Source organism: Chanodichthys erythropterus, chromosome 10, assembly GCF_024489055.1.
Source record: "Chanodichthys erythropterus isolate Z2021 chromosome 10, ASM2448905v1, whole genome shotgun sequence".
NCBI lineage: Eukaryota > Metazoa > Chordata > Actinopteri > Cypriniformes > Xenocyprididae > Chanodichthys > Chanodichthys erythropterus.
The window spans coordinates 36,851,789-36,923,877 of NC_090230.1; the positions used below are offsets into that span (position 1 = coordinate 36,851,789).

Genomic DNA, 72,089 nt, shown 5'->3' on the forward strand with positions numbered 1-72,089 from the left:
TGCAAAAACAGAGATGCTGAATGGCGGCTGAACTACTTTAAAAAATTACCTTTTGTTATCTATAAAAATCACATTCTTTCTCTCTCACATACATGCGCACACACAATAGCATTACAGTAAGGATTAAAAACTGAAAAATATCTTTAAATACATGTGTAAAAGGTGTAGTAACTGTGGTACACGCAGAATAATTACTCCAGGCCGTTAAATTGACGTGTGGTAGGGTACTTTGTACTGTATGTGTGTGGCCATGTTCATTCGCCATCACTGAGGATCATTTCTGACACAGGAAAAACCCTGGTCAGTGGCTATCGGCTGCAGTTTAGAATATAGAAAGTCAGTATTATAGTAGAAAACTTGAAGTTACACTAAGTATGCTTTTATTGTCTTCGTGCTGGCTTAAACAACATCAGTGTTGTACTTTTGTACTGACATATATTGGTGTGGACAGGGTCATCACTATTGGGGCCTACAGCAAAAATCTGCATCACAATTTTCATTACTCATTTTTGTCTTTTGTACAGTATGTAAACTCATTTTACTGTGTTGAAACTATTGGAAGAAAATAATTGTTATTAGGCACCATTAGAGTGGGCGGTAGATGGGTTGGTCTGTTTGATCCAGACACTGTATAAATAAAAGGAAAGGAAAGAGAGAAGAACAGACTCCTAACAGGAGGAGACTCACTCATGGCCTATGAGACAGAGGATCATGAGAATTTATACTGCTTTCCTGCCATCAACTCATCATGTATCAAGGGAAAACGCTCCATATATGAATACAATTTCATGTATGTGTTTTTTTCATTGCTGTCAGCATGGACTGTGTTTCTGAACCTGCTGGTGATCATCTCCATCTCTCACTTCAAGAAGCTTCACACTCCGACCAACCTGATCATTCTCTCTCTGGCTGTGGCTGACCTGCTTGTTGGACTTATTGTGATGCCTGTGGATGCCATAAAGCTGATTGAGACATGCTGGTACTTTGGAGACACTTTGTGTGACCTGTTTTTGATTATCATGGGTCTAGCCCTCTCAACATCTATTTGTAATTTAGTTTTAATTGCTGTTGATCGTTATGTGGCTGTGTGTCACCCTTTACTGTACCCACAGAAAATAACCACAACTAGAACCTTAATAAGCATCTGTCTCTGCTGGTTTTTCTCCTTTGCCTACAATACTGCCTATGTGATTAGTGGCAGATATTTTGAAAGTTCACAAAGAACAGACACATGCTATGGAAAGTGCTATTTAATAATAGGTTTTTCATGGATAGTTGTTGACCTGTTCTTTTCTTTCTTGTTTCCTTTGACTGTGATCATAACTTTGTATTTGAGGATATTTTATGTTGCACATCAGCAAGTGAAAGTTATAAACTCTCTGATGAAGGGTGGTAAATGTTTAAAAGAAGGTTCAATGAGGAGGAAATCTGAGAGCAAAGCTGCTCTGACATTAGGAATCATTGTGACAGCTTATCTGACATGCTATATTCCATACTATATCTTGTCTTTAACAAGTAGTACAATAATCTCTTCTGCTACAATGACATTTCTAATATGGACTCTTTATGCTAACTCAGGCATTAATCCTGTTGTCTATGCTTTATTTTACCGCTGGTTTAAAATATCAGTTAAACACATCTTAACTCTTAAAATATTGAAACCAGCATCCTCTCTCTTAGACATATTACAGATTATGTAGATTTTTTATTTTATTTTTTTATTTGATGAAGCACAGAGTAATGTATAATTTGTTTGTTTGTTTGTTTTTTTTATCTCAGTTTGTAAACTGAATGTGAACATACTTGATACTAGATGTCTTTATGTACCATAAGCTTATTAACAGGAAAAAAACAAAATAATGTAAGATATTTTAAAGACATTTTAAATTAAGGTAAATAATTACATTTACCTTGCAAGAATCTGATGTGTATATGTTAAATTAGTTATAGAGGCAAGACTGGCCATTATTTTAATTTTAGTAACCTGCATAACCCATTAATTGTGGGTATAACTGAGTAAGTCAACATGTTTAGTATATGATTAGTGTTTACTTGTTTTGGGGTTTAATTGTTTAATTCTTATTCTTGTCTAGGCCTCAAAAACATAAATTAATGAAAAAAAAAACAAAACAAAATTTAAAAAAAGAAAAAAAGAGATGCCTTTTCATTCAATTCATTCTGAAACAGATCTGAAGTGGACATGACAATAAACACCATGTTATCAGGGTAATTTGAGCAATAAAAAATAAATTAGCTAAAATATTCAGTTGTGTAAAATTGAATAGATGATGATTCATTTCCCCCTGAAGCAACCATATTTCTAATGTGGACAGAGCATTTACAGTTATTGTAGAATGTTCTGTTCTTGTAATCAGCTGTATGACCATGGACAGGTCTAGTGTTAAACCTGTGTACTGTTTAGATGCAAAAGGTAGAATTCAAATGTTTGTATCCCAGTTCAACCAGAAGATAATATACTTGTAAGTATTTTATCTTCTGGTTGAACCGGGATACAAACTAAACAAATCTAAATTCCATTTTGCATCTAAACAGTGCAAAACAAAGGCATCATTGTCCCATTCAAAAACTGACTCACTTCAGTGAGTCAGGCATGTGATAAGTTGAAGACAAAAAGAAGGTATTAATAGAGTTGTAATGAAATTATTTAAAATATTATTTTTTTATAATAGAGTTATTGATAATAAATTAATAATAGAGTTATTATGATATAATATGGTATATGATATAAATCATTATTATTTTTTTTATTTTACAGAACAACAGTAAAATTACAATACTAACATTTATGGATGTCTTTATTTCTTGCTTTCAAACATCAAATCATTTGACTTTTATTTTGACAGAAAAAAAACAGGGAGATCCAGGAAGACCTTTCTCTTGGACAACAGATTTATAAACAACACACATTACGGATGGTTGGTGCACATTGTGTTCTCAAATGCAAATTATAAGCGATTATGTTTTATTATTTTTATTATTATTATCAAATTATTTTTACTCGAATTTGGTACTTTGAACCCTGGCGAACATGCTAATGGTGTCCCACAAATGGTGGCGCTGGCTCATGCAGTAATAAATGTATTATAAAACGTAACATTTTGCAGTTTATTTAGTAATTGTTTCAGGCCATTTTGATATTTCAATCATTATACAGTTACCAGTCATTCCCCTTCATCTTTTTCGAGGGATTAACCTCCATTCGGCCATCCTACACAAATGTGACTGACTGCTGCTCACACCAACGGAGTGAGAGTTGTTACTCTCTATGCTGCACACAGCCAGAGGGATTCCTGCACTTTTGGTCTTTGACAAGACATAAAAAAGAGCTCATACCGCGGGACATTTTCAAACCGCGGTATACCTTGAAACTGGTAATCGGCCCATGCCTAGTTACTTGTGAGGTTCCATGACAGTTGGAAGACAATTGCTTATGTAGGTTGTTATTTATAAAGTATCTGTAAATCACAATATTTATGTGTAAATGCATCTCAGATATGATTTAAACCAACTTTCAATCACACAGTTTCTGCCAATCTCATGTTAATCTTAAGTACCTATAGAGTAGTATAGCACCCTTCATATCACTGAAAAGTCTTTAGTTTTATCATATTTATAAAAGATACATACGCTGTACAGAGTCTTTCCGAAAACAGCCGAGCGCCTGCAGGCGTGACGTGTGAGCGGAGATAGAGTGACAAGCTGTCACAAGCACACGCAGCCTTTGCTTAGTGATCGTCTGCAAGCTATCAATGGTCAGCTAAACAAATATATTTAAACAAACACAATACACCATCGCGTTATCTATGGATAACTTTTGAATTACTATAATGAATATAGCGTATGGTGAATGATGAATAACAAATTTATGAATTCACTATGTTCGTATTGTTTACATTATATGCATTAGGCAACAAAACAGACATTTGAAGCAGTTTTACTCACCACCTGTAGTTCCACCTCATGACCAGGATCATTGTCGCTGTCACTGCTCCGTCTTTCAGTTTCAAACGCTCTGTAAATCCAGGGTAGAACTGGGCCTTGTTTATGAAACAATAAGCACTGATCCTGAGGGCTCGAGCTACCACGGAAAAACACAAGATATTCTCCATTCATTTTAACCAAAAAAAAAAAAAAAAAGTGATTGCAACTATCAGTTTCTATGGCTATTTTAATGACAAATAGAGAGTACATCAATGTAATGTGTGAGAACAAAACTCTCAGCTCCACTTAACGCTGGGTTCTTTGCAAAGGTTATCTTTCCCTCACAACCAAAAACACACTTCCGGGTGACTGTTCATGTCATGCCTGCCCAGCCAAAGACTGTTCACGTCATGCCTGCCCATTCAGAGACTGTTCATGTCATGCTTACTCAGCCAAAGACTCTTGACATCATGCCTGCCAAGTCTGAGTCTCTTCACGTTGTAATGTTTGTTCACGGCTAAACTATACTATGGATGTAATAACTGGAACCGACACGGAGCTTTCTTCACTGTGTGCTTTTATTAGCCTCACTCTCTCTCATCTCGCGGGATGCGAGATTTGCCTGAGGGCTACGGTGACACTTTTAGGACATACAGTATCAGTCAGGATGTTACATCTCCCATCTCAAAATAAATAAATAAATAAATAAGTAAATGGCATTACCCAAGTACGTACAACATTTTCTGCAAACATAACAATTGTGCCGAATGGATAGATAAACGGTCTGACAAATACATTCTGTAGTCGTTAGCGTCATTGCTGTGATGTAAACAGGTACCAGGTAGCAGTTAAATGACATATGACATGTGCACCAATAAGTCATTAGTTTTAAGTCAGAAATAATGTTTTCATTTCCCATGTGATTCAAGTAACTTAAAGGTGAACTAGTTGTGTAAGAAAAACAGAACAGCCAGTTAAACTGATTGCACAGTGTTTCAGAGGTAGTAGGCAAGTAACAGGTATTAATAAAACATGAAAACACCTTTCTCTTGTTTCCATTTTTTTTTTTAAGAGACAACAACAACAACAACTGAAGTGCAACTTTACAATATTCAGATTTTTTTTTTTTTTTTTTTTAGGGCAGCGATCCGCCTACACCCTTTACATTATAGGTCAAGGATTTGTCTTGGCCTGGAGATGCGGCCAAACCTTGTTGTGTAATTGGGCTTTTGTTGGTTAGTTGGTTGTGGATGGTCCGCAGGTTCGGGGTGTGGTGGCTGTGTGTTATTGGTGTGTGTGTCTGCATGCTGTGTGTCTTTGGTGTCTTGAGCATCTCTGCTGTCACGGAGGTGCCAACGGTTGCGCCATAGAGTCTGTCCATCTTATGTCTGGATGTGGTAGCTCCTGTGTGTGTGTGCATGTTGTGTTACCGTTGCAGGTCTCCAGGAGCCATCTTCCTGACGGAAATGAACGGGTGTGCTGGCAGGTAGGTGAGGCAGTGGCCTGGTACCTCTGTTGAAGTATGCTTGTTGGCGGTGATGACATGCCTTTCGTCTGTTTTGGACAGCTCTTTGAGATGCTACCTGTGACTTCAGATGCCTACTGGTCGCCGGGAGTATGGAACGCAGTCGTCGGCTCATCAGAAGCTGGGCCGGTGACTGAAGGTTGTCAACTGGAGTGTTCCTGTACTCCAGCAGAGCGAGGTAGGGGTCTGTGTTTCCAGCTTTTGCTTTGTCCAGGATGCGCTTTGCTGTCTGGATGGTCTTTTCAGCAAGGCCGTTGCTCTGTGGGTAACGCGGACTTGTGGTGGTGTGGGTGAAGTCCCATGCGTTTGCGAAGCGGCGGAACTCCTCAGAGCTGTAGCATGGTCCATTGTCACTGATGACTGTCTCTGCGATGCCGTGACGAGCGAACGCGGACTTGAGTTTGGCAATTACTGCAAGTGAGGTGGTATTTGTGAGCTGCTCCATTTCAAAGAATCTACTGTAGTAGTCTACAATGACAATGAAGTTTTGAGTGTTCCATGTGAAAAGGTCTGTGCCTACCACTTGCCATGGTCTCTCGGGTATGTCATGGGACCACAGTGGTTCTTTGGGGTTAGCATCACGTCGTTCCTGGCATATACTGCACTGTTCTACTGTTGCTTCTATTTGTTTGCCCATCCCGGGCCAGAACAGGAGGTCTCGTGCTCTGTGTTTGCTTTTCTCCATGCCCATGTGTCCTGCGTGCACGCGCTGGATCATGTCTCCTCTGAGGCTCAGGGGAACTATGATTTTCTCACCTTTGAAAAGTATTCCTTCCATCTCGGAGATCTCATCTCGGTGGTTCCAATATTCTTGGATGCTGGGTGGGCATTTCCCCCTTTCGTCTGGCCATCCGTTCTGTGTGGCTCTTCTGAGTGCAGTAAGCTGTGCATCCTGTGCTGTTGCGTCCTTGATCTCCAGTAGCTTCCTGTCACTCACTGGAACAGTGCTTATGAGTGTGTGTACCTGTGCTTCCATGCTCTCCATAAGGCTGCTGTACTGGTGCTCGATGGATTTTCGGGACAATGTATCGGCCACTGGGATGTCCTTTCCGGGCCGGTGGATGATGTGTATGTTATATTTCTGGAGCTGTAGTATCATCCTCTGTAGCCGCGGTGCTGCTGCAGCCAGCGGTTTTCGGAGGATAGCTTCCAGAGGTTTGTGGTCGGATTCTACAATCACTCTCCGGCCGTACATGTATTCGTGAAAACGCTTACAGCCAAATAATTACTCCAGGCCGTTAAATTGACGTGTGGTAGGGTACTTTGTACTGTATGTGTGTGGCCATGTTCAATCGACACCACTGAGGATCATTTCTGACACAGGAAAAACCCTGGTCAGTGGCTATCGGCTGCAGTTTAGAATATAGAAAGTCAGTATTATAGTAGAAAACTTGAAGTTACACTAAGTATGCTTTTATTGTCTTCGTGCTGGCTTAAACAACATCAATGTTGTACTTTTGTACTGACATATATTGGTGTGGACAGGGTCATCACTATAGGGGCCTACAGCAAAAATCTGCATCACAATTTTCATTACTCATTTTTTGTCTTTTGTACAGTATGTAAACTCATTTTACTGTGTTGAAACTATTGGAAGAAAATAATTGTTATTAGGCACCATTAGAGTGGGCGGTAGATGGGTTGGTCTGTTTGATCCAGACACTGTATAAATAAAAGGAAAGGAAAGAGAGAAGAACAAACTCCTAACAGGAGGAGACTCACTCATGGCCTATGAGACAGAGGATCATGAGAATCTATACTGCTTTCCTGCCATCAACTCATCATGTATCAAGGGAAAACGCTCCATATATGAATACAATTTCATGTATGTGTTTTTTTCATTGCTGTCAGCATGGACTGTGTTTCTGAACCTGCTGGTGATCATCTCCATCTCTCACTTCAAGAAGCTTCACACTCCAACCAACCTGATCATTCTCTCTCTGGCTATGGCTGACCTGCTTGTTGGACTTATTGTGATGCCTGTGGATGCCATAAAGCTGATTGAGACATGCTGGTACTTTGGAGACACTTTGTGTGACCTGTTTTTGATTATCATGGGTCTAGCCCTCTCAACATCTATTTGTAATTTAGTTTTAATTGCTGTTGATCGTTATGTGGCTGTGTGTCACCCTTTACTGTACCCACATAAAATAACCACAACTAGAACCTTAATAAGCATCTGTCTCTGCTGGTTTTTCTCCTTTGCCTACAATACTGCCTATGTGATTAGTGGCAGATATTTTGAAAGTTCACAAAGAACAGACACATGCTATGGAAAGTGCTATTTAATAATAGTTTTTTCATGGATAGTTGTTGACCTGTTATTTTCTTTCTTGTTTCCTTTGACTGTGATCATAACTTTGTATTTGAGGATATTTTATGTTGCACATCAGCAAGTGAAACTTATAAACTCTCTGATGAAGGGTGGTAAATGTGTAAAAGAAGGTTCAATGAGGAGGAAATCTGAGAGCAAAGCTGCTCTGACATTAGGAATCATTGTGGCAGCTTCTCTGACATGCTATATTCCATACTATATCTTGTCTTTAACAAGTAGTACAATAATCTCTTCTGCTACAATGACATTTCTAATATGGACTCTTTATGCTAACTCAGGCATGAATCCTGTTGTCTATGCTTTATTTTACCGCTGGTTTAAAATATCAGTTAAACACATCTTAACTCTTAAAATATTGAAACCAGCATCCTCTCTCTTAGACATATTACAGATTATGTAGATTTTTTATTTTATTTTATTATTATTTTTTTATTTGATGAAGCACAGAGTAATGTATAATTTGTTTGTTTGTTTGTTTGTTTGTTTTATCTCAGTTTGTAAACTGAATGTGAACATACTTGATACTAGATGTCTTTATGTACCATAAGCTTATTAACAGGAAAAAAAAAAAAAAATAATGTAAGATATTTTAAAGACATTTTAAATTAAGGTAAATAATTACATTTACCTTGCAAGAATCTGATGTGTATATGTTAAATTAGTTATAGAGGCAAGACTGGCCATTTATTTTAATTTTAGTTACCTGCATAACCCATTAATTGTGGGTATAACTGAGTAAGTCAACATGTTTAGTATATGATCAGTGTTTACTTGTTTTGGGGTTTAATTGTTTAATTCTTATTCCTGTCTAGGCCTCAAAAACATAAATTAATGAAAAAACAAAACAAAAACAAAACAAAATTTTAGATTTGAAGATCTGAAGTGGACATGACAATAAACACCATGTTATCAGGGTAATTTGAGCAATAAAAAATACATTAACTAAAATATTCAGTTGTGTAAAATTGAATAGATGATGATTCATTTTCCCCTGAAGCAACCATATTTACGGTTATTGTAGAATGTTCTTGTAATCAGCTGTATGACCATGGACAGGTCTAGTGTTAAACCTGTGTACTGTTTAGATGCAAAAGGTAGAATTCAAATGTTTGTATCCCAGTTCAACCAGAAGATAATATACTTGTAAGTATTTTATCTTCTGGTTGAACCGGGATACAAACTAAACAAATCTAAATTCCATTTTGCATCTAAACAGTGCAAAACAAAGGCATCATTGTCCCATTCAACAACTGACTCCAGTGAGTCAGGTATGTGATAAGTTGAAGACAAAAAGAAGGTATTAATAGAGTTGTAATGAAATTATTTAAAATATTATTTTTTATAATAGAGTTATTGATAATAAATTAATAATAGAGTTATTATGATATAATATGGTATATGATATAAATCATTATTTTATTTTTTTTATTTTACAGAAAAACAGTAAAATTACAATACTAACATTTATGGATGTCTTTATTTCCTGCTTTCAAACATCAAATCATTTGACTTTTATTTTAACAGAAAAAAAAAAACAGGGAGATCCAGGAAGACCTTTCTCTTGGACAACAGATTTATAAACAACACACATTACGGATGGTTGGTGCACGTTGTGTTCTCAAATGCAAATTATAAGCGATTATTTTTTATTACTTTTATTATTATTATCAAATAATTTTTACTCGAATTTGGTACTTTGAACCCTGGCGAACATGCTAATGGTGTCCCACAAATGGCGGCGCTGGCTCATGCAGCGCTATCAGAGGCAATCCATCCAGGAAATAAATGTATTATAAAACGTAACATTTTGCAGTTTATTTAGTAATTGTTTCAGGCCATTTTGATATTTCAATCATTATACAGTTACCAGTCACTCCCCTTCATCTTTTTCGAGGGATTCACCTCCATTCGGCCATCCTACACAAATGTGACTGACTGCTGCTCACACCAACGGAGTGAGAGTTGTTACTCTCTATGCTGCACACAGCCAGAGGGATTCCTGCACTTTTGGTCTTTGACGAGACATAAAAAAGAGCTCATACCGCGGGACATTTTCAAACCGCGGTATACCTTGAAACTGGTAATCGGCCCATGCCTAGTTACTTGTGAGGTTCCATGACAGTTGGAAGACAATTGCTTATGTAGGTTGTTATTTATAAAGTATCTGTAAATCACAATATTTATGTGTAAATGCATCTCAGATATGATTTAAACCAACTTTCAATCACACACAGTTTCTGCCAATCTCATGTTAATCTTAAGTACCTATAGAGTAGTATAGCACCCTTCATATCACTGAAAAGTCTTTAGTTCCCTTTCGATACTTCACTCGTACTGCGTATGGGGAAAGGTCTCCCTTTTTCCCCGCTGCTGAAGCCTTTTTCAATAACGCAGTGTAACTGCACCGTCATTGGTTCACTCATAGACAAGTTGTTGAACCAATGACGGCGCGGCATAGCTGCGCGGCCTATGGCGACAAAGCGCGCGAATATTCCCGCCGAAATGGGCGGGGTTAAGGGCTATATAAGCAGGCGTTTCGCCATAGGATTTCAGTGTTTTCTCCTTCAGCGACGACCTCATCATCTCCTCGCTGATCTCCGCCTGAAGCCGAGAAGCTCGCCGCCTTCCTGACTGCTCTCGCCGCCGTCTGAAGAGGCTCCCGCAGCGGACTCGCCTGGACTCGCCGGACTGAGGACAGCGCCGGCGCCCTCTCCGACTGCAGCGTCAGCGCTGTCGCCGAGTCGCCGCCTCCCGCTTCCCGCTCCCGGCCGCTTCCTGTGTGTCCCCTGCCGCCATCCGGCGCGCCGTCTTGAGAGCTTCACCGCGGCTTAACGCCGCTCTAAAAGAGCGTATTTCAGCGGTTTTCACCGCTTCTAGAGCTTCCGCGGCCCTCGCCGCTCTAAAAGAGCCACCCAAGTGCCGTTTTCACGGCAACGGCGTCTTCTCAGATGCCCCGCCACTCGTGTGGCACGTGCAGGGCCCCCTGCACGACGGTGATGGTCACAGCGAGTGCGTCGCTTGCCTGGGCAAGCCCCATGCGGACGGCGCGCTCGCTGGGGACTCATGCCCGCACTGCGAGTGCATGAGTCTCAGTTCCCTGCGCTCGCGGGTCGCCTTCTTCACAGAGGGTGATCTCGCCGCTCGCGCCCTCCCGTCTCCTTCCTCCCGCGAGCCGGCTAGGAAGAGACAGCGGGGCAGAGCGACCCAGCGCCAGGAGATAGGCGAGCTCACGCCGGCCCAGCTCCCGCGTGCCTCGCCCTCTCCTCCGAGGGAACCCTCTCCCGTCCTGTTCTCTCGGCCTGAGCAGCGTCCCTCTGCGGAAGCGAGTGACCTCGTCTCATTCGGTGGAACAGACGACGAGCAGGACGACTCCATGTCTCTTGCGGCTTCCGAAGCAGAAGTGTGGGCTGGCGAATCGGACGATCCCGCCCCCCCGCCTCCCTTGGAGCCCATTGAACATGGCCAGGGCATGGATGCCGAGCTCTTCCGCATCCTATCCAGAGCCGTACAAGAGCTGGACCTCGACTGGGCCCCACCTGAGGAGCCGTCGCGCAGTTGCCTTGACGAGTGGTTCCTGCCTGGCCGCCGCCAAGCCCCTCGCCAGCGAGCAGCGCCCTTTTTTCCCGAGGTCCACGAGGAGCTGACGAAGTCGTGGCGCACTCCGTACTCCGCCCGCCTTCATACCACGCACCGCTCCGCCCTCACTGCCGTTGACGGCGCCGAGGAAAAGGGATACGAGCACCTGCCACCCCTTGACGAAGCAGTGGCTGCTCACCTCTGCTTTCCCGCGGCTGTGGGATGGAAAGCTAAGAGGTCACTCCCTTCCAAGCCCTGCCGAACTACTTCCACCTTAGCTGGTCGAGCTTACACTTCGGCAGGACAGGCCGCTTCTGCGCTACACTCCATGGCCATATTCCAAGTCTTCCAGGCCAAACTCCTCCGCTCTCTGGACGAGTCTGGGATTGACGCGCCGGCTTTCAAGGACCTTCGCAGCGCTACTGACCTTGCCCTGCGAGCCACGAAGGCTACGGCTCAGGCCATCGGCCGTTCCATGGCCAGCCTAGTAGTGTTGGAGCGCCACCTGTGGCTTAACTTGACGGAGATCAAGGACAATGACAAGACGGCCTTCTTAGACGCCCCGGTCTCTCCCTCTGGTCTCTTCGGCCCTGCAGTGGATGGCTTCACTGAACGCTTCACAGCGGCACAGAAATCGTCTCAGGCCATGAGACATTTCCTGCCCAAGCGCTCCAGCTCTGCTTCCAGCCGCCCCAGGACTGCGTCGGCTCAGCAGCACAAGCCCGCTCCACCTGCAGCACCGCAGTCAGCGCCACCTAAGGAGCAACGCCAGCGCTCGCGCTCTGCCAAGCGCCATCCCTTCCCGAGATGCCAGGGACCCCGGCCCAAGATTGTGCTGGACCCGGTGCCTCCGAAGTCATCCTGATCTGCCAGGAAGGAAGAGGATGGGGAATCGTCCCGTCGCGACCGGACCACCCCAAAAGCTCCCACGAACATTTTCCCCTCCGCCTCGTTTAAATCCGGGCGTGGGAAACATGTTTCAAGTGACAACTGGGCCCACAACTGTTGCGCCCACTCCAAACGCCGTTTTCACGGCGAACAAATTTTTATATCATCTAAAAGAGAGCAAATTTCCTCTTCCGCTACTCTCGGTGTACAACCCCCTCAGCGGCGGTCTGTCACACGATATCATTCAACCCCTTGCCACTCGGGCCGAGGCTTGGCAGGCCATCCCCGATGTGTCAGATTGGGTCATGGGGATCGTAACTCAGGGTTACTCGCTCCAGTTTGCACGCCGGCCCCCTCGCTTCGGCGGGGTGCTTCAAACTTTGGTCAATCCGGACGACGCCCATGTCCTCCGAGCCGAAGTCATGACGTTGCTAAGAAAAGGAGCTGTGGAAATAGTTCCCCCCGCGGAAAGCGAGTCAGGCTTCTACAGCCGCTATTTTCTGGTCCCCAAGAAAGATGGTGGTCTCAGACCCATCCTGGATCTCAGACTTTTGAATCATTCCCTCATGAGACGGAAGTTCAAAATGCTGACACTGAAACAGATCCTCGCGCACATCTGCCCCGAGGACTGGTTCTGCTCGCTGGACCTGAAGGATGCGTATTTTCACATCCAGATAGCCCCTCGTCACAGACGATTCTTGAGATTCGCATACGAGGGAGTGGCATACCAATATACGGTCCTGCCCTTCGGGCTGTCTCTGGCTCCTCGCACTTTCACCAAGTGCATGGACGCGGCACTTTCCCCTCTCAGACAGGCGGGAATCCGAGTCCTGAATTATCTCGTCGACTGGCTCATTCTAGCCCGTTCGCGAGTCGAGCTGGAACACCACAGATCCGTGCTCCTCAGCCATTTACAATGCCTGGGTCTCAGGGTCAACGCAACCAAGAGCTTGCTGTGCCCCACTCAACGAATATCGTTTCTGGGAGCAGTTTTCGACTCAGTCCATATGACGGCAGTAGTCTCGCCAGAGCGCGCTCTGACGATTCAGCAGCTCACAGCCTCAGTCAAGAACAGAGCCTGCCTCCCTCTGAAGTTTTTTCAGAGGCTGCTAGGGCTAATGGCTTCCGCCTCTCCGGTACTACAGCTCGGCCTTCTTCGGATGCGGCCTCTTCAGTACTGGTTGAAGTTCCGGGTTCCTCCCAGCGCTTGGCGGCACGGCCGCCTTCGCGTCAAGGTCAATCAGGCCTGTCTTCTAGCCCTGAAACCTTGGACGAACCCTGTATGGTTCAAGCGCGGAGTGCCCTTACAGGCGGTCTCACGAAGGACGGTGCTAGCAACAGACGCCTCCAACTCGGGTTGGGGCGCTGTGTGCGACGGCAGACCGGCCTTCGGCTCATGGAGCCAAGAGGAAAGCCTTCTGCACATCAACTGTCTAGAGATGCTAGCAGTGATGAAGGCCCTTCAGTTCTTTCAGGCTCATTTGACAGGGCGTCACGTTCTAGTCCAATCGGACAGTATGACAGTGGTGTCATATTTAAACCACAAGGGAGGTCTCTCGTCCAGCCGCTTATGCACTCTGGCGAAACGTCTACTGGAATGGGCTCTTCCGAGGCTTCAGTCGCTCAGAGCGACTCATGTTCCTGGCAGGAACAATCTGGGTGCAGATATGCTGTCACGGAGCAACGTCCCCTCCGACGAGTGGACGCTCCATCCCCAGGTTGTCCTCAGGATTTGGGAGCTCTTCGGGAAGGCAAAGATAGACCTCTTCGCCTCAGAAGACAACTCTCATTGCCCAACATTTTTCTCGAAGGAGGTCGACGCTCTGGCCCATTCATGGCCCAGCACGCTCCTTTACGCTTTTCCTCCGATCGCCCTGATCCCTCAGGTCATCAGGCGCATCAGAGAAGACCAACACAGAGTCCTTCTAGTGGCCCCGCTCTGGAGGAACCAGATTTGGTCCTCGGAGCTGTTCAAGCTCTCTCTGAGAGCCCCGTGGCCGATCCCCCTGAGACGGGACCTCCTCTCTCAGGCGAACAGGGCAATCTGGCACCCACAGCCGGAGCTCTGGGCTCTGCACCTCTGGTCCCTCGATGGGAGCCTACTAACCTCCCCAGGGACGTCCTAAATACCATTTCTCAGACTAGAGCGCCGTCCGCGAGACGCCTCTACGACCAGAAATGGTCGGTCTTTGCTGACTGGTGTTCGTCACGCAACATAGACCCAATGGAGAGTGACGTATCTTCTATACTGTCTTTCCTCCAAGAACGCTTGGAAATGGGGCGCACCCCTTCCACGCTCAAGGTTTACGTAGCAGCCATTGCAGCGTTCCATGCTCCTATTGCTGGCCAATCAGTGGGACGAAACGGACTTGTCATCCGTTTCCTGAGGGGCGCTAGGCGATTGAATCCTCCTCGCCCCCTCACCGTTCCCTCCTGGGACCTGTCTTTGGTCCTCAGGGCCTTAAAAGGAGCCCCATTTGAACCAATGGGCTCAGTCGACCTCAGGCCATTGACGCTAAAAACCGCCTTGCTGTTAGCACTGGCCTCGGTTAAGCGTGTTGGCGATTTGCAGGCCCTCTCTGTGAGCCCTGCATGCCTCGAATTCGGGCCTTGAGACTCTAAGGTCGTTCTGAAACCCAGGCATGGCTACGTCCCTAAGGTGCTCTCAACGCCGTTTAGAGCTCAGGTCATCTCGCTCTCTGCTCTGCCCCCTTCGACGGAAGAGCAAGGGCTGGAGTTACTCTGCCCTGTCAGGGCATTGAGGACCTACATAGAGCGATCGCAGTCTTTCAGACAGTCAGATCAGCTCTTTGTCTGTTTTGGAGGCCGCACCAAAGGATCTCCGGTCTCAAAACAGCGCATTTCTCGTTGGATAGTGGACGCTATTACGCTGTGCTACTCCTCACTGGGAGCCAAACGCCCCATAGGAGTCAGAGCCCACTCCACTAGAGGGATGGCCTCCTCATGGGCTTGGTCCAACGGAGTTTCCATCCAAGACATCTGTGTGGCGGCCGGCTGGTCTTCGCCGTCCACCTTTGTCAGGTTTTACCATCTCGATGTCCTGACCTTACAGGCTCGAGTCCTTTCAGTGTGATTAGCGGCCTCAGATGAGCTCCGCCTCACGCTATCATGGAAATAAATTTCCTCTAAGTGTAACGCAAGGGTTCGGTAAGGGCTTGCCCTCTCGCTTGTCTTTTTGGCCCCCTCTCAGGTGTCCAAACTTCAAGCTATATCGTTCCCAGCCGTGGCACGGCGTGGTTGAATTCGTTCCCCATACGCAGTACGAGTGAAGTATCGAAAGGGAACGTACTCGGTTACTAACGTAACCTCGGTTCCCTGAGATACGGAACGAGTACTGCGATACTTGCCGTGCCACGAGGCTGCGGCTCAGGGTCGTCGCTTCAGTCGAATGACACTGAAATCCTATGGCGAAACGCCTGCTTATATAGCCCTTGACCCCGCCTATTTCGGCGGGAATATTCGCGCGCTTTGTCGCCATAGGCCGCGCAGCTATGCCGCGCCGTCATTGGTTCAACAACTTGTCTATGAGTGAACCAATGACGGTGCAGTTACACTGCGTTATTGAAAAAGGCTTCAGCAGCGGGGAATAAGGGAGACCTTTCCCCATACGCAGTACTCGTTCCGTATCTCAGGGAACCGAGGTTACGTTAGTAACCGAGTACGTTTTATCATATTTATAAAAGATACATACGCTGTACAGAGTCTTTCCGAAAACAGCCGAGCGCCTGCAGGTGTGACGTCACAAGCACAAGCTGTCACAAGCACACGCAGCCTTTGCGTAGTGATCGTCTGCAAGCTATCAATGGTCAGCTAAACAAATATATTTAAACAAACACAATACACCATCGCGTTATCTATGGATAACTTTTGAATTACTATAATGAATATAGCATATGGTGAATGATGAATAACAAATTTATGAATTCACTATGTTCGTACTGTTTACATTATATGCATTAGGCAACAAAACAGACATTTGAAGCAGTTTTACTCACCACCTGTAGTTCCACCTCATGACCAGGATCATTGTCGCTGTCACTGCTCCGTCTTTCAGTTTCAAACGCTCTGTAAATCCAGGGTAGAACTGGGCCTTGTTTATGAAACAATAAGCACTGATCCTGAGGGCTCGAGCTACCACGGAAAAACACAAGATATTCTCCATTCATTTTAACAAAAAAAAAAAAAAAGTGATTGCAACTATCAGTTTCTATGGCTATTTTAATGACAAATATCGAGAGTACATCAATGTAATGTGTGAGAACAAAACTCTCAGCTCCACTTAACGCTGGGTTCTTTGCAAAGGTTATCTTTCCCTCACAACCAAAAACACACTTCCAGGTGACTGTTCATGTCATGCCTGCCCAGCCAAAGACTGTTCACGTCATGCCTGCCCAGTCAGAGACTGTTCACGTCATGCCTGCCCAGTCATACACTGTTCATGTCATGCTTACTCAGCCAAAGACTCTTGACATCATGCCTGCCAAGTCTGAGTCTCTTCACGTTGTAATGTTTGTTCACGGCTAAACTATACTATGGATGTAATAACTGGAACCGACACTGAGCTTTCCTCACTGTGTGCTTTTATTAGCCTCACTCTCTCTCATCTCGCGGGATGCGAGATTTGCCCGAGGGCTACGGTGTCACTTTTAGGACATACAGTATCAGTCAGGATGTTACATCTCCCTTCTCAAAATAAATAAATAAATAAGTAAATGGCATTACCCAAGTACGTACAACATTTTCTGCAAACATAACAATTGTGCTGAATGGATAGATACAGTCTGTAGTCGTTAGCATCATTGCTGTGATGTAAACAGGTACCAGGTAGCAGTTAAATGACATACGACATGTGCACCAATAAGTCATTAGTTTTAAGTCAGAAATAATGTTTTCATTTCCCATGTGATTCAAGTAACTTAAAGGTGAACTAGTTGTGTAAGAAAAACAGAACAGGCAGTTAAACTGATTGCACAGTGTTTCAGAGGTAGTAGGCAAGTAACAGGTATTAATAAAACATGAAAACACCTTTCTCTTGTTTCCATTTTTTTTTTAAGAGACAACAACAACAACAGCTGAAGTGCAACTTTACAATATTCAGATTTTTTTTTTTTTTTTTTTTAGGGCAGCGATCCGCCTACACCCTTTACATTATAGGTCAAGGATTTGTCTTGGCCTGGAGATGCGGCCAAACCTTGTTGTGTAATTGGGCTTTTGTTGGTTAGTTGGTTGTGGATGGTCCGCAGGTTCGGGGTGTGGTGGCTGTGTGTTATTGGTGTGTGTGTCTGCATGCTGTGTGTCTTTGGTGTCTTGAGCATCTCTGCTGTCACGGAGGTGCCAACGGTTGCGCCATAGAGTCTGTCCATCTTCTGTCTGGATGTGGTAGCTCCTGTGTGTGTGTGCATGTTGTGTTACTGTTGCAGGTCTCCAGGAGCCATCTTCCTGACGGAAACGAACGGGTGTGCTGGCAGGTAGGTGAGGCAGTGGCCTGGTACCTCTGTTGAAGTATGCTTGTTGGCGGTGATGACATGCCTTTCGTCTGTTCCCTTTCAGTCGGTCACGTTCGACGTACGTCAGTAGTGACCGACGAATTGGGATTTCGCTTAGAGAGCCCTATCAGCTTTGTGTAAACTAAAACAAGCCAATGGAATTGGCGTGCGATATTTGCATAATGCGCACCGCCCCCGACAGGTGTATATAAATAGGGAGCAGATGCAATCGCACTCTGTCTTTCGCTTCGGAGCCATTCAGTGGTGTCCTGTTTAAGAAGACTGTTTTGTGTGAACTAAACTGCCTCGAAGAGGATTCACAGCAAGCCGTGTGTGCCGGTGTAACGGTGCTACAGCGAGGTCGCGAGCTCCCGAGGATCCGAGCTATAGCTCTCAACTGCTGTTTTCACAGCACACGCCTAGAGTGAAAGTGTGTGTGTTGCGATTTGGGCCGGTTCCTCGGTGTGTCCAGGGAGTGGTGTACCTGGCACATCGCGTCACTCCCTGTGTGCTTCGGCACGAGCGAGTTGACTGTTTTCCCCTTCTAAAAGAGCTTTTCAGACGAACCCTGACAGTATGTCATTTCGTCTGTGCGTTAATGGGTGCGGTCGTTCCCTGGTCCCTGCTAATGGGCACAATCGTTGCATCTCGTGTTTGGGCATTCTGCACGCTGAAGCAGCTTTTGTGGATGGTTCATGTTCCCATTGCGGGAACATGACTATCGCGGTGCTGAGGTCGAGACTCTCCTTCCTGAAGTCTCAGGAAGCGGGGGTCCCCTCCCCTATGCCCCGTTCGACCGTTTTTTCCGGCCCGGGCCGGAATGATGGTTCGGCGGTGTATAGGAAGGGTGACCTGAGGATTACGGTCAGGGCTTCCTCGCCGAGCGGAAACGCTCCTCGGGCCCCTGCCGCCTCATCAGCACTGCAACCCAACATGCCACCGTTGGTTTCCGCTGGGCCCTCTACGGACTGTCCAGCCGTTACCTTTGGTGTGCCGGCGGCAGATCGGATGTCGATCGCTGCATCGGAAGGTGAGCCTGAGTCCTCGGGGGAGGAAGATTCGGACGCGCTGCCGCCCGGGACGGTAGCGTTGCCCGAGTCGGATCCCGAGCTCACGGCTGTGCTCTCCCGGGCCGCCTTGTGCGTCGGGCTTGAGTGGAACCCTCCACCCTGTCCCGGCCCATCTCGGTTGGACGATTGGTACTTGGGGGGGGGTCGCGCTGGTCAAATCCAGCGTCCCGCCCCAATGCCTTTCTTCCCGGAAGTACACAATGAGGTGACCAGGTCTTGGCAAGCTCCGTATAGGGCTCATACAGGGCCTGGTCCCTCGTCCGCCTTCACCTCCCTGGACGGCGGGGAAGCCAGGGGATACGCGAGGAACCCGCCAGTCGAGCGGTCTGTTGCGATGCAAGTGTGTCCAACGGCCGCTGGCTGGCGCGGTGAGCTGCGTCTCCCGTCCCGGGCCTGTAGATTCTCAGCCGGTCTGACTGAGAAAGCTTACAGTGCCTGTGGGCAGGCTGCCTCTGCCCTGCACGCGATGGCCCTTTTGCAGGTCTATCAGGCAAAAGCGCTGTCACAGATGCCCCAGGAAGGTCCTGACCAACAGCTGCTTGGGGAGCTGCGCGCTGCCACTGACCTTGCCCTCCGGGCAACGAAGGTGACAGCACGTTCTGTTGGCCAGGCGATGTCTACTCTGGTAGTCCAGCAACGCCACCTCTGGCTGACCTTGGCAGACATGAGGGAGACCGACAAACATCGGTTCCTGGATTCCCCCATGTCTCCGGTCGGCCTTTTCGGCGACGCGGTGGAGAGCTGTGCCCAACAGTTCTCCGCTGCACAGAAGCAGGCTGAGGCTATCAGACATGTCATGCCACGGCGGTCCGCTGCTGCCTCCACCCAGCCGCCCGTGGCTCAGCCTCAGCCCGCTCGTCGCCGAGGGCGCCCGCCTGCGTCTTCCTCCGCCCCTGCTAAGTCGGCAAAGCAGCAGCCTACACCAGCCAAACAGCAGGGTGCCGGTCGCGGACGTGGTGCCCAGCCCGTCTCTGCCAAGCCAGGTGGCAAGCGGTCGGGGAAAACTCGGCCCTGAGACGGGCGACCTGGAGCGGAAGGTTCCTGTACCCCTCGAGAGTATTCCATCTGCTCTCCCACCCCCGGAGGAGGGCCGGGGGGATTTTGTGGCGGCTGTCCATCTACCGCCGCTGGCTCTCCGGAGTCCAGCGGTACCCACTTTGCCACAAAAAGAGCAGTTTCCTCAAACTCCAGGTCACAAGAGGGCGCGTTTGCCAGTGTGCCAGGCCCCGCCTCGCCACTCGCAACCCCCTCCCGTTCCGCCAGCAGGCGGCAGTGTGATGGCGCAGACCGCGTCCCGTGCGCCGTCTCCCATTCGCACTGCTGCCTCGCAGAGTCCGACCTCACTCCGGGCCGCTCCCATGCCGTCCGAGTCGGGTCCCTCTCTGCCTTGCTGCCCCACCCCCGGTGCGTCTGTGGTGCCTTTGGTCCCACTGGCTCGGAGTCTGGAGGCGTGGATCACGCTTCCCAGCCCGTCCCGCTGGGGGTCTCGGCTATGCGATTCAGTTCGCCCGGCGTCCCCCGGTTTTCAGGGGTGTCCACTTCACTCAGGTGTCGATGGACAGTGGACCTGTTCTCCGGGCGGAGATTGCTGTCCTGCTGGCGAAGGATGCAATCGAGCCGGTCCCTCCAGCCGATATGAAGTCGGGGTTCTACAGCCCCTACTTCATTGTACCGAAAAAGGAGGGTGGGCTACGGCCAATCCTGGATCTGCGCGTCCTGAACCGGTACCTTCACAAGATGCCGTTCAAGATGCTCACACAGAAGCGCATTTTCGAATGCATCCGTCCCCGGGATTGGTTTGCAGCAATAGACCTGAAGGACGCGTACTTTCATGTCTCGATTCTGCCTCGACACAGACCCTTCCTCCGGTTTGCGTTCGAGGGTCGGGTATATCAGTACAAAGTCCTACCCTTCGGGCTGGCCCTGTCACCCCGCGTCTTTACGAAGGTTGCGGAGGCGGCCATTGTTCCCCTCAAGGAACAGGGCGTTCGTATTCTCAACTATCTCGACGACTGGCTGATCCTGGCCAGCTCGCGAGAGCAGTTGTGCGAACACAGGGACATGGTTTTAGCTCACCTCAGCCGGTTGGGTCTTCGGGTCAACTGGGACAAGAGCAAACTCGCCCCCGGGCAGAGGATCTCTTATCTCGGTCTCGAGCTAGACTCGGTCGCACGGACTGCGTGTCTCACAGAGGCGCGCGTCCAGTCGGTGTTGAACTGCCTGAGCTCGCTCAAGCGCAGGACAGCAGCTCCACTGAAAGATTTTCAGAGGCTCCTGGGGCATATGGCATCTGCAGCCGCGGTCACGCCGCTCGGATTGCTTCATATGAGACCGCTTCAACACACGGCCGGGTCCAGAGATGGGCGTGGCAGTGCGGCATGCTCCGTGTCCCCGTGACACCGAGCTGCCGTCGCACCCTTGTCCGGTGGTCGGACCCTTCGTTCCTGCGGGCCGGAGTACCCCTCGAACAAGTGTCCAGGCATGCTGTGGTCTCCACAGATGCCTCTGCCACGGGATGGGGGGCCACGTACAACGGGCATGCAGTGGCAGGTCTTTGGACGGGGCCTCAGCTGCATTGGCATATCAATTGCCTCGAGTTGCTAGCGGTACGTCTTGCGCTGGCCCGCTTCAAGAAGCTGTTGTCAGGCAAGCACGTTCTAGTCCGCTCAGACAGCACTGCGGCCGTTGCGTACATCAACCGTCAAGGTGGTCTACACTCCCGTCGCATGTCGCAACTCGCCCGCCATCTCTTGTTGTGGAGTCAGAAGTATCTGAGGTCCCTTCGGGCCACTCATGTCCCAGGTGTGCTCAACCGTGCAGCCGACGAGCTGTCATGGCAGCCTCCACTTGCGGGCGAGTGGCGGCTCCACCCCCAGGCGGTCCAGCTGATTTGGCAGCATTTCGGCGAGGCCCAGGTAGACCTGTTTGCCTCCCCGGAAACTGCCCACTGCCAGTGGTTTTATTCCCTGACCGGCGGCACGCTCGGCACGGATGCCCTGGCACACAGCTGGCCCCCGGGTCTGCGCAAATATGCGTTTCCCCCAGTGAGCCTTCTCGCACAACTCCTGTGCAAGGTCAGGGAGGACGGGGAGCAGGTTCTGTTAGTGGCTCCGTACTGGCCCACTCGGACCTGGTTCTCAGACCTCATTCTCCTCGCGACAGCCCCTCCCTGGCCGATTCCTCTGAGTAAGGACCTCCTGACTCAGAGACGGGGCACCCTGTGGCACCCGCGTCCCGATCTATGGAACCTCCACGTGTGGTCCCTGGACGGGATGCGGAGGTTCTGAGTGATCTCCCGCAAGCGGTCGTAGACACCATCACTTCCGCTAGAGCTCCTTCCACTAGGAGTCTCTATGCGCTGAAGTGGAACCTGTTCGTCGAATGGTGCGCCTCTCGCCGAGAGGACCCCCGATCATGTTCGGTCGGATCCGTGCTTTCCTTCCTGCAAGAAGGGTTGGAGCGAAGGCTGTCTCCCTCCACCCTCAAGGTGTATGTTGCCGCTATTGCCGCACATCACCACGCAGTTGAGGGTAAGTCCCTGGGGAAACACGATCTGATCGTCAGGTTCCTGAGGGGGGCGAGGAGACTGAATCCTCCTCGTCCTTCCTCCGTACCCTCTTGGGATTTGACCCTGGTTCTCACAGCTCTCCGGGGTCATCCCTTTGAGCCTTTGCAATCAGTCGACCTGAAACTAATGTCTCTTAAGACGGTTCTTCTGGTTGCATTGGCTTCCCTGAAGAGGGTAGGGGATCTGCATGCATTTTCGCTCGACGAAACGTGCCTAGAATTCGGGCCCGGTGATTCTCACGTCATCCTGAGACCCCGGCCTGGATACGTGCCCAAGGTTCCTACCACTCCCTTCAGAGATCAGGTAGTGAACCTGCAAGCGCTGCCCTCGGAGGAGGCAGACCCAGCCCTAGCTTTGCTCTGTCCCGTCCGCGCTCTGCGCGTTAACGTGGATAGAACGCGAAGCTTCAGGACCTCAGATCAGCTCTTCATCTGTTACGGAGGCCAGCAGAAGGGAAAGGCTGTCTCCAAGCAGAGGATGGCCCACTGGATAGTGGATGCCATCGCCTTGGCATACGAATCCCAGGGCGTGCCTTGCCCGCTCGGGTTGAGAGCCCACTCCACCAGAGGGGTGGCCTCTTCCTGGGCGCTGGCTCATGGCGCCTCGCTGACAGATATCTGTAGAGCTGCGGGCTGGGTGACACCAAACACGTTCGCTAGGTTTTATAGCCTACGTGTAGAGCCGGTATCCTCACGTGTACTCGCATCCACTAGTCGGTAGACGTGTTGTACCCGCTCTAAGTGTCGGCTTGCAATGCCATTCCCGCCACTGGCCGGATACGTGCATACTTTCACTCCAGTCGTGTTCCCCGCTTGGCGAACCCTGTCGAGTTCCTCCGCCTCCCCCTTCGGCTCGGACATTGCGGAGTGTCTGATGCCAGGCCTACATCCGTCGCTGACGCTGTCTGTTGGCTGGGGCCCATATGTCGTGACCCCTCTACGTGAGCGGTCCCATATGTGTAATTATCCACGGTTTAAAACTCCCTACGGTCCGAGTCCATGTCTTTCCCTTAGAAGAGCCAGCTCTGCTGTCACCTGTCAGATGAGTCTCCCCCTACCAGGTGGAGCCATCCCAGGGACTCCATATGCGTACTGCCCCCCGGGCCAGTCCATATGTGTATTCCCACGTAAACTCCTCCCCCATTGGGTAGGTAGTGGTCTCCGCAGCGTCCCTTATGGGTTCGCTTCCCCAGTGTAGTCCAGTTTACTTAGTGGGTAGTGATTAGACAGCAGTAGACTCTCTCAGTGTAAGCTCGCCCCCTTCACCGCCAGCCGGTGCTATGGGCGGCTGAGCTTGCGCTGGGCACTGGAAGGGGTTTCGTAACTGTGGCGCTTTAGTTGGGATCCCAATTCGTCGGTCACTACTGACGTACGTCGAACGTGACCGACTGAAAGGGAACGTCTCGGTTACGTGTGTAACCCTCGTTCCCTGAAGGAGGGAACGGAGACGTACGTCCCGTCGCCACAGTTTCTGTACCCTCGCTGTAGCGCGGACACCAGTTGTCTCCTCAGCGAAAAACAGAGTGCGATTGCATCTGCTCCCTATTTATATACACCTGTCGGGGGCGGTGCGCATTATGCAAATATTGCACGCCAATTCCATTGGCTTGTTTTAGTTTACACGAAGCTGATAGGGCTCTCTAAGCGATATCCCAATTCGTCGGTCACTACTGACGTACGTCTCCGTTCCCTCCTTCAGGGAACGAGGGTTACACACGTAACCGAGACGTTTTGGACAGCTCTTTGAGATGCTACCTGTGGCTTCAGATGCCTACTGGTCGCCGGGAGTATGGAACGCAGTCGTCGGCTCATCAGAAGCTGGGCCGGTGACTGAAGGTTGTCAACTGGAGTGTTCCTGTACTCCAGCAGAGCGAGGTAGGGCTCTGTGTTTCCAGCTTTTGCTTTGTCCAGGATGCGCTTTGCTGTCTGGATGGTCTTTTCAGCAAGGCCGTTCCTCTGTGGGTAACGCGGACTTGTGGTGGTGTGGGTGAAGTCCCATGCGTTTGCGAAGCGGCGGAACTCCTCAGAGCTGTAGCATGGTCCATTGTCACTGATGACTGTCTCTGCGATGCCGTGACGAGCGAACGCGGACTTGAGTTTGGCAATTACTGCAAGTGAGGTGGTATTTGTGAGCTGCTCCATTTCAAAGAATCTACTGTAGTAGTCTACAATGACAATGAAGTTTTGAGTGTTCCATGTGAAAAGGTCTGTGCCTACCACTTGCCATGGTCTCTCGGGTATGTCATGGGACCACAGTGGTTTTTTGGGGTTAGCATCACGTCGTTCCTGGCATATACTGCACTGTTCTACTGTTGCTTCTATTTGTTTGCCCATCCCGGGCCAGAACAGGAGGTCTCGTGCTCTGTGTTCGCTTTTCTCCATGCCCATGTGTCCTGCGTGTCTGGATCTGGATCATGTCTCCTCTGAGGCTCAGGGGAACTATGATTTTCTCACCTTTGAAAAGTATTCCTTCCATCTCGGAGATCTCATCTCGGTGGTTCCAATATTCTTGGATGCTGGGTGGGCATTTCCCCCTTTCGTCTGGCCATCCGTTCTGTGTGGCTCTTCTGAGTGCAGTAAGCTGTGCATCCTGTGCTGTTGCGTCCTTGATCTCCAGTAGCTTCCTGTCACTCACTGGAACAGTGCTTATGAGTGTGTGTACCTGTGCTTCCATGCTCTCCATAAGGCTGCTGTACTGGTGCTTGATGGATTTTCGGGACAATGTATCGGCCACTGGGATGTCCTTTCCGGGCCGGTGGAGGATGTGTATGTTATATTTCTGGAGCTGTAGTATCATCCTCTGTAGCCGCGGTGGTACTGCAGCCAGCGGTTTTCGGAGGATAGCTTCCAGAGGTTTGTGGTCGGATTCTACAATCACTCTCCGGCCGTACATGTATTCGTGCAAACGCTTACAGCCAAATAATTACTCCAGGCCGTTAAATTGACGTGTGGTAGGGTACTTTGTACTGTATGTGTGTGGCCATGTTCAATCGACACCACTGAGGATCATTTCTGACACAGGAAAAACCCTGGTCAGTGGCTATCGGCTGCAGTTTAGAATATAGAAAGTCAGTATTATAGTAGAAAACTTGAAGTTACACTAAGTATGCTTTTATTGTCTTCGTGCTGGCTTAAACAACATCAATGTTGTACTTTTGTACTGACATATATTGGTGTGGACAGGGTCATCACTATAGGGGCCTACAGCAAAAATCTGCATCACAATTTTCATTACTCATTTTTGTCTTTTGTACAGTATGTAAACTCATTTTACTGTGTATAGTAAAATAATTGTTATTAAGCACCATTAGAGTGGGCGGTAGATGGGTTGGTCTGTTTGATCCAGACACTGTATAAATAAAAGGAAAGGAAAGAGAGAAGAACAAACTCCTAACAGGAGGAGACTCACTCATGGCCTATGAGACAGAGGATCATGAGAATCTATACTGCTTTCCTGCCATCAACTCATCATGTATCAAAGGAAAACGCTCCATATATGAATACAATTTCATGTATGTGTTTTTTTCATTGCTGTCAGCATGGACTGTGTTTCTGAACCTGCTGGTGATCATCTCCATCTCTCACTTCAAGAAGCTTCACACTCCAACCAACCTGATCATTCTCTCTCTGGCTATGGCTGACCTGCTTGTAGGACTTATTGTGATGCCTGTGGATGCCATAAAGCTGATTGAGACATGCTGGTACTTTGGAGACACTTTGTGTGACCTGTTTTTGATTATCATGGGTCTAGCCCTCTCAACATCTATTTGTAATTTAGTTTTAATTGCTGTTGATCGTTATGTGGCTGTGTGTCACCCTTTACTGTACCCACATAAAATAACCACAACTAGAACCTTAATAAGCATCTGTCTCTGCTGGTTTTTCTCCTTTGCCTACAATACTGCCTATGTGATTAGTGGCAGATATTTTGAAAGTTCACAAAGAACAGACACATGCTATGGAAAGTGCTATTTAATAATAGTTTTCTCATGGATAGTTGTTGACCTGTTATTTTCTTTCTTGTTTCCTTTGACTGTGATCATAACTTTGTATTTGAGGATATTTTATGTTGCACATCAGCAAGTGAAACTTATAAACTCTCTGATGAAGGGTGGTAAATGTGTAAAAGAAGGTTCAATGAGGAGGAAATCTGAGAGCAAAGCTGCTCTGACATTAGGAATCATTGTGGCAGCTTCTCTGACATGCTATATTCCATACTATATCTTGTCTTTAACAAGTAGTACAATAATCTCTTCTGCTACAATGACATTTCTAATATGGACTCTTTATGCTAACTCAGGCATGAATCCTGTTGTCTATGCTTTATTTTACCGCTGGTTTAAAATATCAGTTAAACACATCTTAACTCTTAAAATATTGAAACCAGCCTCCTCTCTCTTAGACATATTACAGATTATTTAGATTTTTTATTTTTTTTTTTTTATTTGATGAAGCACAGAGTAATGTATATATATATATATATATATATATATATATATATATATATATATATATATATATATATATATATATTTTTTTTTTTTTTTTTTTATCTCAGTTTGTAAACTGAATGTGAACATACTTGATACTAGATGTCTTTATGTACCATAAGCTTATTAACAGGAAAAAAATAAATAAAATAATGTAAGATATTTTAAAGACATTTTAAATTAAGGTAAATAATTACATTTACCTTGCAAGAATCTGATGTGTATATGTTAAATTAGTTATAGAGGCAAGACTGGCCATTTATTTTAATTTTAGTTACCTGCATAACCCATTAATTGTGGGTATAACTGAGTAAGTCATGTTTAGTATATGATTAGTGTTTACTTGTTTTGGGGTTTAATTGTTTAATTCTTATTCCTGTCTAGGCCTCAAAACATAAATTAATGAAAAAACAAAACAAAACAAAAACAAAACAAAATTTTAGATTTGAAGATCTGAAGTGGACATGACAATAAACACCATGTTATCAGGGTAATTTGAGCAATAAAAAATAAATTAGCTAAAATATTCAGTTGTGTAAAATTGAATAGATGATGATTCATTTTCCCCTGAAGCAACCATATTTCTAATGTGGACAGAGCATTTACAGTTATTGTAGAATGTTCTGTTCTTGTAATCAGCTGTATGACCATGGACAGGTCTAGTGTTAAACCTGTGTACTGTTTAGATGCAAAAGGTAGAATTCAAATGTTTGTATCCCAGTTCAACCAGAAGATAATATACTTGTAAGTATTTTATCTTCTGGTTGAACCGGGATACAAACTAAACAAATCTAAATTCCCTTTTGCATCTAAACAGTGCAAAACAAAGGCATCATTGTCCCATTCAAAAACTGACTCACTTCAGTGAGTCAGGCATGTGATAAGTTGAAGACAATAAGAAGGTATTAATAGAGTTGTAATGAAATTATTTAAAATATTATTTTTTTATAATAGAGTTATTGATAATAAATTAATAATAGAGTTATTATGATATAATTGTTACAGTTCCCTCGTCTCCAAGACTCCATTTCCCATGATCCTCCTGTTTCTACACCTGCACTCACTTCCCTCGTCAGCTCCTCATCATCACCCATCACCATCACCTGGACTTCCTCGTTTGCACTCCCTATATATATGGACTCACTCCCTTCACTCCTTGTCTGTTCTTAAATGTTATATGAAATGTTTGGTTGTTGTCTCCGTGTGTCTTTAATAAATACCCATCTATTGTGGAAATCCGTAAACGCCTCATCTCTACAGCAGCAAACCGTAACAGAAGAACAGACCAATACCGCTGGATCTCCACAAGAGAGGATGGGTATTTTCCTTTTTTCTGAGCCCCCGAAGTCTCTCCGGGCGGAGGAAAGACTTTGCCATTTGCGGCAGGGTGGCAGGCCGTTGGAGAGGTATGTGGAGGAGTTTTTGGAGGTTTCTTATTTGGTGAGCTGGACTGATGCCTGCCTTAATGCTGTTTTTCTGATGGGACTGGACAAGGACATTATTCGTTATAATGAACCAGCCTGTAAATTCTCCTAAGTCGATTCCCTGAATGTGATTCTCCTGTTAAATGGTTTTAGTTTTGTAGTAGATAAAGTTCTAGAGAACCAGAGTCCTTGTCCAGCCCCATCAGCAGCTTATCGGACATCACCAGCTCACCTTACCCCAAAACCCTGCACATGCCGCTTCAACGGTCCTGCCCACTCCTGGCCGCCAGCCGCCGCCGCCGAGCCCTCAGCTCCAGCCGCCGCCGCCGAGCAATCCGCTCAATCCGCTCCAGCCGCCGCCGCCGAGCAATCCGCTCCAGCCTATCACGAGCCGCCAGAGGATGCCGCCGCCGCCGAGCAACCCGCTCCAGCCGCCGCCGCCGAGCAACCCGCTCCAACCGCCGCCGCCGAGCAATCCGCTCCAGCCGCCGCCGCCGAGCAATCCGCTCCAGCCTATCACGAGCCGCCAGAGGATGCTGGTTTGTTGATTGACTTTATGACAGAGCCAGTCGCTCCAACCCTCAACGAGCCCTCCGCTCCAGTCTCAGCCGGCGAGCCCTCCGCTCCAGTCTCAGCCGGCGAGCCCTCCGCTCCAGTCTCAGCCGCCGAGCCCTCCGCTCCAGTCTCAGCCGCCGAGCCCTCCGCTCCAGTCTCAGCCGCCGAGCCCTCCGCTCCAGTCTCAGCCGCCGAGCCCTCCGCTCCAGTCTCAGCCGCCGAGCCCTCCGCTCCAGTCTCAGCCGCCGAGCCCTCCGCTCCAGTCTCAGCCGCCGAGCCCTCCGCTCCAGTCTCAGCCGCCGAGCCCTCCGCTCCAGTCTCAGCCGCCGAGCCCTCCGCTCCAGTCTCAGCCGCCGAGCCCTCCGCTCCAGTCTCAGCCGCCGAGCCCTCCGCTCCAGTCTCAGCCGCCGAGCCCTCCGCTCCAGTCTCAGCGCCGCCAAGCCCGCTCCATGCTCCTCCACCCAAATTTCCATGATGTCTCTGGGACTCCTTGTTGCTATCCTAAACCTCCCCAAGTATTTTTTTGGGGGGGGGGCAAGTAAAAAAAATGTGGGAAATACACAGGTGGGCTCCGAACACTGCCGTGGCTGCCCACGTCTCCTGACCCGCCGTGGCTGCCCGCTGCTCCTGACCCGCCGTGGCTGCCCGCTGCTCCTGACCCGCCGTGGCTGCCCGCTGCTCCTGACCCGCCGTGGCTGGCCGCTGCTCCTGACCCGCCGTGGCTGCCCGCTGCTCCTGACCCGCCGTGGCTGCCCGCTGCTCCTGACCCGCCGTGGCTGCCCGCTGCACCTGACCCGCCATGGCTGCCCGCTGCACCTGACCCACCCCCCCTCCCCGGTGTTACATCTATGGGGAGGTACTGTTACAGTTCCCTCGTCTCCAAGACTCCATTTCCCATGATCCTCCTGTTTCTACACCTGCACTCACTTCCCTCGTCAGCTCCTCATCATCACCCATCACCTGGACTTCCTCGTTTGCGCTCCCTATATATATGGACTCACTCCCTTCACTCCTTGTCTGTTCTTAAATGTTATATGAAGTGTTTGTTTTTTGTCTCCGTGTGTCTTTAATAAATACCCATCTATTGTGGAAATCCGTAAACGCCTCATCTCTACAGCAGCAAACCGTAACAATAATATGGTATATGATATAAATCATTTTATTTTTTTATTTTACAGAACAACAGTAAAATTACAATACTAACATTTATGGATGTCTTTATTTCTTACTTTCAAACATCAAATCATTTGACTTTTATTTTGACAGAAAAAAAACAGGGAGATCCAGGAAGACCTTTCTCTTGGACAACAGATTTATAAACACACATTACGGATGGTTGGTGCACGTTGTGTTCTCAAATGCAAATTGTAAGCGTTTTTTTTTTTTTTTTTTTTTTTTTATTATTATCAAATTATTTTTACTCGAATTTGGTACTTTGAACCCTGGTGAACATGCTAATGGTGTCCCAAAAATGGCGGCGCTGGCTCATGCAGCGCTATCAGAGGCAATCCATCCAGGAAATAAATGTATTATAAAACGTAACATTTTGCAGTTTATTTAGTAATTGTCTCAGGCCATTTTGATATTTCAATCATTATACAGTTACCAGTCACTCCCCTTCATCTTTTTCGAGGGATTCACCTCCATTCGGCCATCCTACACAAATGTGACTGACTGCTGCTCACACCAACGGAGTGAGAGTTGTTACTCTCTATGCTGCACACAGCCAGAGGGATTCCTGCACTTTTGGTCTTTGACGAGACATAAAAAAGAGCTCATACCGCGGGACATTTTCAAACCGCGGTATACCTTGAAACTGGTAATCGGCCCATGCCTAGTTACTTGTGAGGTTCCATGACAGTTGGAAGACAATTGCTTATGTAGGTTGTTATTTATAAAGTATCTGTAAATCACAATATTTATGTGTAAATGCATCTCAGATATGATTTAAACCAACTTTCAATCACACACAGTTTCTGCCAATCTCATGTTAATCTTAAGTACCTATAGAGTAGTATAGCACCCTTCATATCACTGAAAAGTCTTTAGTTTTATCATATTTATAAAAGATACATACGCTGTACAGAGTCTTTCCGAAAACAGCCGAGCGCCTGCAGGCTTGACGTGTGAGCGGAGATAGAGTGACAAGCTGTCACAAGCACACGCAGCCTTTGCGTAGTGATCGTCTGCAAGCTATCAATGGTTAGCTAAACAAATATATTTAAACAAACACAATACACCATCACGTTATCTATGGATAACTTTTGAATTACTATAATGAATATAGCATATGGTGAATGATGAATAACAAATTTATGAATTCACTATGTTCGTATTGTTTACATTATATGCATTAGGCAACAAAACAGACATTTGAAGCAGTTCTACTCACCACCTGTAGTTCCACCTCACGACCAGGATCATTGTCGCTGTCACTGCTCCGTGTTTCAGTTTCAAACGCTCTGTAAATCCAGGGTAGAACTGGGCCTTGTTTATGAAACAATAAGCACTGATCCTGAGGGCTCGAGCTACCACAGAAAAACACAAGATATTCTCCATTCATTTTAACCAAAAAAAAAAAAAAAAAGTGATTGCAACTATCAGTTTCTATGGCTATTTTAATGACAAATATCGAGAGTACATCAATGTAATGTGTGAGAACAAAACTCTCAGCTCCACTTAACGCTGGGTTCTTTGCAAAGGTTATCTTTCCCTCACAACCAAAAACACACTTCCAGGTGATTGTTCACGTCATGCCTGCCCAGCCAAAGACTGTTCACGTCATGCCTGCCCAGTCCGAGACTGTTCACGTCATGCCTGCCCAGTCATACACTGTTCATGTCATGCTTACTCAGCCAAAGACTCTTGACATCATGCCTGCCAAGTCTGAGTCTCTTCACGTTGTAATGTTTGTTCACGGCTAAACTATACTATGGATGTAATAACTGGAACCGACACGGAGCTTTCCTCACTGTGTGCTTTTATTAGCCTCACTCTCTCTCATTTCGCGGGATGCGAGATTTGCCCGAGGGCTACGGTGTCACTTTTAGGACATACAGTATCAGTCAGGATGTTACATCTCCCTTCTCAAAAAAAAAAAAAAAAATAAGTAAATGGCATTACCCAAGTACGTACAACATTTTCTGCGAACATAACAATTGTGCTGAATGGATAGATAAACGGTCTGACAAATACAGTCTGTAGTCGTTAGCATCATTGCTGTGATGTAAACAGGTACCAGGTAGCAGTTAAATGACATATGACATGTGCACCAATAAGTCATTAGTTTTAAGTCAGAAATAATGTTTTCATTTCGCATGTGATTCAAGTAACTTAAAGGTGAACTAGTTGTGTAAGAAAAACAGAACAGGCAGTTAAACTGATTGCACAGTGTTTCAGAGGTAGTAGGCAAGTAACAGGTATTAATAAAACATGAAAACACCTTTCTCTTGTTTCCATTTTTTTTTTAAGAGACAACAACAACAACAGCTGAAGTGCAACTACAATATTCAGATTTTTTTTTTTTTTTTTTTTTTTTTTTTAGGGCAGCGATCCGCCTACACCCTTTACATTATAGGTCAAGGATTTGTCTTGGCCTGGAGATGTGGCCAAACCTTGTTGTGTAATTGGGCTTTTGTTGGTTAGTTGGTTGTGGATGGTCCGCAGGTTCGGGGTGTGGTGGCTGTGTGTTATTGGTGTGTGTGTCTGCATGCTGTGTGTCTTTGGTGTCTTGAGCATCTCTGCTGTCACGGAGGTGCCAACGGTTGCGCCGTAGAGTCTGTCCATCTTCTGTCTGGATGTGGTAGCTCCTGTGTGTGTGTGCATGTTGTGTTACCATTGCAGGTCTCCAGGAGCCATCTTCCTGACGGAAACGAACGGGTGTGCCGTCAGGTAGGTGAGGCAGTGGCCTGGTACCTCTGTTGAAGTATGCTTGTTGGCGGTGATGACATGCCTTTCGTCTGTTTTGGACAGCTCTTTGAGATGCTACCTGTGGCTTCAGATGCCTACTGGTCGCTGGGAGTATGGAACGCAGTCGTCGGCTCATCAGAAGCTGGGCCGGTGACTGAAGGTTGTCAACTGGAGTGGTCCTGTACTCCAGCAGAGCGAGGTAGGGGTCTGTGTTTCCAGCTTTTGCTTTTGCGCCTTGCTGTCTGGATGGTCTTTTCAGCAAGGCCGTTGCTCTGTGGGTAACGCGGACTTGTGGTGGTGTGGGTGAAGTCCCATGCGTTTGCGAAGCGGCGGGACTCCTCAGAGCTGTCGCATGGTCCATTGTCACTGATGACTGTCTCTGCGATGCCATGACGAGCGAACGCGGACTTGAGTTTGGCAATTACTGCAAGTGAGGTGGTATTTGTGAGCTGCTCCATTTCAAAGAATCTACTGTAGTAGTCTACAATGACAATGAAGTTTTGAGTGTTCCATGTGAAAAGGTCTGTGCCTACCACTTGCCATGGTCTCTCGGGTATGTCATGGGACCACAGTGGTTCTTTGGGGTTAGTATCACGTCGTTCCTGGCATATACTGCACTGTTCTACTGTTGCTTCTATTTGTTTGCCCATCCCGGGCCAGAACAGGAGGTCTCGTGCTCTGTGTTTGCTTTTCTCCATGCCCATGTGTCCTGCGTGCACACACTGGATCATGTCTCCTCTGAGGCTCAGGGGAACTATGATTTTCTCACCTTTGAAAAGTATTCCTTCCATCTCGGAGATCTCATCTCGGTGGTTCCAATATTCTTGGATGCTGGGTGGGCATTTCCTCCTTTCGTCTGGCCATCCGTTCTGTGTGGCTCTTCTGAGTGCAGTAAGCTGTGCATCCTGTGCTGTTGCGTCCTTGATCTCCAGTAGCTTCCTGTCGCTCACTGGAACAGTGCTTATGAGTGTGTGTACCTGTGCCTCCATGCTCTCCATAAGGCTGCTGTACTGGTGCTCGATGGATTTTCGGGACAATGTATCAGCCACTGGGATGTCCTTTCGGGCCGGTGGATGATGTGTATGTTATATTTCTGGAGCTGTAGTATCATCCTCTGTAGCCGCGGTGGTGCTGCAGCCAGCGGTTTTCAGAGGATAGCTTCCAGAGGTTTGTGGTCAGATTCTACAATCACTCTCCGGCCGTACATGTATTCGTGAAAATTGTAACAGCCAAATAAACTTGCATAAAGTTCCTTCTCTATTTGAGCATAATTCGCTTCGGTGCTGTTGAGTGACTTGGAAGCGTAGGCAATGGGTTTTTCGTCCTGGAGTATGACAGCGCCGAGGCCACATTTTGAGGCGTCTACTTGGAGTCTCAGTGCTTTTTGTGGATCGATGTATGCGAGCACAGGGTGGTCTGTTATCAATTTTTTCATCTGCGTCCCATAAAAACACACTGTCCTGCTTCAGCAGTTGTCGTAGTGGTGCGTTTATCTCGGAAAGGCGTGGTGCGAATCTGGCCAGATAGTTAACCATCCCGAGAATGGTTTCTAACTCTCCTCTACTTGTGGGTGGTTGCATGTCTTGTATTGCTTTCACCTTCGCTGGGTCTGGCTTGACACCTTCTCGCGAGAGCGTGTGGCCGAAGTAGCTGACCTCTGGTACACATATTTGGCATTCATCAGGATTTAGCCTTACCCCTCTTTCTCTTGTGCGTTTCAGCATGGCCCTGAGGTTGTTGTCGTGTTCAAGCTTTGTCTTGCTGAAAAGGAGTATGTCGTCGACGATGGCAGCTACACCTGTGAGGCCCTCATATGTCTCGTCGATGCGCCTTTGGAATTCGTCTTGAGCTGAATTGATTCCGAATGGCAGCCTCAGGAACCTGTATCTGCCGAATGGGGTGTTAAATGTTGTTAGTAGGGATGACGTTGTACTCAGCTCTATGGCCCAATAGCCTGATCTGGCGTCGAGGACGCTGAAGTACTTCGCTCCGGCAAGCTTTGTGGTGACATCCTCTAAGGTCGGTAAGGGGTAGTGTGGCCTTTTTATCGCCTTGTTGAGGTCTCTGGGGTCCAGGCAGACTCTCAGCTTGCCAGTCTGGGGTTTTTCTACAACAACAAGAGCATTAACCCATTCTGTGGGCTCTGTCACTTTGCAAATTATATTGCTCTCTTCCATCTTGTCGAGCTCTTTTTTCAGTCTGTCTCGCAGAGCGATCGGTACTCTTTGTGGTGGGTACACTACTGGTGTGGCGTGTGGGTCGACATGGAGGTTGCACTCCCCTGGAAACTCTCCTATGCCCTGGAATACGTCTGTGTATTCTTTAAGGAGGCTGTCTGTATCTGTGCATGGTTTCGCTTCTTCCTCGGCCACAGTTAGAATCAGCTTGATTAACTTAAGGTCTAGGCTGGCTCTCATCCCTAGGATGGGGGGTGCTTTGGTGTCCACTATGTAGAATTCGAGCACAATGGAGGTGTTTTTATACTTGAACTTTAGATGACAGGTGCCTTTCACTTTCAGGAACTCACCGCCATATCCTGAGATTTTTTGAGTGGTTGGTTTTATGGCAGTGTCTCTGAACAGTCTTTCAAATATCTGTACTGGAATTGCATTGGTCTGTGCACCAGTGTCGATTTTAAATTTAACTTTCTGAGTCCCGATTTCAATTTCAGCATAAGCTTGTTCGTTACATTTTCATGCGTTTTCACTTGTGAGTCCGTCAATAAAAAGTTCGACCTGCTCATCTTCAGTGCCCTAATCCATTGTGTGAATCACTTTTCTCGTGTGGGTGTTTGTATGTAGTTTTGACTTACAGGCCTTTGCAAAGTGATTGATTTTTTTGCATTTCATGCATTGCTTGCCTTTAGCTGGACAGGCGCCGTCTTTGGTTGTGTGCAGGCCGCCGCATCTATCACATTCTCTTTGTGCTGTGGCGGGCTCTCTCGGCCTGACTTTGTGACTCGTGCGCGCTGATCTGTGTTCCGGTCTTCGGGCTATGGCGTGTACAGCGTCATTATTGGGGTATTTGCTTACAACCATCTCTTTGAGTTGGACTTGTGCTATCTCATGAGAGCGTGCGATGTCAATGGCTTGGTCTAGTGTTAGCTCCGCGCCGTGGCTGAGCAACTTCTCCCGTACTCGCGGTGAATTTGTAGCGAAAACAATGCAGTCTCGTACCATCTCTTCGCTGTTGGGGTATCCACAGTCCTTAACTAACAGCTTCAGCTCCGTGACAAAGTGTTCAAAAGTTTCCCCATCACCTTGTGTTTTCTCATGGAAACGATATCTTGCATATATCGGGTTAGACTTTGGTGTGAGGTACACGGTGTACTTATCGTAGTATGTTTGTAGTTTTGTCGCGTCGTCATCTGTTAGTGTCCATGTGTTGAAAATTTTGCGCCCTTTTTCCCCGATCCATAGGAGGAGATAGCTGCATTTGTCCTGTTCGCCTTTCTCCCGTAGAGGTCCGGAGAATATTAGCTCCACATGCTGTTTGAAACGCCGCCACGCTTCCGGCAAGTTAGCCGATTCCCAATCCATCTTGGGTGCTGGGACGCCGAAACTATCCATGTTTCTCTCGGGACGTGAGTACTAGCCTCTACTCTGACACCATGTAATGTTTGTTCACGGCTAAACTATACTATGGATGTAATAACTGGAACCGACACGGAGCTTTCTTCACTGTGTGCTTTTATTAGCCTCATTCTCTCTCATCTCGCGGGATGCGAGATTTGCCCGAGGGCTACAGTGTCACTTTTAGGACATACAGTATCAGTCAGGATGTTACACACGTCATGCCTGGCAAGTCTGAGTCTCTTCAAGGCAGAGTCTGTGCAGCACCAGCCATTATGGCCACTGTTATTATGTGTGTTTGGGCCATGCATGCATCCTCTCCAGCCCCTGTTCAGCGTCCAGAGAGGACTCCAGCCTGTGAGCCAGATTTAAGATCTGCTCCAGGCCATGACCCTGCTAGTGTCACGGAGGCTGCGCCTCCCTGAACTACCTGCACCACCATGTTCCCTTGAACTGCCTGAACCTCCATGGTCCCTTGAACTTCCTGCACACCAGGGCTTCCTGAGCTGCCAGCACTGTCATGGCTTCCATTGCGTCCTAGCTTGCTATTGCCATGCCATGGTCCATGTCCGGTTCCCCTGCACGGGCTGTACCCTCCATCCCTCCCCCAAGACCACCTCTGTTCCACCACCCTCCTGAACTTTGGGTGTTGGATTTGTTTTGTTTGGGCATCTGGAGCGGCTCATAGATGGGGGAATATGTCACGGACAGTTATAAAAATTATAGTTGGAATGTGTTAGTAAATGTTGACATTACTAATGATCACTAGCAACATATAATCTGTTTTAGTTTATATTAAGTGTAGCAAAGGAATGTGATGTTTTATATTACATCGCAAATATATTAAACATTCCCCTGGAATGTGATCGCGAATGGACTTTGCAGAACAGACGGAACAGCAAATATGGCAAGCCTGCAGGTACACATCGAAACGAACCGCAAACCCGACCGGGACCTCTATGCTTTCACATATCATTATCATGAAGAAATTGAACCACAAACAAACAAATGTTCACTTTTGGGTCCTTTTAAGGAGGTCTGAGATCATTTGGTTTGTTCACATATGTGTTCCGTCTGTTCCGCAAGGTCCATTCATGATCGCTTAATATATTTGCGATGTAATATAAAACATCACATTCCTTTGCTACGCTTAATTAGTCTGTGTAAACCCAGCCTGATCTGCCGGCGATTTGATTTCGCTCTGCAACTCAGTCTGGAAACCCGTGCATTCACTTTTGCTGCGCTGTTACACTTTTGCGGGAACCAATCACAGACGGGCTTATCCACCTTGCTCGCTATTGGCGGGTATAACACGATGACGATAGAGAAGCGACGGCAAGCAGCTTCCAAACTCTATCTGATCTAACGTTACCCGTCTCTCGCACGACCGTCACTCCAAAATAACAATGCACAATCACAGTGACGCCAATTGTGTTAAGCATTTACCTTATCTGAGAGAAATTTAGCAGAGCTTTGATCCGACAGTCTCTTCATAGGAAGATTACAAATGGCGATTGATGACGCACAATGATTCTCTGCTGTTATTTTGGTGGTTTGCTTAACGATGTGAGTACAGGACTCTTACTTCCCCTTGATGGTAGACAATATTTTTATTATTTGCTCTATATGTTTCGTCTCCCTGCTTCTTGAATCTTGCGCCGCCTGAGCTGACTGGAATTCTTTTTGGTTGTCATGACAATGACATAGTTTAGGGCGGCTATATTCCGCGTTCATTTACACTGAACCAGAACAGTATCAGAGTCGCCTTTTAACCTCTCGACGATGCTGAATGACTTCTTTAGTTAGCAAACAAATTTCTCGAAATACCGATCACTTTCATGTTTTTTTGTACAACCTGCAAAAATCACTCGATGCTGATTGAGACACGGTAAACCTGTCTGGAGTTTTCGCATCGCTCTGCAAAGTACGTCACCCGGATCGTTGATCTGATTGGTTGAAGGACAATCCAATTGCGTGACTAATGCTCGTTGATCACGCCTCTTGTGCAGTAGGAAATACATAGCAAACTCCCCAGACCAATGTTCAATTTTAAATTGAGCTTGGTCTGGTGATAGCCAGACTAACGCTTAATAGAAACTAACCAAGATTATATGATCCTTTTTTAAGGTGTTTTTTACACGTAGTTCGTTTGAGCCCTCCAAATGCTCTTGGAGCAGTTCAGTATTATCCTCTCTTCATTGCCTGCCGGTTCAGTACTGAATCGATTAAGATTTTATTAATGGTTTTTAAAGCACTTCATAACATGTCCCCAAACTACATTGCTGACCTTTTAGGGTTTTACATATCAGGTAGGACACTAAGAAAAGCAAATACATTTTTGCTGGCAGTCCCTCATTCTAAGAAATCAAAGAATGCTTTTTCAGTTGTGGCCCCCAAGTTGTGGAACAGCCTTCCACTTCATATCCGGCAAACTCCAACATTAGAGATTTTTAAGTCTCAGTTGAAAACGTGTCTTTTTAACTTATCTTTTAAGTAAGAGTATTCTGTTCATTGAAGTCATTATTATTTTTTAAATTTGTAATTATTTATTTTTCTTCTATACTGATCTCACTGTACAGTTGTGAGGGTGTGTGTCTAAGAGTGTGTAGTCATACCTTCATTTGCTAAGCATGGTAAATCTTTTTATATAAGTATGTTTTAATTATTACTATAAAGCAATTTGGGCAACAACGTTGTTATTAAATATGTTATATAAATAAATAAAAGTTGAAGTTGAAGATGAAGATGTGATGCTTTCTTATCTCACAGAAGAGATATTGACAACCTTAGTCAATATTTATGTTCATTGCATCTTTTTTATGGACAATGAAAGTGAATAGTCATTCTGCCTAACATCAGGCATGAGGATGAGTAAATGATGACAGACATTTTTTTTTTTTTGTTAGTTTTTTGGGTGAACTATGCCTTTAATAATAAGTTAATGTAGTTTGTTGAATTTTATGTCTCATTCTTGTACCTAAACATGTGAAAACATATCACACCCATGAGGGAAATTAGAGGTTGTCCTCTAAGTGCAAAAAAGAAAACAAATCAACCCCCACCACCATCACAATCATGAATGACAATCTGTAAATATTTCCATCAGAGATGATGCTGGCTGAAATATTTTAAGAGTTAAGATGTGTTTAACTGATATTTTAAACCAGCTGTAAAATAAAGCATAGATAAGAGGATTCAGACCACAGCTAACATACATAGTCCATATTAGAAATGTCATTGTAGTGGAAGAGACTGCAGTGGTTTCTGTTAGAGAACAGATATAGAATGGAATATAGCAAAGCAGATAAACTGTCACAATAATTCCTAATGTCAGAGCAGCTTTACTCTCAGATTTCCTCCTCGCTGACCCTTCCATTACACATTTACCACCCTTCATCAGAGAGTTTATAGCTTTCACTTGCCATTGTACAACATAAAATATCCTCAAATATACAGAGATGATCACTACACAAGGAAATAGGAATAAAAAGAATAAATCGGTAAATATCCAAGCAAGACTATTCATGACAATACACTGACCATAACACGTTTTGTGTGAGATATTAAAATATCCGATACTGATTACATACCCAATATTGTAAATAGAACAGCAAAACCAACACAGACAGATGCTCACTGAAGTTTTAGTTGGGGTTATTTTCAGTGGGTACAGTAAAGGGTGGCACACAGCCACATAACGATCAACAGCAATTAAAACTAAGTTACTAAGAGATAAAGAAAGAAGCAACCTAACAGTAATCGCAAACAGTCCACAATAAGTGTCTCCAAAGTACCAACACATCTCAATTTGTTTGATGCCTTCTATGGGTATCACAATAAGTCCAACAAGCAGGTCGGCCACAGCCAGAGAGAGAATGAGCAGGTTTGTTGGAGTGTGAAGCTTCTTGAAGTGAGAGATGGAGATGATCACCAGCAGGTTCAGAAACACAGTCCATGCTGACAGCAATGATATGAACAGGTAAATGATATTGTATTCATATCTGGAGCGTTTTCCCTTGATACATGATGAGTTGATGGCAGGAAAGCAGTATTGAGTCTCATGATCCTCTGTCTCATAGGCCATGAGTGAGTCTCCTCCTGTTAGGAGTTTGTTCTGCTCTCCTTACTGTCCTTTCATTTATACAGTGTCTGACTCAGACAGAAAAACCCTTCTACCGCCCACTCTGATGACATAAGGGCATAATTATTTTCTGAGGGGGGTTTGTAGTCCTTCTTTGTGTGTGTCACGATCACCGTCAGTTCCTGTCACTTCCACGCTTACATTTAATAAAACGCTGCATTTGGATCTTACCATGAGTCCCGCTTTGTTACAGAAGACTTCGCCGCCACCACGATCCAGCGGCTTTCCTGGAGAGCATATAAACGGTATGGACATTGCTCGATTATTGTTGTGGAGTACGCAGGGTACACGATCGCTAGAGGAATATGTGCAGGAATATTTGAACATTGCTTACCTCTCTGATCTACCGCAATGTGCTCTGATTGACTTCTTTTGTGATGGCGTCAACCAACCTCTCCAGAGTAGATTAAGACGAGAGGGACCGCGTTCATCACTCTGTGGTTTTATGGACTATGCTCTGTTGTTAGTTGGTTCTCCATTTACTGTGGGTGTCGCGGAGGAATGCGATTCCTCGGCTGGCTGTGTAATGGCCGCCGCGCCTAAGGACACTCACAAAATGGCGGCCACCATCACAACAACGCCAAGTCAAAACAGAGTTGATTACCCAGAGTCACGTCACGTCTCCGCTGATCGCCCAGAGTCACGTCACGTCTCCGCTGATCGCCCAGAGTCACGTCACGTCTCCGCTGATCGCCCAGAGTCACGTCACGTCTCCACTGATCGCCCAGAGTCACGTCACGTCTCCGCTGATCGCCCAGAGTCACGTCACGTCGCTGGTCCTGTCCGAGAGCGGAGAGGATTGCGTTCTAGCATGAATGATCCTCCACTGACTACAGCACGGGCAGCTGGCATTCAGAAACCCACGGCTGCTTCCCTCTCAAGCCAGCCGGACGCCTCGCTCTCAAGCCTGCCGTACGCTTCGCTCTCAAGCCTGCCGGGCGCTTCGCTCTCAAGCCTGCCGGACGCTTCGCTCTCAAGCCTGCCACTGCCGTCATCGGCCTTTGAACTATTCTGGCCATTTATGGACCCTGACCCGCCGTGGTTACCCAAGCCGCCTGACCTGCCGTGGTTACCCAAGCCGCCTGACCTGCCGTGGTTACCCAGGCCGCCTGACCTGCCGTGGTTACCCAGGCCACCTTACCTGCCGTGGCCGCCCGAGCCACCTGACCCGCCGTGGCTTTCCGACACTCCGGACTCGCCATGGTTGCCCGAGTTCCTGGACCTGCATTGGGGACCCCGTTCCTGTCTGCATGCAGGTCTCCAATGCACCCACCCTCCCTCCCTAGCTGTTCCTTTTACGCCGCGAGGACGTGCCTTCCGGGAGGGGGTCGTTATGTCACGATCACCGTCAGTTCCTGTCACTTCCTGGACTACATTCCCCATAATCCTCTCTGCCAATCACCTGCACTCACTCCACCAATCACTACACTAATCACCACACCCAGCTGCCATGCATTACCTGGACTATAAAAGACTCACACACTCATCACCTGATCGCGAAGTCTTAATTTCCCAGTGTGTCATTTCTGAGCGTTTCTTTGTTTCCTGTCTGCCCGTGTTTGATCTTGCCTGTTCCTGTTTATTGACCCATTGCTGCCTGTCCTGTCCTGAATTCCCTGTTTTTACTGTTATTTCCATTTCTTATGCGTTCCATTTTTATTATTATGTATTTGGTTCTTCTTTATGTAAAGCACTTTGAATTACCATTGTGTATGAAATGTGCTATACAAATAAAATTGCCTTGCCTAAAATATTTTTGCCATACTTAAACAGCAGTGTATCTATCATTGTTACCTACAATTTTAACAGTTAGTGCAAATATTTTCCCTTACTTTATTTTAGCTTAAATAACATCAAAATCTTGCACTGAACAACACTGAACAAATGCAATCCCTGATTTGTACACTATTATATATCTTGCCAGACACCTGGCAGCGCTTCTGCTCACACAGCTGAGCCACATTTGTCCAAGATGCCATTTGACGCGCATCGGATGCGTTTCGGTGGTTTAAAATCGACGCTTGCGACTTGCGCGTGTGCTTTTACTGTAATTTAGGCAAATGCGCTCAAAATAGATGCAAGGCAGTTGCGACGCACATGTGGTGCGGCATGCTCGTTTTCCAAGCGTGCCTATGCCGCGGTGAGATTAAAACATTGTTCATGGTTCCATAGCAACGACAGACGCCACGGGAGCACAAGCGCTTTGGAAAGAATGAGAAAGTGGCACGGCCGCTTATGTGACGTGATATCTGTGAATGGCCCCATAGAACGGCGACTTTTTCTTTGCATGTGGAATATGGTATGAGACAAATAGAAACTAATAATGAAAATAATAATTTAGTGGGCCGGATTATCTCCTCAGATTTCTATCTCATCTATTCTCTACACAGTGGCCACAAAACAAAACAAATTATGCTCGAGCTTTTATCAGTAATAACTTCTCTTTTCTACAATGAACAGTTCACCCAAAAATGAACATTCTGCATGATTAACATTTATCTTTAAGTTGTTTCAAACCTGTAAGGCAACATGGTCTATGTATGCAAGTATGATGACAATTTTTAGTTCTGATTGAACTAACCCTTTAGTGCTGCTGATTTTAAGATTTATATCGCTGGTCAGTATGTCAGTGTTTTTAGTTGTGGAAAAAGCTAAGTTTTCAGTCATGTCTATTTTTGGCTCTGGTGCACAGTAATTTGACTACAATGACCAGAGTGGGTGGTATATGGGTTAGTCAGTCTGATCCAGACACTATATAAATGAAAGGACAGTAAGAAGAGCAGAACAAACTCCTAACAGGAGGAGACTCACTCATGGCCTATGAGACAGAGGATCATGAGACTCAATACTGCTTTCCTGCCATCAACTCATCATGTATCAAGGGAAAACGTTCCAGATATGAATACAATATCATGTATGTGTTTTTTTCATTGCTGTCAGCATGGACTGTGTTTCTGAACCTGCTGGTGATCATCTCCATCTCTCACTTCAAGAAGCTTCACACTCCAACAAACCTGATTATTCTCTCTCTGGCTGTGGCCGACATGCTTGTTGGACTTGTTGTGATGCCTGTGGATGCCATAAAGCTGATTGAGACATGCTGGTACTTTGGAGAAACTTTGTGTGACCTGTTTATGATAATCATGGGGCTGCTTATCTCAACATCTATTTGTAATTTAGTTTTAGTTGCTGTTGATCGCTATGTGGCTGTGTGTCATCCTTTACTGTACCCACAGAAAATAACCACAACTAAAACTTTAATAAGCATCTGTCTCTGCTGGTTTTTCTCCTCTACCTACAACATTGGCTATTTAATAAGTGGCAGATATTTTGAAAGTTCCCAAATACCAGACATGTGCTATGGAAAGTGTCATTTAGTAATAAGTTTTTCATGGACATTCACAGACCTGTTCTTTTCATTTGCGTTACCTTGTACCCTGATTATAACTTTATATTTGAGGATATTTTATGTTGCACATCAGCAAGTCAAACTTTTAAACTCCATGATGAAGGGTGGTAAATGTGTAATGGAAGGTTCAGTGAGGAGGAAATCTGAGAGAAAGGCTGCAATGACTTTAGGAATCATTGTGACAGCTTATCTGCTGTGCTATATTCCATACTATATATTGTCTGTAACAGGGACTACGGTAATCTCGTCTGCCACAATAACATTTTTAATATGGACTTTGTATGTTAACTCAAGTCTAAATCCTCTTATCTATGCTTTATTTTATCGCTGGTTTAAAATATCAGTTAAACACATCTTAACTCTTAAAATATTAGAGCCATCCTCCTCTCTCATGGATATTTTTACAGATTATGAATAATTAAATGTTGGGGTTGATTTTATTATTTTTTTCCCCCACTGTTTGTTTGTTTGTTTTGTTTTGCTTTTATGATCTCTTTTGCAGTTACGCTAATGCGACTTTGCAGTTCTTCATCATCACAAACGTTTATTATCTGCCTAAAAGATTTATTGCACTTAAACTGTCAAAAACACACAATGTTCACATAAATACTGTTGGGTATGTCTTAAGTGAACATAAACAACTAGGAAATAAACTGCATGTATATTGGATCTGTATATTTGATCTTAAAGCCTAATATACAGTACCTGATGCTGTCTATGTTGTTAAAGTGAATCAAACAACAAAGGAAAAAGAGAAAATCACACACTGCTCTTGACTGAATAACTTTTGTAGCTTTAATAAGAATCAAAGTATATTTAACTCATTCTTGGAATATGCAGTTTTATTTTTACATTTGAATATTCAATTTCTTACTTGAAGACCTACTGTATCTGAAAAAAAAAATAAAGCCATTTGTTTAATTTGTATCTTTTTTATGTTGTATTTGTCATATTGTTTTTTTGTTTGTTTGTTTGTTTTTTTCCTCTTTATTCATATTTTTAATCATATGTATAAAATAATGAAATAAAAAAAAAAATGAAGTAAAATTTTATCGCTCATCCTCACTTTGGACTAAAAGGTTAAATATTAGTTTGGCTGTACTGTTCAGTGAGTTGCGAAATAGTCTTAAAACCCAACTTAAAAATGTGCTAATTGTGATAAGAAAGAAAAAAAAAAAGAAAAAAAAAAAAGTGATATATTTCTTATCGGGATCCATTACAGTTAGAAGGCAGCTGTCTGATGTTACTAAAAATTACAATGTTTGTGTGTAAATGTACCTTAGATATGATTTAAACGTTGAGGACAGGTTGTTGGCCTTACATTCGTCATTGATATTAGTGGCAAGCGTCAAGCCCCCACTGTGTATTTTGTTCATGACCACTGATGCACTTATAGCAGATGTGACAAAATCAGTATTCTTTTACTTTCTACTGACACCTATTGGTGTGGATATAGCATTACATTTGATCAGCAAATTTTCTGCCAAAGTTGAGATGAAAGAAAATAATTAAAAGTAATTAATTGTCCTTATGCAGCATCAGAGTTGGCAGTAGATGGGTTGGTCAGTTTGATCCAGACACTGTATAAATGAAAGGACAGTAAGGAGAGCAGAACGAACTCCTAACAGGAGGAGACTCACTCATGGCCTATGAGCCTCTCGGCAGGCTGAGGACCGAGCAGCAGTGTGTCTGGGAGCTGGACCCAGAATTTTTTTTCTCTTTCCTCTCTCCCCTCTCTCGTCCTGTCGCTCCCCTTGCTTCTGTCTCCTTTCTCTCGTCTCGTCTGTCCCTACCCCCAGGTGCTGCGGCCACCGAGACAGGCCCCCAGGGGGGAGTAAGCACAGTCGCGGGAGTGCGAGGGGCGATGGGAGTATGTGGCGACCAGGGCAGGCGAGAGCCGTCAGGGAATGGCGCAAGGCCGGTGGCGCGAGTGTTAATGAGCTTCACCTGGGAGGCGCACCGGCCTTGAGTCTCTCACGGAGGAGCTCCGGGAGCATAAAAGGAGGAGCGACGACCGTGAAGGACGAGAGAGGACCAGGCCTGGACTTTATTTTATATTTTATTATGTTTATGTGGCCGGCAGACGTCCGTGAGGGTCTGCCGGCATTACTTTCGTTTTGTATTTGTTTATTTTGGTATTAATGTTTTGTTGAATGTTCGCCGGTTCCCGCCTCCTTCTTCCCGTATATACGCACTGTGTTACAAATACGTTACAAATTTGTTTTTAAAGCATGTATCTGTAGTGAAATACATTTTAAAAGTAACCTACCCAGCTCTGCTTTTACATCTATCACACACATTTCTTGTGCCTTGTTTGTTTGGACTAAGAGCATGCACGTTCTGCTTTTATAAGGCTATTTGCTCGCATTGTGAGTGTTTCCCTTTGGCAACCCCAGTTGCATGTTTCCTATCTGCACCCACGTTTTATGTGTAAGCTGGTCCTGTCTGTATATGGCAGGACATATGCTGTGGCAGATTATGCTTTGCTCCAACTCTCTCTCCCCAAATCCCCCCTTTCAGGCTACCTCTCCTTTTGTGAGAGCCGTTATGAATTTAGTGACCTCAGCTCGCTGTAGAAAGGAATAAAGGGGATGTTTATTCTTTATATTTTAGATTACAAGAGTATATATATATGTACTTCATGTATTGGGGCATTTAAACTGGGGCCTTGGAGCTTACATTATTAGGGAAGGTTATCATGGCACCCTTACTTTGTGCCTCCTCACTTTGTGAGGTCTTAATATAGCGGGTAGCATTAAGAACAAAATATCACATGTAGTGAATGGCATGGCCTCCTGAGACCTCTGAGAGTCAGTTTCTAGGCAGCCGCTCATCTGAGCTTCAGATAGTTGATATGTCAGGTGCTCGGACCTCCAGGGGCACCCTGATAATACTTCTGGGTTGAATGTGCTGGCTTCTTCTCGTTAAAGAGAGTAATTTTGCTGAAGCCAACCACTCTGCTGAGCTCCAGGTAAAATTGAGGTGTTTGGCCTTTGTTAGGCCCCCTTGATACTTTCCCTAGGTCAAGTGAAGTGGTTTCCTCTCACTGAAAGAGTAGAAGGTGATATGCTGAAGCTTCCACTCCCCCGAGCTCCAGATAGATCATGACTGTAGGTGTTGGCCCTCTCTGGGCCACCTTGATATCACCCTGTGGTGAGTGAGCTGGCTTCCTCTCATTTGAGAGTCTCTATTCGAAGCTGCTACTCCATTTGAGCTCTAGGTAGTTGATGTTTTTGATGTTGGCCTACTACAAGGACACCTTGACAATAACCCGATGATGAGTGTGTTGGCTTCCTCTCATCTAGAGAGTTTGTATTGAAGCCTCTGCTCCACTGAGCTCTAGGTAGTTGATGTCCTCATGCTTTGGCCTGTTAAGGCCACCTTGATATTCCCTGTGGTGTGTGTGTGTGTGTTGGTTTCCTCTCACTTAGAGAGTCTTTTTTGCTGAAGCCACTGCTCCTTTGAGCTCCAGGTGGTAAGTTCACCTGGGTGTTATGTGAGCCGGCTTCCTTTCTTTATAGTTGTTAGGCTGAGGTCTTCACTCCATTGAGTTCCAGGAAGGTCATGAGTGTGTGTGCCAGCCCTTCTTTTATGCTAAATTCACTTTTATAAGGTGTTTGAACACCTTATAAAAGTGTGTCCACAGTGTGTATAAACAACCAGTCTATAATGGTAAAAATCTCACGGGGAGTCAGCTTTAAATTTCTCATTTACTTTAAATGTGTGACGTCATGCATTGCCGAACTGAATGCACCGTGTAAATGCAGAACTGAACGCCTTGTGTGAATGCAGCATTATGAGGGCACTTGCAGCAGGCCTACATTTGAAATAATTCATTTGCGCACGCAAAAGAAGCGATATGTGAACAGCCCCTTAATGTGTATGATCACACCTGTGTGATTAGAATGTTCAGTGCGTCACTGCTAAATTCAAACCTGCTTTCGCGCTGCTGGTGCTGAGCCAGAGATGGATGCGTTCAGTGCTTTTCATATTTCTGGTTGAAATATTAGTTTGGATTTACTGTTCAGTAACTTGCAGAAATAGTCTTAAAAACCAACTTTACAATGTGCTAATTGTGATAAGATTATGGATTGTGATCCTGTGTGGAAGAAAAAAATTGTCATATGATATTTCATATCTAGATCCATTATAGTTAGAAGGCAGCTGTCTAACGTTAAATAATCAGTATCAAAAAATCACAATGTTTTTGTAAATGTAAATGTATTTCAGATATGATTTAAACATTTAGAATAGGTTGTTGGCCTTACATTTGTCATTGATGTTGGTGACAAGCATCAGAAGTCCCCACTGTAGTATGTGTTTTGTTCATGACCACTGATGCACTTACAGCAGATTTGACAATATTCTTTTACTTTCTACTGATACCTATTGGTGTGGATATAGCATTACGTAAAAACAGTTTCATGTCTCTCATTTGTCTCTTATGATCAGCAATTTTACTGTCAAAGTTGAAATGAAAGAAAATAATTGTCATTACACATCACCAGAGTGGGCGGTAGATGGGTTGGTCAGTCTGATCCAGAAACTGTATAAATGAAAGGGCAGAAAGAAGAGCAGAACAAACTCCTAACAGGAGGAGACTCACTCATGGCCTATGAGACAGAGAAACATGAGAATCAATACTGCTTTCCTGCCATCAACTCATCATGTATCAAGGGAAAACGCTCAAGACATGAATACAATTTAATGTATGTGTTTTTTTCATTGCTGTCAGCATGGACTGTGTTTCTGAACCTGCTGGTGATCATCTCCATCTCTCACTTCAAGAAGCTTCACACTCCAACAAACCTGATTATTCTCTCTCTGGCTGTAGCTGACCTGCTTATTGGACTTTTTGTGATGCCTGTGGATGCCATAAAGCTGATTGAGACATGCTGGTACTTTGGAGACACTTTCTGTGGACTGTTTATGATAATTATGGGAGTGCTAAGCTCAATATCTCTTAGTAATTTAGTTTTAATTGCTGTTGATCGTTATGTGGCTGTGTGTCACCCTTTACTGTACCCACAGAAAATAACAATGACTAAAACTTTAGTAAGCATCTGTCTGTGTTGGTTTTTCTCCTCAGCCTACAACACTGTCATTATAATCAACAACAAATATGTTGACCCTTCAAACAGAAAAGATGAGTGTTATGGAGAGTGTACTTTTACAGTTAGTTTTACCAGTACAGTCATTGATGCAATATATTCCTTCCTGTTGCCTTGTAGTGTGATGATTACTGCATATTTGAGAATATTTTATGTTGTTAATCAACAGGTGAAGGTTATAAACTCCATGATGAAGAGTGGTAAATGTGTAAAGGAAGGTTCAGTGAGAAGGAAATCTGAGAGAAAAGCTGCTCTGACATTAGGAATCATTGTGACAGTTTATCTGCTGTGCCTTATTCCATACTATATCTTGTCCTTAACGGGGACCACAGTAATCTCTTTTACCATAATGACATTTTTATTTTGGACTTTGTATATTAACTCAGGTCTGAATCCTCTTATCTATGCTTTATTTTACAGCTGGTTTAAAATATCAGTTAAACACATCTTAACTCTTAAAATATTGAAGCCAGAATCCTCTCTCATGGATATTTTTACAGGCTGATTTAAGCTTATTGATTTTATTATTATTATTTATCATATTGAACTGATAAAGACAAACTAAAGTATAGTTTAAAGTATTGTCTCAGTTTGTAAATTGGATATAAGCACAATGGTTATCAGATGTCTTTATTATTTAACTGCAATTAGCTAAATTAATGTGTGGTATTTTAAAGATGTTAATAATCAATAATAATAATTTAATCTGTAATGGCATAAATAAAACCAGTATTAACCATGCATGTTTCTTTAATCACTTCTCTTTCCTCCTATTTGTTTCCTCCTACTGTTTTGGCTCTATTTTGCCAAAGAAAACAGTTACAAACAAAGCAGAAATTTGCATCTCATCTTTACAGTATTTCACACCTTTAATGAACCTAGATAAACCCATGTGACTACCTTGAGAGAGGCCCACACACTGTGTCATTTGCAAAGCCCATTGTATTTTACTTCAAAGTATCAAAACTATATGCTTATTATACTGAATATCAATTTCCTCTATTAAGGTGGTCTGAGCTTCTGTAACATTATTTGTGCTGGACTCACCACTGTAGACTTTCACTAAGTACAGCTGTAGCACATGAATACTGACTGCTGTCTTAGCTGAGGAATGCTGGTCATGTGTTAATGACAGCTGAACTGCTTTTACAGTGGGTACGGAAAGTATTCAGACCCCCTTAAATTTTTCACTCTTTGTTATATTGCAGCCATTTGCTAAAATCATTTAAGTTATTTTTTTCCTCATTAATTTACACACAGCACCCCATATTTACAGAAAAACACAGAATTGTTGACATTTTTGCAGATTTATTAAAAAAGAAAAACTGAAATATCACATGGTCCTAAGTATTCAGACCCTTTGCTCAGTATTTAGTAGAAGCACCCTTTTGATCTAATACAGCTATGAGTCTTTTTGGGAAAGATGCAACACGTTTTTCACACCTGGATTTGGGGATCCTCTGCCATTCCTCCTTGCAGATCCTCTCTAGTTCTGTCAGGTTGGATGGTAAACGTTGGTGGACAGACATTTTTAGGTCGCTCCAGAGATGCTCAATTGGGTTTAAGTTAGGGCTCTGGCTGGGCCATTCAAGAACAGTCACAGAGTTGTTGTGAAGCCACTCCTTTGTTATTTTAGCTGTGTGCTTAGGGTCATTGTCTTGTTGGAAGGTAAACCTTTGGCCCAGTCTGAGGTCCTGAGCACTTTGGAGAAGGTTTTAGTCCAGGATATCCCTGTACTTGGTCGCATTCATCTTTCCCTCGATTGCAACCAGTCATCCTGTCCCTGCAGCTGAAAAACACCCCCACAGCATGATGCTGCCACCACCATGCTTCACTGTTGGGACTGTATTGGACAGGTGATGAGCAGTGCCTGGTTTTCTCCACACATACCGCTTAGAATTAAGGCCAAAAATTTCTATCTTGGTCTCATCAGACCAGAGAATCTTATTTCTCACTATCTTGGCAAACTCCATTCGGGCTTTCATGTGTCTTGCACTGAGGAGAGGCTTCAGTCGGGCCACTCTGCCATAAAGCCCCGACTGGTGGAGGGCTGCAGTGATGGTTGACTTTCTACAACTTTCTCCCATCTCCCAACTGCATCTCTGGAGCTCAGCCACAGTGATCTTTAGGTTCTTCTTTACCTCTCTCACCAAGGCTCTTCTCCCCCGATAGCTCAGTTTGACCGGACGGCCAGCTCTAGGAAGGGTTCTGGTTGTCCCAAACATCTTCCATTTAAGGATTAGGGAGGCCACTGTGCTCTTAGGAACCTTAAGTGCAGCAGATTTTTTTTTGTAACCTTGGCCAGATCTGTGCCTTGCCACAATTCTGTCTCTGAGCTCTTCAGGCAGTTCCTTTGACCTCATGATTCTCATTTGCTCTGACATGCACTGTGAGCTGTAAGGTCTTATATAGCACTGTGCTCCTTTTTAGAAAGAAATGGGATCTGTGAGGATTTCCAGTCAGGATTTAGACCATACCATAGTACTGAGACTGCTCTCGTTAGAGTTACAAACGATCTACTCCTATCATCCGATCGTGGCTGTATTTCTCTATTAGGGTTATTAGATCTCAGTGCTGCTTTTGACACTATCGATCATAACATTCTTTTAAAAAGACTTGAAAACTATATTGGCATTAGTGGAATTGCTTTGGCATGGTTCAAATCGTACTTATCTGACCGTTATCAGTCTGTAGTAGTTAATGAAGAGATGTCGTATCGATCACAGGTTCAATATGGAGTACCACAAGGCTCAGTACTAGGACCGTTGCTTTTCACTCTGTACATGCTGCCCGTAGGAGAGATAATTAGGAAGCATGGTGTTAGTTTTCACTGCTACGCTGACGATACTCAGCTCTATATTTCCTTGCGCCCTGACGAAACCTACAAATTCACAAAACTAACAGAATGCATAGTTGACATTAAAAACTGGATGACAAGAAATTTCTTATTATTAAATTCAGAAACTGATATTCTTATCTTTGGACCAAAAACTTCCTCACGAAAAAACCTTGAATACTCTCTAACACTTGAAGGGTGCTCCATTAAACCTTCATCCTCAGTTAGGAACTTGGGTGTGCTCTTTGATACCAATCTTTCATTTGAAAGTCATGTTTCTAGTATCTGTAAAACCGCCTTCTTCCATCTAAAAAATATATCTAAATTACAACATATGCTCTCAATGACAAATGCGGAACAGTTGGTTCATGCATTCATGACCTCAAGACTAGATTATTGTAACGCTCTACTGGGTGGTTGTTCTGCTCGGCTTTTAAACAGACTACAGTTGGTCCAAAATGCGGCAGCTAGAGTTCTTACTACAACCAGAAAGTATGACCATATTAGCCCAGTTCTGTCAACATTACATTGGCTCCCTATTAAACATCGTATAGATTTTAAAATCTTGCTACTTACTTATAAAGCTCTAAATGATTTAGCTCCCCAGTACGTAAGTGAGCTCTTAATGCATTATAGCCCTTCACGTTTATTGCGATCTCAGAATTCAGGCCAGTTGGTAATACCCAGAATATCAAAATCAACTGAAGGCGGCAGATCCTTTTCCTATTTAGCACCTAAACTCTGGAACAATCTTCCTAGCATTGTTCGGGAAGCAGACACACTCTGTCAGTTTAAATCTAGACTAAAAACACATCTCTTTGCTCTTGCATACACATAACACATTATCAATGCATTAACATTTTTCAGATCCGTTAAAGGATTGTTACGCTGCAATAATTAGGTCGGCCGGAACCGAGAACATTTCCTATAACACTAGATATACCTGTACATCAGAATAAGAATGGCATCTACGCTAATATCTGTCTCTCTGCTTATCCTGAGGTTTGCCGGGTGCTGGATCCAGGCCGTATCCAGATCAGATGGAGAACCTGTGTCTGGACCTGACTACAACGTAGCCCAGGAGACAATGGGCCTACAGATCCAGTTCTGGCTGCATCTATAATTCAGATTTTTAATCCCCGTATCCGCTTACATATATTTATATATAATCTATTTTTAATCTCTATAATAAAAATGTATAATTCAGATTTTGATCTCCATATCATTTACATATATTATATATATCTTCCAAGGGGTTTTTTCCCTCCTAGGACTTTTTTTTCCCAGTGTTAGCACGCTGGATTTTTCTCCTAGGGGTTTTTTTCTACCCCTGGGAGCCAGCCGACATTGGCTTAATAGCACCGTCTTGTATATGTTACATATTACCACGCTTGTTTGTAAAGCTTATTTTTAACCACTTCCCTTTTTTCTGTGCTTCTAATATGTAAAGCTGCTTTGAAACAATTACCAATTGAAAAAGACTAGTCTTGACTTGACTATAGACAGGTGTGTGGCTTTTCTAATCAAGTCCAATCAGTATAATCAAACACAACTGGACTCAAAAGAAGGGGTAGAACCATCTCAAGGATGATCATAAGAAATGGACAGCACCTGAGTTAAATATATGAGTGTCACAGCAAAGGGTCTGAATACTTAGGACCATGTGATATTTCAGTTTTTCTTTTTTAATAAATCTACACAACCGCGGTGGTGCCCAGTGATGGAGACGGGAAAAGGATAACAGGCAGGGATACGGGCTGAAGATTTCCAGACGGGACCGGCGAAGAAGATGATAATGTGAGGGTGGGAAAAAGATCCGTGGACCACAGGTCTATCAGGTCCAGGTCCGTTCCTAGCTCTGCTGGCTGTGAGGGAGGGACGGAATAGAACAGGGAGAATATATACACAGGAGTAAATGTGGGAACTAAAACAGGGACAGAATAGAACAAGGAGAATATATACACAGGAGTAAATGAGGGAACTAAATAGGAACAGCTGGACAAGAGGTCGCCGTTCTGGAGCATCCAGGCCAGGTACCCCAGATACGGCCTGCTCTCAGGGAGAAGGAGAAGCCACAATACTGGTGAGTCCATACTATTTTCTTATCTCGTTTTGAGAGTTTGTTTATTTTGTCATGAGATGAATGCAGATGAAGGCTGAATCGATAAACCAAGTTTCACAAATATTTGTAGAAGCAGTCTGCATGCCTAGGTGCTTGATTTTATACACCTGTGGCCATGGAAGTGATTGGAACACCTGAATTCAGTGATTTTGAGGGTGTCCTGTCACGGGTTCATGGGTTCACGGACTCATTCTCGCTCTGTCTGCATGTGATGTGTTTGGGTGCTGTCAGTGTCAGTTAGTCATTAGCGTCGCTATGGTGACTAACTGCGCTGATCAGTCACAGGTGCGTCTCGTTATCTGTCCTATATGTAGTTGTGTGTTTGATGTTTTTCTTTGTCAGATTGTTCTTGTGTTCATGTTTTGGTCTCGTTGTTCCCAGCAGTTCTCTTTTGTCTCCTGTTTCCTGTGAGTTGTTTCTGTTCAAGTGGGGATTTTTTACCCAGCCGTGTTTCTCTGGATTACCTTCTGCCTGTTGGATCCCAGCCTGCTGCAGTCTTCTTGCCAGCAAAGCTGGACGTGTTGCATGTTCTGACCATCTTGCCTTGATTGTTTTTCCATTGTGGATTAATAAACCGTTTACACTCACTACTGGATCTTGTGTTATTGTCCGTGACAGTGTTCCAATACTTTTACTTTTTAGTGTATTTCGGGAAAAAATGAATGAATTCACGTGATGTAAACCCGACAGATCTGACTAAAATGATGACTATAAAAGTGCTTAAACAACAAAACATATTCACTTTCACATATTTGTCAATCGGAATATATCATATAATTCATGATATAGTTAACAAGTTTGTGAAGATTTTGAATAAAAAAGGAAAAACTAAATAAACGCAATACCTGTCAAAGTGTGGCTGCATGATGTGTCACTAAGGAATTTAAAATAATATTCTAAAACTCATGCTTGGAGCTCAAATATAATATAGAGCTTCTAGAATATAGATATCCTCCCCCCACCCCCCGGCTGGCCACCTCCAAAATTATGAATGGCCACCCCCTCCCCCTCAGTTCGTGTGTCCTGGCACTGGCTCTGTTGCCCATCCTCACTTTGGCCTAAATGGTTAAAATATTAGTTTGGATGTACTGTTCAGTAACTTGACCAAAAATGGTCTTAAAACCCAACTTTACTGTGTGCTAATTGTGATAGATTGTGGATTGTGATCCTGTCTGGAAAAACAAAAACAAAAAACAAAAAAAAAAACAAATTGTGATATATTTCATATCTGGATCCATTATAGTTAGAAGGCAGCTGTCTAATGTTACATAATCAGTATATGAAATTCACAATGTTTGTGTGTAAATGTATTTCATATATGATTTAAACATTTAGAATAAGTTGTTGTCCTTGCATTCGTCATTGTTATCAGTGTCAAGCATCAGAAGTCCCCTTTTGTTCATGACCACTGATGCACTTACAGCAGATTTGACGATATTCTTTTACTTTCTTTTACTTTCTGCTGACACCTATCTGTGTGGAAGTAGCATCACGTACAAACAATTTCTTGTCTCTCATTTGTCTCTCATGATCAGCAATTTTACTGTCAAAGTTGAAATGAAAGAAAATAATTGTCATTACACATCACCAGAGTGGGCGGTAGATGGGTTGGTCAGTCTGATCCAGAAACTGTATAAATGAAAGGACAGTAAGGAGAGCAGAACAACACTTACAGGAGAAGACTCACTCATGGCCTATGAGACAGAGAAACATGAGACTCAATACTGCTTTCCTGCCATCAACTCATCATGTATCAAGGGAAAACGCTCCAGACATGAATACAATATCATGTATGTGTTTTTTTCATTGCTGTCAGCATGGACTGTGTTTCTGAACCTGCTGGTGATCATTTCCATCTCTCACTTCAAGAAGCTTCACACTCCAACAAACCTGATTATTCTCTCTCTGGCTGTGGCTGACTTGCTTATTGGACTTATTGTTATGCCTGTGGATGCCATAAAGCTGATTGAGACATGCTGGTACTTTGGAGACACTTTCTGTGGACTGTTTATGATAATTATGGGAGTGCTAAGCTCAATATCTCTTAGCAATTTAGTTTTAATTGCTGTTGATCGTTATGTGGCTGTGTGTCACCCTTTACTGTACCCACAGAAAATAACAATGACTAAAACTTTAGTAAGCATCTGTCTGTGTTGGTTTTTCTCCTCAGCCTACAACACTGCCATTGTAATCAGCAACAAATATTTTGATCAATCAAACAGAACAGATGAGTGTTACGGAGCGTGTACCTTAACAGTTAGTTTTACATGCAGAGTCATTGATGCAATATATTCCTTCCTGTTGCCTTGTAGTGTGATGATTACTGCATATTTGAAAATATTTTATGCTGTTAATCAACAGGTGAAGGTTATAAACTCCATGATGAAGAGTGGTAAATGTGTAAAAGAAGGTTCAGTGAGAAGGAAATCTGAGAGAAAAGCTGCTCTGACATTAGGAATCATTGTGACAGTTTATCTGCTGTGCCTTATTCCATACTATATCTTGTCTTTAACGGGGACCACAGTAAACTCTTTCACCACAATGACATTTTTATTATGGACTTTGTATGTTAACTCTGGTCTGAATCCTCTTATCTATGCTTTATTTTACAGCTGGTTTAAAGTATCAGTTAAACACATCTTAACTCTTAAAATATTGAAGCCAGAATCCTCTCTCATGGATATTTTTACAGGCTGATTTATGTTTATTTATTTTTTTATTTATCGTGTTGAACTGAAAAAGAGAAAATAGTATAGTTTAAACTATTGTCTCAGTTTGTAAAGTGGTTGTAAACACAGTGGTTATCAGATGTCTTTATTATTTAAATTGCAATTAGCTAAATTAATGTGAAGTATTTTAAAGATGTTTATAATCAATAATAATAATTTATTATGTAATGGCATAAATAAAACCAGTATTAAACATGAATACTCCTGTTTCCTTGATGACTTCTCTTTCCTCCTATTTTGTTCTGGATATGCAACACTAAATTGAAGGCTAAAAAAAGCAGTAAAACATTTAACCTTGTTTTGATATTTTATAAGTGTGTGTAGATGTGATTAGATGCATTCATTAGTGACAGCCAGGTAATGACGTTTTTGCCCTAAACTTTGGCAGTGTTTGGCAATATCTGCTTTCTTAAACGTCAGCATGATTGAAAAATGTGATATTTATTTTATAAAACAGTTCAATAAACAATATGTGGGTTATATGAATTGAGCATTTTTAGACACAACATTGTCAATCTTGACTGTTTTTGCTCTACTTTGCCAATGAAAACAGTTACAAACAAAGTAGAAAATTTGTGCCTTGTCTTTACAGTATTTCACACCTTTAATGAACGGTTCAGTGGAGGATCATCTCTGCAGCAATAATACATGCAGAACATAAATTAAGAAAACTATATGCTTATTCTATTTAATATCAGTTTCCTCTATTAAAGTGGTCTGAGCTTCACATTATTTGTGCTCACCACTGTAGATCTTTTCTCAGTACAGATGTAGCACATGAATACTGACTGCTGTGTTAGCTGAGGAATGCTTGTCATGTGGTTAATGTCATAGTCTTCCAAAAAAATCAACTGAACTGCTTTTACATTGTGGCATACTTTTAGCAGTTCATCTAAATAGTAATGTGACAAATTAGTGTGTGAATGCATCTCAAATATAATGATTTAAACATTGAAATTAATGTTGTTGTCCTTATGCCATATCATTGCTGCTGGTAATAGTTGTCATCAGTGTTCAAGGTCCTTCTGCTGTGTATTATGGACCTGCTGTGTAAATAATAAAAAAAAATCTGGGATTGGTCAAGCACACTACACAGGAAATCATTGACCTTTGTTAACAACAATTCTCCAATAAATTGGTTGAAAAATGATGTGAGGTATTTTAAAGAGGACCTTTTTTTGCCTAAATTCACTTTTATAAGATGTGTTTGAACACAGATGTTTGTACACAGTATGTATAAACAACTAGCTTATTGTCACAAGATGAATGCAGACGAAGGCTGAATCTCAATAAACCAAGTTTAATGATATAAGCAGGCAGAAGAGTAACCGCATACACAAACAATAACGACAGGGACTGAACTGAACAAGGAGAATATATACACAGGAGTAAATAAGGGAATTAAATAGGAACAGCTGGGCAAGGATTAGCATAATCAGACACCATGGCAACTGATGAGAACATGACAGACAACAGAACAAACATGACATTAAGCTCCCCCTCCAGAAGGCGCGACGTAACAGAAAAGGGTTCACAAGGAAAGAGGGCAGAGGTCTTGGTGGATGAAATAGAGCTGGAGACAGACTGAACCCTGGAGATGTTGGCCACAGGCACTATGGTGGTGCTGAGGGATCCAGTGTGGAGCCTTGACTGACGGGCTTGCCGGCAACTGGGAGCTGATCGATGGCGACGGAACCATGGTGAGTGGTGGAGGAACCAGCGGAACAGAGTGGCTGATGGACCATGGCTACATCGCAGACCTGGAAGATGGGAGCTGAGCCGCTGACTCGGGGGACTGAGGCGATGACGTGGTGATGGATGACCGGGGTGACAATGTGGTGAGGGAGGCTGACGGGGAGGTCAGAGGAAGGGAGAAGGGCGCAGGGTGAGGACGCAGCCCGAATCCCAGAAGTCCGTGGCTGCAGGTCGTGGGCATCGACCGCTGAAGGCCGACCTGGAGTGTTGAGCATTCCCAGCGGAGCTTCCAGGCAGATGGACAACAGAGGCGATGAAGGAGTGGTGGGTCAAGGTGAAGCCCACGGGCTGACAGGTAAAGGTGGAGGTGTGGGCCTGGAGGCCCGAGGAGTGGCCGGGGACTCAGCCTCTAGCCTAGCTGGTGGTAGGGAAGCCCGAGGCGCAGATGATGAGCCGCACAGAGTGAGCTACACAACCCCGGTGGTGCCAATGGATCCAGGGGGCTGGTCTTGACCAGTGATGGAGACTGCAAAAAGGACAACAGGCAGGGATACGGGCTGAAGATTTCCAGACGGGACCGGCGAAGAAGATGATGATGTGAGGGTGGGGACTTTGGTGGGTAAAAGATCCATGGACCATAGGTCTATCAGGTCCAGGTCCACTCCTGGCTCTGCGGTCGACTGACCTGCTTGCGTCATTTCCAGGGCTTTGATGTTGTCTGGCTCCTGTTTGGGAATGACTATGATGGGCACCTCGTGCTCGCTGGCTGTGAGGGAGAGGTTGCCATTCTGGAGCATTATCTCGTTTTGAGAGGTTGTTTATTTTGTCATGAGATGAATGCAGATGAAGGCTGAATCATGATAAACCAAGTTTAATAATATAAGCAGGCGGAAGCACAACAGCGTGTAACACACAAACGTAAGCATACACAAACAATAACCGACAGGGACGGAACAGAACAAGGAGAATATATACACAGGAGTAAATGAGGGAACTAAATGGGAACAGCTGGACAAGTATTAGTAAATCAGACACCATGGCAACTAATGAGAACAGGACAGACAACAGAACATGTGGCACTTATAATAATACAAATCCACCCACCCCTTTTATATAATCCATATTATTCATAAGCTACGGGTACTTAACAGGCTGTCTGCGGGCCGTATCTGGGTCGTCAGCATTAAATTCGAGCACCTGTATTTGCGTACGCTATCAAATGTGTGAGACTATGTGTGTGTTAAAAATTAAGCAACTTTATTTTTGCGTCATTTAATGTGGTTAACAACAATAATAATAAAACCTTTGTAAAGCAACCCTGAGTATAAATAGGCACTATAAAAAGTATTAAAAAGGTGCAACTGAGTATAAAAGGCTGATAGCTTGGTTCTTGTCACATGACCTGCGGTGCACTTGTAGCATTCTGAAAAGTTGAGATGTTTTCATCGAGAACGTGCCACACCGCATATGCATAATGACCATGTCACTTCTATTATGAGGATGCTTGCTGTGTGCCTACATTTGAAATAACGAATTTGCGTGTGCAAAAGACGCAATATGTGAACGGCCCCTTACGGCCCACTTACGTTTATGTACACTATATTGCCAAAAGTTTTGGGAAGCCTGCCTTTACGTGCACATGAACTTTAATGACATCCCATTCTTAATTCGTAGGGTTTAATGTTACCTAAGCCATATGCCCTGTGTGTACAAGGACATTTTGACATAAATCTGCATGTACGTGTCCATCCAGGCAAAAATAGATGCAAATTGAAAGCAATTTGTCATTAACGTGTGCGCACAGATAATAGCATGTAAACTGACAGGACCTAAACATGTGCAACTTCGGTTTAAACTATGCTATCATGGCGCCATGACTTGTGGATGCGCACATCGCAACAAATATCTAAAGTGATTATATTGTGCTGCGTACTACACATCGAACATCAGAGTCACGGTGGCCCGTAGGCTACTCTGCACCGAGCTGGTCATAAGCATTTCACTTATGTTTATTGTGCCCCTTCTTCTGTGCAGGGCACTCCCGAGTACCTCTTATCTCTTTACTAAGGTATTGGAGAACGATGCTCGTAGTGTTATACTTTTGCAAAGGTTTGCTAGCTTCAGCCAGGTTCAGCCAGCTAAGGTTAGCTAGTAGAGCATTATCAAGTAAAGTGCTTCCCTTTTGCAAGGGCATTGTATGACAAGGTTTCTCAATCTTTATCTGCCCCATGCTTTAAGTATTCTTGTACTTATGTCATGCTGATCTGGTTAATTTCTTTGGGGGTTCTGTCTGCTTAGTTCTATTTAGGTGTGAGCAGGAGTCACGCCCAAGCATATTGAACGAGTCTTTCCTTACCTTTTCATTATTTACTTAAAATAAATCAAATTCTCATTCACTCATAGTAATAATCAAGTTACGTTGCTTATCATTGCCTTGCATTAAATGGCCTCTTGTTGCATTCACATTAGATGGCCATCATAACTTTTAGCTTTACATGGAATATGTTGCCATAACATTAATGGTTTATAGTTGTCATCACATATAAGGGCCATCTTTACTCTCAGCTTTACAGGGCATATTGTTGCCATCGGGCATATTGTTGCCACTGGGCATACCATTGCCATTGGCCATATCGTTGCCATCGGGCATCAGGCATATCGTTGCCATTGGGCATATCGTTGCCTTTGGGCATATCGTTGCCATAAATGGCTTATTACCTCACATTAAATGGTTTTCATTTTTGCATCAAATGGCATATCGTGGCTCTACATATTGGCCTGTCTCAGCTCTTCATATAATTAAAACCTGTCATGGCCACCAGGTAAGTCTGTTTTATGTAACTCCAAGGTCTTCACAAATTGGCCTATATTGACTTTTCAAGGTACATGACCTTCGTGGTCTTTCCATGTTAATCAGATTAACGTAGCCTCTCACTCCATATCTTTATCAGTCAATGTTTATTAATTATGTATGCCATTTATTTGTCATAATTTACAAACCCGATTCCAAAAAGTTGGGACACTGTACAAATTGTGAATAAAAAAAGGAATGCAATAATTTACAAATCTCATAAACTTATATTTTATTCACAATAGAATATAGATAACATATCAAATGTTGAAAGTAAGACATTTTGAAATGTCATGCCAAATATTGGCTCATTTTGGATTTCATGAGAGCTACACATTCCAAAAAAGTTGGGACAGGTTACAATAAGAGGCCGGAAAAGTTAAATGTACATATAAGGAACAGCTGGAGCGCAACTTATTAGGTCAATTGGCAACATGATTGGGTATAAAAAGAGCCTCTCAGAGTGTCTCTCAGAAGTCAAGATGGGCAGAGGATCACCAATTCCCCCAATGCTGCGGCAAAAAATAGTGGAGCAGTATCAGAGAAAAACTGCAAAGAGTTTGAAGTTATCATCATCTACATCTAGTGCATAATATCATCCAAAGTTTCAGAGAATATGGAACAATCTCTGTGCGTAAGGGTCAAGGCCGGAAAACCATACTGGATGCCTGTGATCTTCGGGCCCTTAGACGGCACTGCATCCTATACAGGAATGCTACTGTAATGGAAATCACAACATGGGCTCAGGAATACTTTGTCGGTGAACACAATCCACCGTGTCATTCGCTGTGCCGGCTAAAACTATATAGGTCAAAAAAGAAGCCATATTTAAACATGATCCAGAAGCGCAGGCATTTTCTCTGGGCCAAGGTTCATTTAAAATGGACTGTGGCAAAGTGGAAAACAGTTCTGTGGTCAGGCAAATCAAAATTTGAAGTTCTTTTTGGTAAATTGGGACACCATGTCATCCGGACTAAAGAGGACAAGGACAACCCAAGTTGTTTTCAGCGCTCAGTTCAGAAGCCTGCATCTCTGATGGTATGGGGTTGCATGAGTGCGTGTGGCATGGGCAGCTTACACATCTGGAAAGGCACCAAGCTTACACATCTGGAAAGGCACCATCAATACTGAAAGGTATATCTAAGTTCTAGAACAACATATGCTCCCATCCAGATGTCGTCTCTTTTCCAAAATGACAATGCCAGACCACATACTGCATCAATTATAACATCATAGCTGCGTAGTAGAAGGATCCAGGTACTGAAATGGCCAGCCTGCAGTGCAGATCTTTCACCCATAGAAAACATTTGGTGCATCATAAAAAGGAAGATGTGACACAGAAGACCTAAGACAGTTGAGCAACTAGAAGCCTGTATTAGACAAGAATGGGACAACATTCCTATTCCTAAACTTGAGCAACTTGTCTCCTCAGTCCCCAGACGTTTACAGACTGTTATAAAAAGAAGAGGGGATGCCACACAGTGGTAAACAGTCGGGTTTGTAATACTAGTACGTTACTAACGCAAACTACTGGTGGTGGTGTTTTCATGCGATTCAATATCACTAGTTTTGATTTCCCTATACTCACTCGGGGTCAAGCGAACTCTAACTCTATGGACCGTGGTCCTCATATGCAGTCTTCTAGTATCACAGACTAACGTTTCTTTCTGACCATTAGCATCAAATCACGATTCACATCACTGGTATTCTTTTGTGTTTTTATCTAGGATTACCAAGGCTAGGTTTGTAACAAGCATTAGGTAAAGTTACAGCATATTATAAAATGCTATATTTAAATCTTCTGTGGTAAGTATATTATTGAGACAAACTACCTGTAACGGTGTCAGTTTCATTCCTACTATTTACATCTATATGGCTTGCTTTATTTGGCTTATCTGGGTATCTCCTTCATCCACTCTGTCTTCTCCTCACTATGGCATATCGTGGCATCATACATGATCTACATGGCATGTTTATACGCTGGCCTATCAGCCTACTTGGCTTTCATGCTCCACCTAATGTGGCAATGTTACGGCCTATGCGGCATTCTTCACATCCTTAAAGCTATGGCAAAACGAAAAGCTATTGCATAATGATTCTTCCTGTTAATGATTTAACATGTCTGTGCATTCATTATCTCTTTCTCTTTGGTAATATTTAGGAACGCATTCAAAGAATCCTCCAACTGGTGTGTATTTTCTTTACATTCTCAGTTCTTTTGGGGTAGGCTCAGCCCCTGCCTTCATCTTAAGGCAGGATCTGCAAACGTCTACTACCCTCCGGATTCTACTGGATGGGGCAAACGCCAAAGAACTTTATCATTTATCTTTGATATTTAAATACAAACTGTTGAATAAATCGTATTCAAATGTTTCTTTGCTTCCCGCGTCTTTCTGGTAGAACTAAGGGGCTAAGCCCAACCTCTGAAAAACAACCCCATACCATATTCCCCCCTCCACCAAACTTTACTCTTGGCACAATGCAGTCAGGCAAGTACTGTTCTCCTGGCAACTGCCAAACCCAGACTTCAGATTCCATCAGATTGCCAGACAGAGAAGCATGATTCGTCACTCCAGAGAACACGTCTCCACTGCTCTAGAGTCCAGTGGTGGTGTGCTTTACATCACCGCATCCGACGCGTTGAAATGCACTTGGTGATGTAAGGCTTGGATGCAGCTGCTCGGCCATGGAAACCCATTCCACGAAGCTCTCTACGCACTGTTCTTGAGTTAATCTGAAGGCCACACAAAGTTTGGAGGTCTGTAGCTATACTGCAGAAAGTTGTCAACTTCTGCGCACTGTGCACCTCAGCATGCACTGTGTGATTTACGTGGTCTATCACTTTGTGGCTGAGTTGCTGTTGTTCCCAATTGCTTCCAATTTGTTATGATGCCACTAACAGTTGACCCTGGAATATTTATGTGGTAAGGTTCTTGTGTAGTGGGAAGGAAGAGGACAGGGATCGGCTTTGGCTGCTGGCAGTCTTTTTATTCTCACCAGAGAAAATATCAAAAAAAAACAAACAAAAGGACGGTGCAACGCACACTCAATAATTCCACATCCAAGGACGGGCTTCACTCCAACCAACGAGCACGGCTCAATCAATGACTGTCAGCAGACTCTCTCTCTCTCCACCGCTCCTGCTTCTCCTGGCGTTTTATCCTGTCTCCACGGCAATTACTGGAACGAGAAACAGGTGTTCGTGATTTACATTCAACCCGTTCAATCACTGCGCCTTCCCAGACGCTCCCTCCAGTTGCAGACCCCGCTAAACCACGCCCCCCTCGCCACAATTTAGTAGTGAGGAAATTTCAGGAATTAACTTATTGCACAGATGGCAACCTATCACGGTACCACGCTTGAATTCACTGAGCTCCTGAGAGCGACCCATTATTTCACAAATGTTTATAGAAGCAGTCTGCATTCTTAGGTGCTTGATTTTATACACCTGTGGCCATGGAAGTGATATGAACACCTGAATTCAATGATTTGGAGGGGTGTCCCAATACTTTTGGCAATATAGTGTATTTCGGGAAAAAATTTATGAATTTACATGATGTAAATCCGACTAATATGATCATTGTAAGGTGCTTAAACAACAAAACACATTCACTTCCACATATTTGACAATCGGAATATATCATATAATTCATGATATAGTTAAAAAATGTGTGAATATTTTGAATAAAAAAGGGAAAATTAAATAAACGTGATACCTTTCGAAGTGTGGCTGCATGATGCATCACTAAGGAATTTAAAATAATGTTCTAAAACTCACGCTTTGGGCTCAGCTATAATATAGAGCCCCTAGAATATAGATATAATCTCCCTCACCCCCCTGGTTGGCCACCTCCAGAATGGCAACCCTCTAGTTCATGTGTCCTGGCACTGGCTCTGTCGCCCATCCTCATTTTGGCCTAAATGGTTAAAATATTAGTTTGGCTGTACTGTTCAGTAACTTTTAAAGATAGTCTTAAAAACCAAGTTTTCAATGTGCTAACTGTGATAAGATTGTAGTTTGTGATCCTGTCTGGAAAAAAAATTGTGATATGATATTTTATATCTGGATCTATTATAGTTAGAAGGCAGCTGGTTGTTGGCCTTGCATTCATCATTGATATTAGTAACAGGCATCAGAAGTCCCCACTGTAGTATGTGTATTTTGTTCATGACCACTGATGCACTTACAGCAGATTTTACAATATTCATTTACTTTCTACTGATACCTTTCAGTTTCAGGTCTCTCATTTGTCTCTTATGATCAACAATTTTACTGCCAAAGTTGAAATGAAAGAAAATAATTGTCATTACACATCACCAGAGTGGGCGGTAGATGGGTTGGCCAGTCTGATCCATACACTGTATAAATGAAAGGACAGTAAGGAGAGCAGAACAAACTCCTAACAGGAGGAGACTCACTCATGGCCTATGAGACAGAGAAACATGAGAATCAATACTGCTTTCCTGCCATCAACTCATCATGTATCAAGGGAAAACGCTCCAGACATGTATACAATATCATGTATGTGTTTTTTTCATTGCTGTCAACATGGACTGTGTTTCTGAACCTGCTGGTGATCATCTCCATCTCTCACTTCAAGAAGCTTCACACTCCAACAAACCTGATCATTCTCTCTCTGGCTGTGGCTGACCTGCTTGTAGGACTTATTGTGATGCCTGTGGATGCCATAAAGCTGATTGAGACATGCTGGTACTTTGGAGACACTTTCTGTGGACTGTTTACGATAATCATGGGGCTGCTCGGCTCAACATCCCTTAGTAATTTAGTTTTAATTGCTGGTGATCGTTATGTGGCTGTGTGTCACCCTTTACTGTACCCACAGAAAATAACCATGACTAAAACTTTAGTAAGCATCTGTCTCTGTTGGTTTTTTTCCTCAACCTACAACACTGCCATTGTAATCAGCAACAAATATTTTGACCCTTCAAACAGAACAGATGAGTGTTACGGAGCGTGTACCTTAACAGTTAGTTTTACCTGCAGAGTAATTGATGTGATATATTCCTTCCTGTTTCCTTGTAGTGTGATGATCACTGCATATTTGAGAATATTTTATGTTGTTAATCAACAGGTGAAAATTATAAACTCTCTTATGAAAGGTGGTAAATGTGTAAAGGAAGGTTCATTGAGGAGGAAATCTGAGAGTAAAGCTGCTCTGACATTAGGAATCATTGTGACAGCTTATCTGCTGTGTTTTATTCCATACTATATCTTGTCTTTAACAGAGACAACTGTAATCTCTTCTACCACAATTACATTTTTATTATGGACTTTGTATATTAACTCAAGTCTGAATCCTCTTATCTATGCTTTATTTTACAGTTGGTTTAAAATATCAGTTAAACACATCTTAACTCTTAAAATATTGAAACCAGAATCCTCTCTCATGGACATTCTTACAGGCTGATTTAAGTTTATTGATTTTTTTATTTATAGTATTGAACTGAAACTAAAGTAGATGTAAACACAACGGTTAACATTTTGATATTTTATAAGTGTGTGTAGATTAGTGACAGGTAACAACATGTTTGCCCTAACCTTTGGCGCTGTTAGTCATGGATGTGAAATGAAACCATGATTAAAACATGTCAATACAGGCATAAAATAACATTGTGCAAGGTTGGAAATATCACCAAAATGAAAGAAGAAAAAAAAAATCAAGATATGAATTGCCCTTGTATTTTGTTTTTATAACATAATATAATTTTATATTTATAATACTTTCTTGAATGTCAGCATGATTGCAAAATGTGATATTCATTTTATATAACAGTTCAATAAACAATACGTGGGTTATATTAATTGACATATTTTAGACACACAACATTGTCAATCTTTACTGTTTTTTCTCTATTTTGATAATAAAAACAGTTACAAACAAAGCAGAAAATTTGTGTCTTGTCTTTACAGTATTTCACACCTTTAATGAACAGTTCAGTGGAGGATCATCTCTGCAGCAATAATACATGAACATATATATATATATATATATATATATATATATAAAAATTTATTAAAATTATTTGGTCTTCTGAGTTTTCACATCATTAATGTTTTCTGTCATCAGTAAGAGTAAACAAACTTAACATAGACTTAACATAGACAAGTCGCTGTGTATGACAGATCAACCCATGTGACTTCCTTGAGAAAGGCCCACCCACAGTGTCATTTGCAAAGCCCATTGCATTTTACTTCAAAGTATCAAAATGATATGCTTATTCTATTTTATATTAATTTACTCTATTAAGGTGTTCTGACCTTCTGGAACATTATTTGTGCTGGACTCACCACTGTAGGCTGAATACTGACTGCTCTCTTAGCTGAGGAATGCTGGTGGTTAATGTCATAGTCTTCACCAAATCAACTGAACTGCTTTTACATTGTGGCATTCTTCTGGTCAGGGACATCACTAGGCCTATTTTAGGGAGGCTTTAACCCCTCAGTGTACAACTATGTGAAGTACACGTTTAGTCAACGTTGACTAAAAATACCCTTATTTAGATTTAAAGTACATGATATGCACAAGTGATTGTTGACATCTCATTAGAGCCTTGTTGAAATATTAGGGGTTTATTAGAGAAACAAAAGTCTTGTGGTTAGGAAAACCTGTATATTTTAATATTTTAGGTGTCATGACTGGTCACTATCACCTTTCAGCTTTTAGCAGTTCATCTAAATAGTGATGTGACAAATGAATGTCTGAATGCATCTCAAATATAATAATTTAAACATTGAAATGAACATTGTTGTTCTTGCACTATATCATTACTGCTGGTAAAGTGTACAGTGTCCTTCTGCTGTGTATTATAGACCTGCTGTGTAAATACATATGCAAATATACTGTGGCAAAATCTGGCTTCATTCTAGCACACTACACAAGAAATCATTGACTTTTGTTAGCAATAATCCTCCAATAAATTGATTGAAAAAATTATATGAGGTATTTTAAAGAGGGACCTATTATGCAAAATTCACTTTTATAAGGTGTTTGAACACAGATGTGTGAGCCGCAGCAGTCTGCCATTTCTGTTACCTCACAGGAAATATACAATGTCTGCAAAAAAAAAATAAAAAATTACAAATGTTCTGTAATTAGATGTACTGACGAACATAAACGTCTCCATAGACTCCCAGCATCTGAGCCACTGAGGACACAGTGATTGAATTTCATTTATGAAGAAAATGTACATTCTGCGTACGGTCGTCCGCCAGAAGCTAGTTATTTGAATTTAAATAACAAAAACAAAAACATATGGCTTCACTTCAGAAGGCCTTTATTAACCCACTGGAGTTGTATGGGTTACTGTTTTTTATGGATGGATGCATTATTTTTGAGTTCAAAACACGGCCCCCACATTCACAACCATTATAAACCTTGGAGAACTAATGATATTTTTAAATATATCTCTGATTGTGTTCGTTTGAAAGAAGATAGTCATGTACACCTAGGATGGCTTGAGGGTGAGTAAATCATGGGATAATTTTCATTTTTGGGTGAACTATCCCTTTAAGTTCCCTGTATCCAATACAAGATACATTCAATACAAGATGGACGCTATCCTAGTCACTCTGCTTAGACTGTGCTTCTATAAAGCTCGCTCGCTACTGGCTTTTGGTAAATCAGATCACATAGTACTACTATAAAGGCTTTCTCTAATCAGATACCGTGGCGGACAAAACTATTTTAGCAGCGGTGAATGCGCGGACAGCTGCATATAATGTGGCTCTCTTGTTTGGGAACATGAGAGATTACAAGGTATCGTGCAATGTTCTCTGACGTGCACTGACGAGCGCTATTCTGCCAATCAGTTGTAGTGATTTTTACTTTGTCCATCCAAGGACGCGAAGTAAAATAGGGATTGGTACTCACGTCACCGCTGACGTTGTGATTTTGGATCACACGTCTCTTAAGGTGTGGTTATGAGTACATCAGATAACCACTTTCCCCCCCTCTCCCTAGTTCAGGGCACCAGTCAGGGTCTTCCACTCTCTACAGGGGCTTTCATTCATTTAGAATTAATGTAAAGTGGTTAGCTGATTTATCTGAAAGATTGGTGAAATTGCTAACTTGTAGAGCCTTTTCTGTATTATCAGCACAAGGAAGACAGAAGTGTAATAAAAGAAATTTTATTAACAAAAAGATAAACAAGAATAACTAACACAATTACTAAATGAATACCATGAATGATAAAGGAATAAAGTGCATAAGATACATAGAATACAAGTGATTAAGTTGAGTGTGGCTATGGAAGAGTTACGTTTTCTTAGGGAAAGATAAACTGTTTCTCTGAAAATAATAAGGTGGAGAACCTTATTATGCACCAAACAAATAAACGAAGGATTATTTGTTATTAACTAACATCAGCTATATTACATCTAATGGAAATTAGGAAACAACAATGCCAATGTCTCTGGAAAGAGGTTTGGTTAAGTGATATTTACGTTCCACTTGGTCGAGTCCGATGACGGTGACGTCTTCCACTGGTTGTGCTGGGCGACAGTGCAGTAGGGAGAGGAGCCAGAATCTGTTTCAACAGTCTTGAACACGAAGCTCTGTGGGATGCTGATCTCCTGGAGCACCAAAGGGTCCTAAAATCTGGAACACGCAGATGAGGCCCTGGTGTAGGTGCAGAAGGTCCTTAACAATGTGGAACACGCAGACGAAGGTACCTTGAAGTGAAGGTTTGCTCTCCTGAGCTTAACCTTGTTGCGGATGTCGTCACTGTTTCGCTGGATGGAAACTTTGAACGTAGTGTTGGTTAACGTCTCTTTCCTCAAAAGCTGGAGGCTTAGAACATGGTCGTCTCTGTTGTTGTCTCTTCTGGATGGACCAGAGGCTCAGAACGGTATATCTGTTAATGTCTCACTCCTTACAGAGTTAAGACCCAGAAGCGTGTATCTGTTGTGTCTCAGCTTTGCAAGCCGGGACTCAGAGCAATATCTGTTATGTCTCACCCGATGGGAGACTCAGAACGCTATATCTGTTACGTCTTCCCCCTTTCAAGGGCAGACTCAGAACAAGGAGTGTTGGTAGAAAGGGTACCTTTATCCCTTTCCGATGAGGAGGAGATTGCATTTTGGCGCTTCTCCATTCGAGTGCTGTGATTGGCTGCTGGCATCAGAGGGGACACACACAGTGTGGCCCACCCTTCTCTCCCCTGTGGAACTCATTTGCATGAAGCACAAAGTTGGAAGTCTTTACAGTGTCTTTAAAGTTTACCAATGCATTTCTCACTTTCCAAACCACCACCAGAATACCTTTGGCAACATTCTAAAAAAATAGAGACTAAACATCATGGAAAAAGATTGAACTGTCATTCAATTGTACATTAACAGCTGTATTTGTATCAGATGTTGCACTACAAATGACTGTCACCGAGAATACTTATTTCTGTGAATAAGTGTGAAATGGATGTGTAGTTTGCATCAGTTCTAAGGTTTTCAAACATAGTTTTGAATGGATTCGGATGGATCTTTGTGATCTCTCTTTGTTTCACCCATTTCTGCTAAGGTCCCAAGGAATTTTTATGGCAGTCTCTGGCCAACTTTAGGAAATAATGTCTAGATGGGTGAAGGGCAGTAACTGCCTGTGGACCAATGAGAAGCCTTGTCCTTCCCAGGCTTGGTACAAGAGGTCTTCTTCTTACTCTCTAAGAGAGGTCTGGATGTTGTCCTTCCATCTTTATCTGATGCCGTAGGACAGTTTGTTTGTGTTAGGCCACCAAGATCCAATCAAAATGTAGCAAACCTTTGTCCACTGTTACAGAGAGAGAGGGGCCCGGCCGTAAACTGGGCCCTGGAATTCACTACACAGTGCGTCAGAACGAAGCAGGCATGTCAGCATCACTGTCACTGAGGATGAGGTTCAGGAGACTCTAAAGCATGTGAATGTCAGGAAAGATGGTATTTCTGGTCGCACTTTGAGATCATGTGCTGATCATGAAACATCTTGCCTGAATGATTATCGCCCAGTTGTCATGAAGGTCTTCGAGAGACTCATCATAAACATTATTTGCTCCTCCATTCCTGGTCAGTTTTCTTATTGTCTCAATTGATCTACTGAGGATGCTATCTCTCATGTTCTACATTCTTCTCTTACCCACATCAACAGCCATGGAAACTATGTGAGGTTGCTATTTATTGACTATAACTCAGCTTTTAATACTATAGTCCCCTGAAAGCTGACCTCCAAACACTGGGATCTCGAATTGACTATTACCCTCTGTGACTGGGTTCAGAATGTCCTCACTGACAGAGTATTGAGAGTGGACCAGTTCTGCTCTGATTCCTTCACCTTGAGTGTAGGTACTCCTTTACTTCTATTGTCAAATTTGCTGATGATACCATGGTCCTAGGACTCTCTATCTCTGAAAACAGAGAGTCTGCATACTTTGATGAGGTAGAGAAACTTACATCATGGTGCCAGGGTAACCGTCTCTCGTTGAATGTCAGCAAAACTAAGGAGCTAGTTGTAGACTTCAGGAGGAGACAGCAGCGGACCTACTCCCCACTCTTGATTGGGGACTGACTTAAAATTCATATAATTCATGTATTCTGACCAGTGGCGTAACTTTGTTTCAACAAAGTGGGTGGGACAAGAATGCGTATGTGTGTGTGTGTGTGGGAGGGGGTTATTATTGTATTATTACAATAATAATAATATGATATTAAAATTATAAATGTGTTAAAATATGATAGTTTCCCTACATCTGCTATAATACAAAATGTCGTTAGTCTCGAGAGTGTGTACATTAGTTAATAAATACGACAATCCGCCTTTGATAATCAAATGTCCTGATGGACTAGTGGCAGT

At 44.0% G+C, this 72,089-nt stretch overlaps 4 protein-coding genes and 4 pseudogenes across 4 annotated transcripts; 7 read left to right on the plus strand and 1 right to left on the minus strand.

Moving 5' to 3' along the window:
- Positions 1–641: 641 nt before the first annotated feature.
- On the plus strand, positions 642–3,271 carry LOC137029494 (trace amine-associated receptor 13c-like). Its single transcript, XM_067399105.1, has 2 exons — positions 642–1,684; positions 3,259–3,271. The coding sequence occupies exons 1-2, from the start codon at positions 690–692 to the stop codon at positions 3,269–3,271; spliced, it is 1,008 nt and encodes a 335-aa protein (XP_067255206.1). The 5' UTR covers positions 642–689.
- Positions 3,272–7,143: 3,872 nt separating this feature from the next.
- LOC137028311 (trace amine-associated receptor 13c-like) lies at positions 7,144–8,202 on the plus strand. The gene has a single exon (XM_067397079.1). The coding sequence runs from the start codon at positions 7,192–7,194 to the stop codon at positions 8,200–8,202; it is 1,011 nt and encodes a 336-aa protein (XP_067253180.1). The 5' UTR covers positions 7,144–7,191.
- A 17,571-nt stretch (positions 8,203–25,773) lies between these two features.
- LOC137028312 (trace amine-associated receptor 13c-like) lies at positions 25,774–26,832 on the plus strand. Its single transcript, XM_067397080.1, has one exon. The coding sequence runs from the start codon at positions 25,822–25,824 to the stop codon at positions 26,830–26,832; it is 1,011 nt and encodes a 336-aa protein (XP_067253181.1). The 5' UTR covers positions 25,774–25,821.
- Positions 26,833–39,433: 12,601 nt separating this feature from the next.
- On the minus strand, positions 39,434–41,703 carry LOC137028313 (trace amine-associated receptor 13c-like; annotated as a pseudogene).
- A 1,557-nt stretch (positions 41,704–43,260) lies between these two features.
- LOC137029496 (trace amine-associated receptor 13c-like) lies at positions 43,261–44,328 on the plus strand (annotated as a pseudogene).
- Positions 44,329–48,464: 4,136 nt separating this feature from the next.
- Positions 48,465–49,526, plus strand: LOC137029497 (trace amine-associated receptor 13c-like). Its single transcript, XM_067399106.1, has one exon. It carries the CDS (start codon positions 48,465–48,467, stop codon positions 49,524–49,526), a length of 1,062 nt encoding a protein of 353 aa, XP_067255207.1.
- A 6,090-nt stretch (positions 49,527–55,616) lies between these two features.
- LOC137029498 (trace amine-associated receptor 13c-like) lies at positions 55,617–56,676 on the plus strand (annotated as a pseudogene).
- An 8,945-nt stretch (positions 56,677–65,621) lies between these two features.
- On the plus strand, positions 65,622–66,683 carry LOC137029499 (trace amine-associated receptor 13c-like; annotated as a pseudogene).
- Positions 66,684–72,089: the final 5,406 nt, after the last annotated feature.

What these genes read in the sequence shown, in the direction of transcription:
- LOC137029494 (XM_067399105.1), top strand. Translation starts at nt 690, where the DNA reads ATGGCCTATGAGACAGAGGATCATGAGAATTTATACTGCTTTCCTGCC.
- LOC137028311 (XM_067397079.1), top strand. Translation starts at nt 7,192, where the DNA reads ATGGCCTATGAGACAGAGGATCATGAGAATCTATACTGCTTTCCTGCC.
- LOC137028312 (XM_067397080.1), top strand. Translation starts at nt 25,822, where the DNA reads ATGGCCTATGAGACAGAGGATCATGAGAATCTATACTGCTTTCCTGCC.
- LOC137029497 (XM_067399106.1), top strand. Translation starts at nt 48,465, where the DNA reads ATGAAAGGGCAGAAAGAAGAGCAGAACAAACTCCTAACAGGAGGAGAC.